At 42.6% G+C, this 71,570-nt stretch overlaps 1 protein-coding gene across 2 annotated transcripts; it reads right to left on the bottom strand.

Moving 5' to 3' along the window:
* Window positions 1-277: 277 nt before the first annotated feature.
* On the bottom strand, window positions 278-46,235 carry SLC26A9 (solute carrier family 26 member 9). 2 transcript variants are annotated; one of them, XM_056815822.1, is made up of 21 exons: window positions 46,159-46,235; window positions 32,618-32,765; window positions 27,877-28,016; window positions 27,307-27,417; window positions 25,779-25,954; window positions 23,650-23,814; window positions 22,622-22,774; window positions 21,006-21,088; window positions 20,013-20,160; window positions 18,300-18,413; window positions 17,799-17,876; window positions 16,838-16,933; window positions 15,470-15,576; window positions 14,495-14,564; window positions 14,214-14,306; window positions 13,999-14,112; window positions 13,072-13,353; window positions 10,901-10,955; window positions 8,766-8,911; window positions 5,224-5,295; window positions 278-3,245 (listed from the first exon to the last, which is right to left on the bottom strand). In XM_056815822.1, exons 2-21 carry the CDS (start codon window positions 32,740-32,742, stop codon window positions 3,198-3,200), a joined length of 2,376 nt encoding a protein of 791 aa, XP_056671800.1. In that variant the 5' UTR covers window positions 32,743-32,765; window positions 46,159-46,235; the 3' UTR covers window positions 278-3,197. The 2 variants fall into 2 exon arrangements, with proteins under 2 accessions (XP_056671800.1, XP_056671801.1); XM_056815823.1 differs by having other exon boundaries at window positions 32,618-32,762; window positions 46,159-46,220.
* Window positions 46,236-71,570: the final 25,335 nt, after the last annotated feature.

Genomic DNA, 71,570 nt, shown 5'->3' on the forward strand with positions numbered 1-71,570 from the left:
TGTGTGTGTGTGTGTGTGTGTGTGTGTGTGGTGTATACTCTGGTTTCTTCCTTTCTCCTGCTCTTACTCAAGAGAATTTGCTTCAAGTAACAGAGTTTCTAGTTAGGGATCTGTCTCCTTGTCTCTTCTATTTTATACTCTTCTTAGTTCCTGAGTAATAATAATTGCTACTATTTATATAACACTTCAGAGTCTGAAAGCCCTTTACATGTCTCTTTTGAGTATAATCCATCCATCCAGCCTTCTCTGGAAAACCAAACTAATTTCTGTCCATTGGTTCACATTTACAAAAAAAAAAAGAATTTATTACCAAAAAGAACAAAGAAGAATGGCGATTAAATTAAATAAATTACACAAACAGACCCCCGACCTGGGGAAAGGGAGGGGCAGCATCTCACAGGTCAGTATCAATAGAAACATTCAAAAGCATTGAAATTCTGGATTATTTCTCTTTCTTTCCCTTTTCTCTCTTTCTGAATCATTCCCAGAAAGGCTGTCAACAGACACTTGGTTACATTTTTGCCACAAATGTCCCAACTTGGGAAATCTTCACAATTATCCACATAGTTCTCTTCCCAGGAGCAGACAGGCTTTTCTTTGGCTTCATTCATTGACTGAAGATGGTGAAGTGGCTGGAGAGACTTGGCTGAACACCACAGGGTGGGTGTTAAAAAACCCTCTCTCAACATCTGGAAGGTCTGTTCCCTCCTAGTTTAGCATTGGAGTATGGTGGGTCAATCACACATTGTAGTTCTCCAAGTTTTGGTTCACTTTGTGGTGGCCTAGAACCTTCATTCCTAGATGAATGTTCTGGGTCTTTAGGCAGTCTCAGGATTAAGAATAAAGAGGCTTATCCTAAATTTACCTAAATTCATTTTGCAGGGAGATGGGAAGAGTGAGCGCTGTCCAGGGAATCTGCTACATTGAGCGATAGGTGTGATGAATCCTTAGACAAGTGTCCTTTGATAAATTTCTTGGACTGCATAATGGTGTAATTCATTCCTACCAAGTCTCTCTGCCTCAACATTGTGCTGGCTTTTCTAACATTTTCTCTTCTAACTGTAGATTTTTCGAACTTTGGTGAGTCAGTGATATAGACCCGTGTGATGGAGGTTGGTGGTAGGGGAAGACTTCGGTCAAGACCAGCTAGGAGTTTTCTAGGCTGGGCCAGCCCAACCTTTTGGGGAAGGCTCCCTGAAGCAAAGCAGCTCTGGAGAGAGATTTGGAAGTGGTGGAGGTCAGGTAGTGAGGGGCACGAGGATGAGTCAGAGGGACTTCTTCGTGGTATTGATTGGGTGCCATCAATGGAAACTCTGAAAGTGGACTATAGGAATGGCAGTCTCTTCATTTCTTTGACAGTATTGGCCCTCTTGTCAACAATGTTCTCTGCTTAGGAATGTTAATGGGGAACAGTGAGGGATTTTGGGTGGAAAAGTATGTGCTCCCAAATGAGGCAACAACTCCAGGCATTCTAGTGTGACTCTGTCCCTATCCTTATTCAATTGTGTGCGTTTGTATAGACTCTGGGTCTAGCTGCTTTACCCAGGCTAAAAGAAAAGTGACCACACATAAACCCAACCACTGATACCCCCTCTGGTCCGCACATCAGAAACTTTGGTGTGCTGTGTTTCTAACCTGCATTAATTCACCAGTCCTTAGGTTACCTGGTTGCCCCTGCCTCCTGGAACTTGCCATATTGGTGCTTGATGTAGTGTTGACCTGGATCGGCTTGGTCTACTTTTGCTCAGAACTCCCAAGTTCTAGTGATCCCCCAGTCTCAGCCTCCCCAGAAGCAAGGCTTATAGGCTTGCACCGGCACCCCATCTTTATCTCTATTCCTAAAAAGGATAGTGTGTGCTTGTATGGGCATGGGCAAGGGGGAGGAAGGGCAAAGGTTGGCATGGGAAATTAATTCTAGCCATGAAGTTCAGTGTCTACTCTGCCATTTGTAGTCTTGGGGGCTTGCCTGAGGCACTGAGGGGTGATTTGTGTGCAGGGCCACACAACCAGTGTCCTCTGTTCTTCGAGGGCATTCTTTCCCCTAAAGAGGGATGAGTGTGGCCTCTTGGCTCCAGGCCATTAGGCGAGCCATTTGGCCTGCTTCCTAGAGGGGAGTACGTTCTGGTTTTGCTGAGAGTGATCACTGTGGAAAACAAGAAAAGGGTGAAAATGATAAGCTCCTCCCTGTGCAGCTCATTTAGGCAGAGAAAGCACTTTGCTCAGGAGATCTGAAGGACTGTCAGGTGCTGTTGCTGGAATCCAGCCTGATGCCAGCTTGTGCTAGGTTGGTACCAGCCTTCCCCAGCCTCATGACAGATTCAGATCTCTGTGTTTTTGCTGCTTAGTACCCCACATTATTGGCGCCCAACATCCAGGATGGGACTCTACAAGGGCATGCCGGTCTCTGGATGGCCAGTTCTGAAGGGGCATGTCTAGAGTGAAAGGTAAACTCTTTGTTAACTCCCAATCATTCCCCAGGAGCAGTGGCCTTGGCCAATATAGGGTAATGGAGGGAATGAATGTAGCCACTGAGAATGGACTGCTGCATTCAAGGAAGACAGTAAACATGGCCCCAGAGGAGGGAATGATGGCATAGAAGTTGCCAATAGAAAACATCAAGGCAGTAGATCCTAGGAGGGGGCCAAACCACAAAGTACCGGTCCAGCTCAGCGTGGAAAACTCCTCACTTCTATGGCCCGAGTTCCTATACCCTTGGGCAGCCTGGCACCTACTGGTAGCCAAGTGTGGTGGTACAGGGTCAGCTTCACGGTGTCCAGTCTCTGGCTTTATGTCAGAATATTACATTTTTCCTTTTGTCCTGGTTTGCCCTAAAGTCTAGGAAGCTGAGGGCCCTCTCCAGCTGCCTAGAAGGGTAGATGTCCTTTTTAGTACCAGTCAGAGCTCTGAGGAGCAAAGGATGACTGAGAAGACTGACTCTCCAAGTCTTTGCTCCTGGCAGACCTGAGAGCCCTGTATTGCAATAGTTAGGTCCTTCTGGAGGGTCCAAGCTGAGGAAAGAAGAAGAGGATGGAGGAGGTGAAGACAGGAAGCTTGGTGAATGTGCTTTCCTGCACCCAGCCATGCCTCTTGAGGTCAGTCTCTGACACGATCCTAGGCTCAGAGGGTTAGACACTTCTTTATGGAAGGTCCTGGGGAATGGGAAATGTTGGAGACAGCATGGAGTCCTTGCTGAAGCCTCACAGAGCTGTTAAGGTCTCAGAATGGAACATGCTCCCAAATATCTCCTGTAGGGGAAGCAGAAAGGAGAGGACATTAAGCCTGTGGGTCAGAAAAGTGAGCTGAGTCTGAGAGTGGACCCAGAGTGGACCTGAGGACTGGAAAGTAGCACACAGAGACAAATGGAGAAGTCATGTGAGCGTCCATAAGCTGAGGGCTACTGACTTTGGTACAAGCATTTTAGTTTTCCTCATCTATAATGAGGAGAATTGTCTCTGTACAATTCTGACCTTTGAGGAATTCTGGGACATTAGTTCATTTTTTTCCCATCCTTATTCCTTTCATCTCTCATTTCTAAGTTTACCTTCATAAGCAAGCAAGTTTAAAGTCCTATCCAGCCCCCAAATCTCATAGAAAATAGGCATAATGGGGGGCAGCTGGGTAGTTCAGTGGATTGAGAGCCAAGCCTAGAGATGGAAGGTCCTAGGTTCAAATCTGGTCTTGGACACTTCCTAGCTGTGTGACCCTGGACAAGTCCCTTAACCCCCATTTCCTAGACCTTACCACTCTTTTGTCTTGGTGTCTTAGAATCAATACAGAGTATTGATTCTAAGATGGAAGGTAAGGGTTTGAAAAAAATAGACACAATGGGGAGAGAAATAGGGGTAAGAAGAGATGTGATTTCTTGTACACCTACTATCTGATTTCCTTTAGGGAATTTTTTTTTCTAGTTGGAACCTTTGGGTGAGGGTTTCTTTTCTTTTTTTTCTTTTTCTTTTTGAAATCTTACTTTCTGTCTTAAAACCAACAATAAATATCAGTTCTAAAGCAGAAGAGTGTGGTAAAGGCTAGGCAAAGGGGGTTAAGTCACTTGCCCAAGGTCATCTAGCCAGGAAGGGTCTGAAGCCACATTTGAACCCAGGACCTCTTGTCTCTAGGCTGGGATCTGAATCCACTGAGCCACCTATCTGCCCTATGGGTATTTATTTTTATTTTAAATTTTATTTTTTATTTTTTTCCCCTTGGTTACATGCTTCTTGATGTCTCCTTCTCCTTTCCTGGAGTTGACAAGCAATTTCACTGGGTTATACATATATTATCAATCAAATCCCATTTCCATTTTATTCATTTTTATAATAATCTAACCAAAACCCCAAATCATATATGCGGGTGTTTATTTTGTTTTATTTATTTACTTATTTGTTTGTTTGTTTTTAAACCCTTACCTTTCATCTTGGAATCAATTCTGTGTATTGGTTCCAAGGCAGAAGAGTGGTAAGGGCTAGGCAATGGGGGTTTATTTTTAAGACAATGACTTGAAAGTACCCTGTTATGATGCTAGAAAGTCCCTTTTGATAGTACTGTGTATTCATTTTATATATATGTATATATATACACACATATATACCAATTTATACACTTGAGCCTTCATTTCCCATCTCCATTCCTTTGCTCCTCTCATTCCTCATGCTTGAAAGGCTTTGCCCTTTTTGTCAGCATCTTATTTTCCCTGATTCCTACCAGGCTTCCTTCCACTTTATGCCAGGCCCTTTCTGGACCTCCAAGCTACTAATGCCTAACATGTGCAGATCACTTCATATATACTGTTTCTATCTTCTAAGTTTTCCACAATTGTCTCCTCCTTTAGAATATGCACTGCCTGTGTGTGGGGGGGATGCTGTTTTTTGCCTTTCTTCATATCTTTAGCACTTAGCACAGTGCCTGACAAATAGTACACTTAAAAAAAAATGCTGGTTGACTTATCTCCCCTGATAGGATGTAAGCTCTTTGAGGGCAAGTGCTATGATGTTTGTTCTTCCACCTCAGTGTTTGGCAATAGTAATTGATGGCTTGATATGGGAAGCCAGGGTGGGGAAAAAGAATGAGGAATCATAATTAAGAGATGAGGCTGAGAATTCTTCTGTGTAACCAAACCCCATCCTTGACTTCTTCCTCCTTCCCTACCATGGTTGCTGAGTTGAGAGTCTTCTTCTCAAAGGATACTGGGTAATCCTCTCCCTTCTCCCAATCCCACTTCCAGCTCACCTGCTCCAGGTCCCGGTAGCTAGATCCCTCATCGTCTGAATCATACATAGAAAGTTCGGTGTTCACCGGTGCCTATGAGAAAGGAAGGAAGCTCTTGTGAGATGTAGCATTCAAACCAAGCCTCAAGGCAGGACAGGTACTGACCAAAGCCAGCATGCTTTTTCCAACCACTAAAATATGCCCCCTCCTAATCTCTCTCTCTCTCTCTCTCTCTCTCTCTCTCTCTCCTTCCCAGAATGTACAGCAATCCACACCCTTCCTTCCCCACCTCCTCTAGTATCGGCCAGATGCCAAGAAGCTTGCCTTCCTCTATGGGCTGTGTCATTGGCATGAAATGCGCATGAGGATCAAGGGATTTAAAGCTTAGAGCTGACCCAATGTCTGATCTCTTCTGTCAGTAATGACCTTCCCCCTTGGCCCTCACATGCCACTGTTTTGCAGTTCTCTGATCCACTTACCAGGAAATGCTCAGTATTCAACACATATACCATAAGTGCTTAATAAAAGTTTGTTAAATGAATGAATCTTATTTTATGGACAAGGAAACTAAGGTTCAGAGTGGTACTTTGCTCAAGGGATACCCAGTGAAACAGTGGAGATAGACTCTGTGTCTAGAGTCAAGAAGACCCGAATTCAAATTTGACCTCAGCCACTAACTATTTGGATGATCTTGGATGAGACACTTAGTCTTTCTTTGCCTTAGTTTCCTCAGCTATAAAATGGGGATAATATTAGCGCCTACTTTCCAAAGTTGTTATGAGGTCCAAATGAGATGATATTTATAAAGCACTTGGCATAGTGCCTAGCACATAATAACTTATTTATTAGTTGATTATTATTCTGATTTTAAACCCTTACCTTCTGTCTTAGAATCCATATTAAGATATGAAATATCAATTCCAAGGCAATAAAGGGAAAAGGCTGGGCAACTGGAGATAAGTGATTTGCCCAGACTGGAGATAAGTGATTTGCCCAGACAGGAAGGATCTAAAACTAGATTTGAATCCAGATCCTCCCATCTCCAGGCCTGGAGCTCTATCCCCTGTGTTAGAGGTTAAATAGTCCTTCTCATAGGCACTACTTAAATGCTTATTTCCTTTTCCCTCCTATCTATGGGCAGCTAAGTGGTACAGTGGATAGATAGAATAGGTCTGGAGTCAGGAAGACATGTGTTCAAATCCAGCCTCAGACACTTTACTAGCTGTGTGACCATGGACAAGTTACTTAACCCTCTTTGCCTCAGTTTCTTCAGCTGTAAAATGAGCTGGAGAAGGAAACAGTAAGACACTTTCTTTGCCAAGAAAACCCCAGATGGGGTCATCAAGGCTTGGACATTCCTGAAACGACTGAACAATAACAAAAAAAAGATATACTGTAAGGATTTGAACCTGGACTTTCTGACTCCAAATTCAGTGCTCTTTCTACAAACACAACTGAACCAACTTCATCTTTCAGAAGAATGTTTTATTTTAGAGAGAAAATGCCCCTCCCTCAGACCTAGAATAAAAGCTCACTAGGTTGAAGAAGTAGCCTTAGGATAGTCAGTTGAATTGGTGCTAACTCTGTTTATGCCCTTCCTTCCTTCCCATCCTTTTGACCCCATTAGTGCAAGAGCCAAAAGCCTTCTTTATTTTTCTAGGTAGCTTTTCAAGGCTGTTACAGATGGGTTCACCTTCACCCATCTGTAAGGCAAAGAACAAATAGTTGCTCTAAGTCCAGACAAGCCTTTTCTTAGATATGAAGGAGGCACGGATAGTTTTATTAGCATTTGGCACAGGAGGGCAAAGGCTGAATTGGGAGAGGAGCCAGAGAGCAGCCCGAGGAGAGCCTGGGCACGGATTCCTCTGCTGACAAAAGTCATCCCTGCCTCTAGATCTCTCCAACCTTTGGTATTTTTGAGTGGTGTTGATTTTCATCTCATACTATTCACAGAGTGATCTGCTTAAGGTCAAAATTCCACAGAAGAAATCCTTTCTCCTATCTCAACCGACCCTGTCCTCCTTCCCCTCCCCTCTTATAGAGCTTCCCCTTTGTATAGAGCACCAACAAGTTCTTTTGTAATCATTGGAATGTTTTAATTTGACCCATCGTTCACATGTGACAGCAAGCACAAAGGCCAGTGATCTTGTGATGATCTGAATTTAAGCTCTGGTGCTGCTCCCTACAAGGATTCGGTGACTCTGGGCAAACCACTTAACCTTCTCCAGAGCCTCAGTTTCCTAATCTGGGAAATGGAGGAATGACTCCTGATACTATCTCCCCAAGGAGCCCTTGGGAGAAAAGCCTTTTGTACACCTTCAAGTGTTGGCACACCCTCTATTGATTATCTCCATTTTTATCCTGCATATATCTTGCTTGTAAGTGACTGTTTTCCTGTGGTCTCCTCCATTAGACCGTGAGCTCTGAGAAAACAGGGATTGTCTTTTGTCTTTCCTTGTATCTCTGGCACTTGGCACAGTGCCTGGTGCTGTGTGAGTACCAAGGAGATACTGCTGGCAGGCACTTAATAAATATTTATTGACTGACTGCAGAAGTGTAGCTATTATTATATTGGTGTGGTCTGGTGCAGCTTGATTCCAGAGGACTCATGATGAAATGTGCTGCTCATCTCTTCAGAGCACTGACCAAGATATTTTATACATACACACACATACATGTATATATACATGTATATACCAACACACAACACATTATGCATATACCTGGGCACATATATGTATATACACACATATATATGAATGTATACATAAACACAGGCACATATTTATGTGCCTGTGTTTATGTATAGATACACGTGAATTTTTTGTGATCATTGTGGTCATTTTGTGGTCATTTGGTCAAATGAAGGAATTTGTTTTGCTTAGAATTTGCATGTTTAGAATGAAGGTTTTGCACTTCCTTCCTTCCTTCCTTCCTTCCTTCCTTCCTTCCTTCCTTCCTTCCTTCCTTCCTTCCTTTCTTTCTGAAGTGGGTGGGAAAGAGAGAGAAGACAGGTTTTTACAGATTTTTGTTGATTGAAAATTTTAAATTAAAAAATAAAGAGAAAAAAGAAAATGACTGGGTTGATTCTCTGCCTAGAGTGTATACAAGCCTACAGCTTTGCTCTTTAGTTTTCTAGTTTGCTCTTTCCTTTTCTCAATACTTCTCAGGGAGAACAGTGGAGGGAAAAGGGCACAAAGTCATTTCCTCTCAGTTTTTTATTTATAAAATGAATTGGACTGAATATCTTCCAAGGTCCCTTTCTAGCTTTAACATTCTATGATCTTTGACCTCAGATACTTCCTAGCTGTGGCCCTGAGCAAGTCACTTAACCCCCATTGGTCAGCCCTTATCACTCTTCTGCTTTGGAACCAATACACAGTATTGATTCTAAGACAGAAGATAAGGATTAAAAAAAAAAAACCAAAACAAAACATTCTATGGTCTTTTCTCAGTTACTGGTGAATGGGGAGATGGCATCACATTTATTATTGTTCATTAACTTCCTTCCCCCACTATCAGCTCCCACATGGGGTACCCTTAGTGTCAAGGACCATACATACCGCTCTTAAGTCTTGTCCTGTGACCACTGCTCTGCTGTTGGCTTGGGCAAAGAGGACAGCATCATGGATGCTGGGGAAGATGTGACTTTGTTCTAGAGTCCCATCCTCAAAGACACCTCCATGATTAATGTCATTGTATACTTGGGCTGGAAAGAGGAAAAACATTATCTGTCAAGAAGATAACTGCCCCTGGGGACTGGGGCAAGGAGGAGGCAAGGGAGAAGTAGATGGAGAAAGGGAAGAAAGAAAAATTATGCTTCAGAGCCTCCCTGGCCTCATTGCATTGTCTTCCACAGAAATTTGTGGTAAATGAGAAACAAGGAAATATATATTGCATGATAACTTATTTACAACCTATATTATATTGGGGATGGGAGGAAGAGAAAAAGAGCAGGTATTGCAAATTGTCAGCAAGCTACTATTAAAAAAATTGTATTGTAATCTTACACAATTAAAAATTTACTATTAAAAAAAGAAGTTTGTGGTAACGAGAAGGCTTTGCTAATTTTGAGACGTAGTATAAATGGGCGTTATCATCTGGCCACCCAACTTCCCACAAGCATGGTATTGTTGCAGTGCTAGTTTGAGCAGCAGAGGGCACAGTAATCATAGAGAAAAATGAGCCTGGGACTCAGAAAAGGAAACCCTTTAATTCTGTGGAGTGATTGCCTTGGGAGAGGTTATGCCCAAAGATGTTAAAACCTCCCTCCTGGAAAGTACCTGTTTGTACAAAAATAGTGACAGCTGCTCTTTTTGGGGTGGTAAAGATTTGGAAACTAAAGGGTTCTCCCTCCATGGGGAATGGCTGAACAAATCATGGTGGTGATGGAAAACTACTGTGCTGTAAGGAATGAGGAACAGGTGCATTTCTTTTCTTTAAAAAAAAAATTTTTTTTAAAACCCTTGCTGTCCATCTTAGAATCAATACTGGGTATTGGTTCTAAGGCAGAAGAGTGGTAAGGGCTAGGCAATGGGGGTCAAGTGACTTGCCCAGGGTCACACAGCTAGGAAGTGTCTGAGGCCAGATTTGAACCCAGGACATCCCATCTCTGGGTCTGGCTCTCAATCCACTGGGCCACCCAGCTGCCCCCCCCCCCCCCCAACAGGAGGATTTCTGAAAGAGCTGGAAAAGTCTATGTGAACTGATGCAGAGTGAAATGAACAGAACCAGGAGAACATTGTACACTGTAACAGCAATATTGGGGAATGATCAATAGGGAGGGACTTAGCTACTCTCAGAAATACAATGATCCAGGACCAGAAAGTCCATGAGCACTGCTTTAAAACACAGGGCTGCATCCCCCATTAGGGAGGCTTTGCTCATGGTGGCGCAGAAGATAAGAGTGCCAGGCCTGGAGCTGGGAGGACCTGTAACCCCAGGTAAGTCATTTAACCCCAATTGCTTAGCCCTTGGTCTTCTGTTTTAAGAGTTACTATTAAGACAGAAAGGATGGACTAAATAAAAAAAAGAATCCTCATGGTTTTCATTAAATTATAAGCTCCTTGAGAGCAGAGTCTATCTTTTGCCTTTTTTTTTTTTTAGATCTCCAGTGCTTAGCGCCATGTCTGGCACATAGTAGATATTTAACAATTGTTGATGGATTGATTGTTATTCCTCTTACCCAGAATGCTTTCCTTTCTTACTATTACTTTTGAGAATCTCTGAGTTCCTTTTAGACTCCTGGCGAGGACCAGCATCTGCAGGGGGCATCCTTGTGTTCCATTCTAAATTTTCCTTGTCATAACTGCTCTCCATGTATCTTCTGGTGTCTCCCTCATTAAAATAGAAGCTCCTTCAGGGCAGGAGCAGTCTTGCTTTTCCCTTTGTATGTGTGTGCAGGGCTTAGTAGAGTATTTGGCACATAGTCATTAATACACCTTCCTTGATTTATCCTCTCTCTTTCCCTCTCTCCCAGCCTTTTTCTTTCCCTCTTCCTCTCTGTATACTATTGGGAGTTCTCTGTGTTCACTTTTGGCTTTGGTCCAGACCCAGCCCTTACTCTGACTTTAGTGTTCCTGGGATGTTTCCGACATCTGCCCTCATTCTCATTTTGACTTGCCTTCCAGTTCAGCAGTGACCTAAAGAGTAGCTCCTAGCCCCTTGTAGCTGCCTCTGAATGTCCCCCTCCTCTTACCTTGAATATTCACCAAGAATACCTTCACTCCAATCTTCCCAAAGGTGGAGGAGAGCTGGGGCCAGAGATGTTGGGTCAGGAGAAGGAGGTGGGGAAAGGGGGGGGAGAGAGAGACAAAAGGAGAAGAATGTTCTGAGTGTGTCCCACAGGTGACCCACAAAACATACTTCAAGTGGAGCTGAACAAGTCAGTCCCACCAAGGGCTGGGTGTAGCCGTGGGTAAAAATAGCAGCAGGCATACACTTCTGCTCCTTGGAGTGCTGACTGAGAGCTTTGCAAAGCAGGATGGAAACTTGGCTCTGGCCAAGTGACCATGATGGTCACTTCACGCCAATTATAGTCCCCTGGATCTCCCTCCTCACTGACCCCTGGGGGAGTAGGGAAGCAGCACCTCCTCCACTCTCACAGAAGGGAAGACTCAGAGGAGGCAAGCTTTGGGGACAAAGGGGACAGGGACCAGGAGGATTTGGGTTGCCTTGATTCTTTCACCCCCCTTAGAGGGTGGTATGAGGCATGAGACAGCATAGTATTTGGGGTGAGAGGATCTGGGTTTGAATCTTGACTCTGCTGGTTATGTGTGTTAGTTTTCTTACTTGTAAAGTGAGAGAATTAGGCTAGGTAGCCTTGAAGGTCTCTTTTTAAGCAGTAGAACTACCTACATCCTAGATGATGTTATGAGGGAAATTATTAGGTGGGTCACTGGCCAGGAGGTCCTCAGGAGGATATAGAGGTGGTGGTGGTGGGGTCTATGGATTCTGCAATCTCTAAAGGTCCTTCCAGTTCTCAGTTCTCTGATCCTATTAAAGCTTTCCCTATAACAAGACACTTAGGAGTAGCCAGGTGGCACAGTGGATAAAGAGCCAGGCCTTCAAAACTGACCGTAGACACTTCCTAGCTGTATGACCCTGGGCAAGTCACTTATCTGCTTACCCTTCTCTCTTAGAGTTGTTACTAAGCCAGAAAATGAGGGTTTACTTGTTATTAAACCAGAAAGTGAGGGTTAAAAAAACCCAACAAATCCAAGATGCTTAAAGGACCAACTTATGGCAGGAAGCCTTTGGTCATGTGGCTGCCTCTCCTTTTTGTATCTCTCCCTCCTCCTCCTCCTCCAGTCAAGCTTCTCCATAGACCTTTTCCTCCTCCAGTCAACTCTATGGTTTACTGACTTTGATCTTCAAGAGGCAGTTAGGGGCACAATCAGAAGATAAGCTTATTAGCAGTTCTCTTCTGGCCTGCCTATTTGGATTGTGGGTATGGATGAATGATTATATTCCTTGATTTCTCTGCCTTCTATTCCAATTGTTGGTCTAAGTAAGGGATGGGGGCAGTAGTCAGCAGTTATGGCCAAATTCTCTCTGATGGATTTTGGAGCCTTAGAGGTGGGGGGACAACAGGGCATCATCTGCCTTTTTTCTGGAAGTTAGATACAGAGATCTAAGTTTCTTTCTTAGAGGTGAGGCCTCTGGAGAAATGTTCTGTATACTGGATTTTCTAAGGCCATTGCCCACCATGTGCAGATTTAAAGAAGTGAAAGTTAAACTAAATCAGAAGTACCATTGGAGGGGGCAGCTGGGTGGCTCAGTGGATGGAGAGCCAGGCCTAGAGATGGGAGGTCCTAGGTTTAAATCTGGCCTCAGACACTTCCTAGCTGTGTGACCCTGGGCAAGTCACTTGACCCCCATTGCCCAGCCCTTACCACTCTTGTGCCTTGGAACCAATACATAGTATTGATTCCAAGATGGAAGGTAAAGGTTGGGAAAAAAAAGTACCATTGGAAAGGGTGGGAAAGGGGCAGCTAGACAGCTCAGTGGATTGAAAGCCAAACCTAGAAATGGGAGGTCCTAGGTATAAATCTGGCCTCAGACACTTCTGAGCTGTGTCTAGTGTGACGTAGTGTGACCATAGGCAAGTCACTTGACCCCCATTGCCTAGCCCTTACCACTATTATGCTTTGGAACCATTACACAGTATTGGTTCTAAGACAGAAGGTAAGGGTTAAAAAAAAAGAAGTCAGAGACTATCTTCTGCTTTGAAAACTTTTGCATTGGTTGAGTTTCTCCAAAATTAAGAATTTAGTAATGGCATTAGGAGGAAAAATAGTGTGTGTGTGTGTGTGTGTGTGTGTGTGTGTGTGTGTATGTATGTTTCTTCACTATCTATATAGGCCTTACCTTTGCCAATGCTTTGATGCCCATAAGATCAACGAAGCTGACCCCACTCATGTCCAGGATGACGGTGTGGAAGGAGATAAAGGGTGGGGCACTGGCCAGGGAATCCTCAGGTTCACTGGAGGGTGTAAAGGGGGCTGGTGGCTCATCTTTGGAGGGTGTGGGGGTCTCTAGGCTGAAGGTGATATAGGAGACCCCAGTTCCATTGGCGGCTGTCTGATTGTTGTTGGTATCAGTGGGGGAAACACTCTCAAAGTCTTGCTGGAGTTCCTGCAGGGAGACAGTCTGGGGGCAAGGACAGGGGAATGGTTTAGAATGGACCCTTACAGGGTACGACTTACCTTAGACAACCTAGCTAGAGAAATCCATCTCTTTAGATCAAGGTTATTTCTTAGTCTTTTTTGTGTCCTTTTGGCATTCTGGTGAAGCCTATGGGCCCCTTCTCAGAATCGTGTTTAAATGCACAAAATAAAAGACATAAGATTACATAAGAAGCACATTATATGAAAATAAATTTACTATAATATTAAAAAAAACAAGTTTATGGACCCCAGGTTAGGAATTCCTACCTTAGTTTCATATACTTGGATTATTGATATGATATGGCAGAGAAACAGAAGCAAAGAAGAGGGAGGAAAAGGAGGGGAGAAAGAGAAAGAGAGAGAGAAAAGGAAGAGACAAGAAAGAAGGGAGAGAGAGAAAGCAAGGAGAAAGAAGAGAGGTTAGAGTAAGAGGAGAAAGAAGGGGAGGGGAGAGAGAGAAGAGGAAGGGAGGAGAGAGAGGAGAAAGAAGAGAGGAGAGAGTGAGAGGAGAGAGAATGGAGGGGAAAGAGACAGAGAGAGAGGGAAGGAGGGAGAAAGAAAGAGCATGATCTGATGAGTATGGCTATATGTGTGGTAATGGAGGGGAACTGTTTTGGATTCAACTCACCTTGTTTCTCAAGAACAGGGATTTCCTTTGTTTTGTGGGCATCTTGCGTCCCTTCTCTTGGCGCTTTAGGTATTTCTGCTTGGCCAGGAACACTTTCTGGGGATCCACACCTATCTATAGGAAGAAAATCAGTAGCTACATTGAGCTCCACCTTCTTTGTCTCTTTTCATCCCCTGCCTCAGCCACTTTAGAGAACTTCTTCCCTCCAGGTTTACCTTGGAAATGACCTTCTGTCTGAATATTTCTGAGTTGGCAAAGTAGATTGGAGAACAGTAAGTCAGGATCTTAATTCCTTCTACTTCCTGGACCTGCCACAAGGAGACTGGGCTTAGGAGGCTGAAGTGTTTTTGTATTATTTTTTAAAATTTCTTATCTTAGTTGGGGCTGAGACAGAAGAGAGGACCAAACTACACTTGATTTTGGTCCAGCTCCAGTCCTCTAGGGGTTGGACATTTGAGGGGATATTAGAGAACGGGAAGAGCAGACTGCTACTTACCCTATTATAGGTCTTTGGGTTCACATAGATATCTGTGTCCATGACTTGGGCCAGGGCAGAGCCATTACGGCTGCATAAGGAAGGAAAAAAGGAAAAACAAATGAGAATAGTCACTCCATGTAGGATCCTGCTAAGATCAGAAGGAGGGCAAGAGAGGAAACTACCTCCTCGTCTGGGGGTGTGTGGGTGGGAAATTACGTAGTGATCTCTGGTCTTGGAGAAGAAGATATCTGGGAGCCATTTATTCCACATGGGTTTCCCAAAGAGGGTTGAAGATATGGGGACATATACAAAGTCATAAAGTGTATGTGGCACCAGTATCAGAACTTTCTGGTCTTGAGTTGTTAGAGAAGGAAAGGCTTTCCTGAGACTTACTACCTACCTTTCCCTATCTAACCTCTGGAACTGATGCTAGTTGGTACAACACTGTTTGGTCAGGTTTAACTCAAGTGCTTGTAATTTCTCTAGGGGTAGGGGAGAAGCCTGAGGTCTTGGGAACTCCAATCAATGGTTTGACCTCCTTGGGTCATGTCTAGGCTATGTTGGAGAGGTTGTCCTATTTCCAGTTTCTCTTATTACTTCTGATGCTTGCCAAATGTTCTCTATCTTTTTAACCCTGAATTCATACTCAACTCTCTTTAGAACCCAAAAAGCTATTAATCATGTCCTCTGGGATGGTCAGTGGCAACACATTTTCCCTAACAGGTAAGCTTAGACAGAGATCCCTGTGCACTTACCCTATGCCAATACCTTTTGTGGGATCAGGGCTTGTAATGACCTTAGGTACCTTCTTCAGATCTGAGCCATGGAGGCACCTGCTTTTTGTAAGAGGAATGGGGCACCTCTAGAACTGACTATTCCCTGGTCAGGCATTTAGTGATGGACACCAGGAAGTTTGGCATCAATTGTCCCAAGGTTGCCCTTCCAAGGAGACTATTTTAAAGGTTAGCCCAGGGTTGACAGTAGAGTACTCACAACTGGGTCTGGAAGACAACCACTAGGATGGAGAAGGATACTCCCACTGCTACACCATAAGGCAGTCCGAGGAAAAAGGAGGAGAGGAAACTTACAACCCAGACACACTGTAAGGAGACAGGAAGAAGGTGTCCTAAGGTGAAGGCTCTCAGGTCTGCCCAGGGAGAAGATTGCTTCTTCTTCTTCTTCTTCTTTTTTTTTTAGCCCTTACTTTCCATCTTAGAATCAATACTATATATTGGTTCCAAGGCAGAAGAGCAGTAAGGACTAGGCAATAGGGGTTAAGTGACTTGCCCAGGGTCACATAGCTAGGAGAAGACCACTTCTAATAGGAAGACTTCTTAAGGCCATGTCCTTCAATAAATTGATACAGTTTTAAGCTACAAATATTATTAATTTCTTCATTTGACTAGAAGCTCACTAGGGACAGGGAGTGTATATTTATAGTATATATCTTAGGATACTTATCTTAAGCTCTACCAGGCCATGTGTGTCCTTGATGGTGCCTAGTCAATAGCTGACAAATCAAAGGACTGGCTAATCAAGGAATGTTTGGAAATGAATTCCTACAGGTCCTCGCTAAAGAGTTTAGAGTTCTTGAAGCTCATTGTGCCTGCCCTACTTTTCTCATAGGGGTCTTATGCAAATCCAATGATGCTGTGAATTTGAAAAACATAATGTGGTAGACATATTTAAGGGGTTGTGAGAAGCCCAGAAATAACTATCAAGAGTGAAAAGTATTGGATTTGGAAACCCAGGTCTGCTTCTGGGTCCCATCTTTGCCATTTACTTATTAGTTGATTTATCTTGGGCAAATCACTACACCTCAATGCATCTTCATGGGAATGGGGACAGCTGGTGGCTCAGTGGATTAAGAGCCAGGCCTAGAGACGTGAGGTCCTGGGTTCAAATTGGACCTCAGATACTTAGCAAGTCATGTAACCTCTACTGCCTAGCCCTTTCCATTCTTCTGCCTTGGAACTAATACACAATATTAATTCCAAGATGGAAGGGAAGGGTTTAAAAATGGGGATAATAATAATACTCATGTAATTTATCTCTCAGAGTTGTTTCGTGGATCAAATGAGATAGGGAATATAAATGCTCTATAAACATAGGCCATAACTATTATGGGGGAGTTTGTGGGGAGACCTGATTTTCCTGCCTTCACTTTATCTTGCTGTGTCTGGGCCTAAACACTCCCTTTCTGATCAGTGGGATTTCCCATGGGTTACTGGAGGATGAAAAGTTCTGGAGAGAGCAGATTTGGGCATTGGCCAGGAAGTGGTTTTGGGGACAGTATGACCAGGAGGAAATGGACATAAGAGGGCTGAGAAGACCAGGTTGGGGTTAGGAGGACATACTCACACAATCCAATTTGCTTTTCTTCCACAAGTAATAGGGATCGGTGAGCTGCTTAAGAGAGTTCTTGAGATTGACAGCAATTAGGGCACCTAGCACAGACTGTAGGGAGAGGAAAGAAGGATTCCAGTCAGCAGGACAGTGTCTCTTTCCCTGTCTTCTAACCTACTCAAGAATCACATATATACACACAGAGAAGGGAGGGAGGGAGGGAGGGAGAGAGAGACAGAGAGACAGAGAAAGAAAGAGACAGAGAGGGAGAGGGGGAAGGAAAGAAAGGGAGGGAGGGAGAGATGGAGAGAGACATTGTTTTCTCTCTAGGAGATAACTGAGTCCCCTGTGTGAATTTGTACCTGCCCCTCCGTGGCTCATTTGGAAGCAGTGGGGAGAAAGGAGGGAGGGATTGGGGAACTCCTTTAGGGGACAGTGGAGAAAGTGTCCAGGGACCTGAACTGGTTCTACTTTTTTAGGATAAGGGAAGGGATTTGGGTGAGAGGTAGTATGGTGAACTTCTTGGACAGAAACACATAGAGACAGGGAAACAGAAAGAGAAAGAGAAAAAGAGAGATGGAAGATAATCCTCCAGGGGTTCCAACCCTATCTGTGTAACTGTGTTACTATCTCTCTAAGATGAGGAGGATCCACCAGTGATTCTTAAGCTCCATTTCAGCTCAAATTCCATAAGCCTATGAAAGTGAGGGGGATGCCCTGACACCTTACCTCCTTTGAAGGTGAGATAACCTCAGTGTTACTTTATGCTAGCACCTGTCCCCATGGACAGTTCCATCCCCATCCCAATTTTGGTTATGTGTGCTCTTCTTCTCTAAGAAGGGAATCCCTTTGCTTCACGCTTCAGAAAGGGGTTCTTTTGGTCTAGGCCATCTCTATGGTCCCTTCTATCTCTGGTACTTTACAATTCAGTGATTCTTCCCTCCTTTACCTCAGTCTATCCCAACTGTGCTCTTACCTTGGGCAAGGGGTACAGATAGACCCCCAAAACCAGCATGGTGATCATCACCACTAGAGACACACACAGACTTGAGACCTGTGAAGAGTTAGAAAAAATCTGAACACTGAGAGAGGGAGGAAGGCAAGGTGGATGCAATGATGATGAGGTGAAGAAAGAGGCATTGAACTCTTACTCCGGGTTTTCTCTAGGGTTTCTGTGTGAATTTGTACCTGCCCCTCAGTGTTTCATCTGGAAGCAATGGAGAAGAAGGGAGGGATTGGGGAACTCCTTTAGGGGATAGTGGAGAAAGTATCCAGGAACCTGAATTGTTTGTACTTTTCTAGGACAGGGGAACAGATTTGGGTGAGAGGTAGTGTGGTGAGCTTTCTTGAGTTCAATCGCAGCTTGGCACCTGGTCCTCCTGGGGGCATCTTCCCAATTGGCTTCAGAGGGATGATTTGTCCTGCCCATCATCCTTTGCTTTCCCTGTTTTGAACTCCCCCTCACCCCCTAGCTTACCTGAGATTTGCCCCCTGCTCCGTCCACAGCCAGGGTGACCGAGAGAGCACAGCAAATGACATGGATTTTAAAGAAGGAGCCGAAAAAGTTGCTGCAGCCCAAAGCGATCATTTCCTGTGGGGAGAGGAGGAATGTTTAAGAACTCAGGGACCCATCTCCCCTGCAGATGGGAATCAGTCTGGATAGTTATAGATAGGTGGGGTGAAGAAGGGAGAATTTCAGGCAGGAGAGACTCAATTGCCACCTCTGAGATATGACCACTCCATGGCAGCACAGACCTTGCTGGTGGAAAGAGCATAGATAATGGACTAAGAAGACCTTGGGTTCCTATCTTGACTCAGATACTTACTATCACTATGACTTTGGATAAGTTACTAACCACATCAGGCCTCAGTCTCCTCATCTGTAAAATTATGGGTTTAGACTAGATGGCCACTGACGTCCCCTCAAGCTCTAGCACATTTGTATATTGCTTTAGGTTTTACAAAGCATTTTCTGTATGATATCTGATTTTGTCCTCACAACAACCTTGTTGAGTAGCTGTGATTATTATCTCCATTTTCAGATAAGGAAACTGAAACAGACTGAGAGGTTAAATGACTTGCCCAAGGTCACAAAGTTTGTAAATGCCCGAGGCAGAATTTGAACTCAGGACTTCCAGGCTTCAAGTCCAGCATTCTTATCTATTATGTCACCTAGCAGCCATAAAGGTCATTGGGGACAAGATCACTTAGGGGGTTCAAGGTGAGCTTTTGCCAAATGCAGGGCAAATGCTTCTGAGCAGTTCTATGAATAACAAAATCACAGAGAACTCAAAGCTGGAAGGGACCTTCTCAAGATCATCTAGTCTTGAGGTTCTTAACCTAAGGTACATGGACCCCAAAGGCATCTGTGGATAGAGCTAAGGAATGAGAAAAAAAATTAGATTGCTATTTTCACTACCCTCTAACTTAAATTGAACATTTCCTTCCATTGTGAATTTAAAGCAAATTAATGTGAGAAGGGGTCCATAGATTTCCTGTTCAAGGGGTCCATGACACAAAAAAGACTAAGAAGCCCTCATCTAGACCAATGCTCTTGTGTTCTAGGTAAAGAAACTGAAATCTAGAGAGGTAAAGCATTTTGGGCCACCTAGAACAATGAGCCAGGGTCAAAATTAGAACCCCAGGTCTCAGTGTTTTTTCATACTGTCTCCCTTCTGTCTCAGAGGTTGTATGCTTCAGTTCTATGCTACCAGTGGGTAAAGCATCAGTTTCCTCAGAGGCAAAAATGTGTAATGGGTAGTGTTGGACTTGGACCCAGAAAGATCTAGGTCCTAACCCTGTCTCAGACATTTACTAACTGTGAATTTCAGTTTCTTCATCTCTAAAAAATGGTAGGGGATGGACTTGACCACTAAGGTCCCTTCCAGAATTACTTATGATCCCATGATTTTTAAAATGTGGAGTTAGCCTGGATCAAGAGGGCTCCTTTTATCTCTAACACTTACAAATATCAATGCTCCTACAAACAATGATGGTCCATATAGAAGCGTATATTTCATTGTTGGAGTCTCCAGTCGCTATAGAGTTACATCCAGTTGCTGGGGGACCCCTTCACCAGCAATTGTCTTTGCATGGCTTCTCCAATATGTTGCTCATGCCCTCTTTCCCCCTCTTCCCAACACAAGATTCATTTCCCTACCTCTCCTTGACCTTCTGGGAAAGGCATTACCTGGTTAGAATCCACATCATAGCCATGTTTGGTTCCCAGGGTCCTGCCAACGGCCAGGTTGATGACATAACCCACGATAGCCAGGGAGAAGGCTGTGCCAATCATGTCCTTCCACTGAAAGACCATGGGGGATACTGGGGTGGGGAATCTGTCATGGAGTCAGATGGGAAGAAGGATTAGGATTCAGTGTATGCTTGTTCTTGGGAGGGAAAAAGGAGGAGGAGTGGGGGAATCAGGGGTAGGGTCAAGTTAGAATCATAGAACTATAGAATTGGAAACCTTAGAGGGCCTCCAGAGCTTATTTGGACCAAACCAACCCATTCTGGAGGAAGATAATGATAATTCCTTTCATTTGGGTTATATGTAGTACTAATATTATTATTCTCATTTATGGATGAGAAAATGGGGAATTAGAAGAGTTTAAGTGACTTGCCCAATGTCACACCATCAGTAAGTAGCAGAGATGGGACCAGAAGATGAATCCTTTGATTATTCATGGTTCTCTCTCACTCAGGGCCACTTCCTTTGTTTTCTTCTCACACCTTGCCTCCCTGGACTATGAGAGTGCAATCAATGAACCTGTAATTCTCCAGAGAAAGCACAGCACCTTGTATGATGCCTTGCCTATAGTAGGCACTCAATATATATATGTGGATTGAGCAATTATAGCTCAAGTTGTCAAAAAGATGTTATCCTGGGACAGAGATAAAGCAGAGATGTATCCCCTTAATTGGCTAGCCTTTAGCTAATTCTCTGTACAGTAAACGTGGGTATAATGTAGGCTTGTGTTCCAATAAAACTATTATTTGGAGACACAGACTGAGGACTGAACTGAGCTGGACTAGGCTTGGGGGTGTGACTGCCCTAAAGAGGACCTCAATGGAATTGACTCATGGATCCAGTACTTTCCCATACTGTAGGACCAGTGTTCTAGATTGGGCCTGGGCCTGGGCCAGGGTGGGAGGTCCAAGCTCCCAACCAGCTTCCACTCACCCCTGTTGGATCTCTCCCACAATCTGCATATGGTACTTCTTGGGCATCTTACAACCCCCAGAGATAGCCGTTGCCACCACCACCTATTGAGGAAGGGAAAGATGGGACCTGAGCCAGGGCACTGATTCCCTACCAGGCTTCCCCCTCTCATAAAAGAAACCCAGGTCCTTCCATTCTCAACTGCCTGATAAAAATTCCTCTGGAAGAACTAGACATGTACCAACATTGACTTGCACTGTCTGGTTTCCTGTTTCACTCACTGTAGGAGGAATAGTTTTAATGTCCCTGTCCCTATAACTGACAGAGCTTACGGTGATAGATCATAGAATTAGACTTAGAAGGAACCTTATAGGTTACCTATTTCAGGAGTGTGAAACTCAAATTACAAAGGGGGCTATTAAACTATGCACGAGGATCCATAGGGATCATATATTGACAACTTAAAAAATGTAATATTATCTTTTATTGTATTTTTACTTATTTTGTTAACTGTTTCCCCATTATTATTATTTTTTAAAAATATGAATTCTAAGACAGAAGAGTGGTGAGGGCTAGGCAGTCAGAATTAGGTGACTTTCCCAGGGTCATATAGTTAAGAAGTATCTGAAACCACGTTTGAACCCAGGTTCTCCCATCTCCAGGGCTACACTATCTATTGTGCTATTTAGTTCCTCTGCCCAATTATGTTGGAGTGTGTGTGTGTGTGTGTGTGTGTGTGTGTGTGTGTGTGTGTGTGTTTTAAATTCCTATCTTCTGGCTTAGTATCAATTCTGATTATTGGTTCCAAAGCAGAAGAGAGGTAAGGGCTAGGCAGTGGGAATTAAGTAACCTGCCCAGGGTCACACAGCTGGTCTGAGGCCAGATTTGATCCCAGGTTCTTTCTTGTCTCCAGGGCTGATGTACTAGTCACTGTGCTACCTACCTGTCCTGCCCAATTATGTTTTTTTTTTTTTAAACAACCCTTCCTTTTTATCTTAGAACCAATATTGTATATTGGTTCTAAGGCAGAAGAGTAGTAAGGGGTAGGCAGTGAGAATTAAGTGACTTGCCCAGGGTCACACATCTAGAAAGTGTCTGAGGCCAGAATTAGACCCAAGACCTCCCCTCTCTATCCACTGAGCTAACTAGCTTCCACCTCCAATTATGTTTTTGTCTGGTTCGGGCTGTACTTAAGAGTGTTGTATGACATGTGTTGCTTTTGGGCCATGTGTTTGGTATGTTTGATTTAGTTAAACTCCCTTATTTTTTGGTTGAGCCATAAAAGTAATATATTTTTCTAGGAAAATTCATCATAAGTGGCAGAACCTGGATTTAAATTCAGGTACTATAAATCTAACTCTAGTATGCTCACTTCACAGGGACTCTTAGGATCATACTGGTAAAAGCTGTATATCTTGGAGATAATTTAGCCTAATCCCCTCATTTTACAGATAAGGAAACTGAGGTCTGGAATGATTTTTTTTTCCCCTCCAGTCTCACAAGCAGAAAATAGCAGAGCCAGACCTTTGTACACAGGTCTGCTTATTCATAATCCAGTTCCATATTGCCCTTTTGCCCCACTTTGCCATTGGTCCAGGTTCCCCACCCCAAACCCAGTTTCCAAGTGAGATCCTCACCACAATCAGCTCTGTGGGGATGGGAACACGAATCTTGTGCATATAGCGGACATTAAGTTCTTTCACCAGCACCAGAAAGACAGCACTTATCAGGGCAAAGACAAGTGAGGCGATATTTGTATGGCCCAGGTTTTTGCAGATGTCAATGAAAGTCTAGAGGATAGAGCAGGGACATCAGAAGAGAACAAACCAGGAGAAGAGGTGATCACCTTCATAGGTTCCTCCCTCTTTCTCCCTTCTATCTGTCCACTTCTGGGCAGGGACCTGAGGAGGTAAGGATGCTTGAGAAAAAGCACAAGTGAAACAAAATTCAGCCTCTCATACCCACCTCCCTCCTTTGACCTGTGGAAATCTCTCAGAGCTGAAACACTATGTCTATTCTTTTTCTCTGTCCCCAAATAGGAAAAGAGCTACAGCTAGAGGGAACAAATTTAGAGTTAAGGAAGAACTTTTCCCATTGCACTAGAATGAGGAACCAGGGAAGGCTACAGGAATTAGAATTATATATTTGGAAAGGACCTTAGAGGTTGTCAAGTCCAACTTCCCAATGAGCACAAGAATTCCTGACAGGTGACCAACTGGCTTTGGTTCAAGCACTTTCAGGGATAAGGACTATTGTGTTTTGTAATCCTATCTTCTAGCAAAGTACCTTCTATGCTTTGTTTTGTTTTTAAACCCTTATTTTCTTCTTCTTTTTTAAACCCTTACTTTCCATCTTAGAATAAAAACTGTATATTGATTCCAAGGGCTAAGTCATGGGGATTAAATGACTTGCCCAGGATCACACAGCTATCAAGGGCATGAGGCCAAATTTGAACCCAGAACCCAACATCTCCATGGCTCATCCATTGAGCCATCTAGCTTTCCCCAAAGTGCCTTACATGTTGTGGGCATTTAATGAATGCATATTGAATGAATCCAAGAAGGGTACTTGTCACTTTAAAAAACCAGCAAATTTTAAAGAGCTGGAAAGATTCTCAGGTGTCTCCCCCAGTCCTCTAGGTTGGGTCCTCTAGGTCCAAACTCACCAAGACAATGGCCCCAGGTCCAGTGTAGGAGGGGATGGTCAGCCCAAAGATGTACTTGAGTACAGAGATCAGGATCTGCAACCCAGCAGCAGTCATGAAGCCTCTGATGAAGGACTCGGACAGGTAGATGGCCACAAAACCAAATTGCACAAACCCTAAGCCCATCTAGGATGGGACACAGAAGGGGAGAGAAATGCAGATACCTGCTTGAGGCCATGCATGTCATTGCCCCATTTCCAAGGACAATGACAGCACATCTAGAATGTCACAGATGCATCCTTGAGTGCTTAGTAATTTGATACTGAGTATTGGTTCAAAAGCAGGAGAGATATAAGGGGTAGGCAATGGGGGTTAAATGACTTACCCAGGGTCATGCACCTAGGAAGTTTCTGAGGTCAGTCTTAAGCCCAGGTCCTCCCAATTCTAGGCCTGGTGCTCTATCCACTGAGCAACCTAGCTTCCCCTAGGTGTTTAGTAATCTTTAATGCACACATCCAATCTCCCCAACTGATTATAAGTTCCTTGAGGACAGGGACTATCTTGTATTTCTTATGGTTTCTAGCACAGTGCCTTACACAGAGTAGACCTGGAAATGAGATGAAGCATTTTGTATATGCTGAGGAAGGTTTGAAGATTTCATTTCCCTCCAACCCTGGCCCCCATTTTATTAGCCACTGTCAAAAGAAGCTTTTCTGGAACTTCTCTGGAACTTTGATTCTGGTAGGCAGCAGAGTTAAGCTGAAAGCGTGCTTGGTTTGGATTTAGAAAACTTGGGTTTGAATCTTGGCTCTAGTATCACCTGTATAACCTTTGGGCAAGTCACTTTGCTTATTAGGGCCTTGGTTTCCTTAATCTGATAAGTGGGAGAGGTGATCTAGACCAAAGTTACTTTCAATTCTAAATCATATGAGTCTCCAGTGTTTCTTCTAGCTCTAAAATTCCATGATCCTACACGGTCACTTATCATACATAATTGTTCAGTGGTTTCAGTTGTATCTGACTCTTTTTTTAAAACCTTACCTTCTGTCTTAGAATCAATATGGTGTATTGGTTCTAAGGCAAAAGAGTGATAAAAGTTAGGCAATGGGGGTTAAGTGATTTGCCCAGGGTCATCCAGCTAGGAAGTGTCTGAGGTCAGACTTGAATTCAGGACCTCTCATCTCTAGGTCTGGCTCTTGATCCACTGAGTCACCCAACTGCCCCATGTCTGACTCTTCATGACCATATTTTGGGTTTTCTTGGCAAATATGTTGGAGTGGTTTGCCATTTCCTTCTCCAGCTTACTTGACAGATGAGGAAATTGAGGCAAATAGGGCTAAGTGACTTGCCCAGGATCACCCAGCTAGGAAATATCTGAGACTAGATTTGAACTCAGGAAGATGTCTTCCTGCCTTTATGTCTTCCTGACTCTATCCATTGTGCTACCTCGCCACCCTCTATGATTACATATTTATGGGGAGTAGAATTTTATATAGTAAAAAATGCCCTAAAATGCATTTAGGAAAAAAGTCACATAAAAATTGTCCTTTGAGCTTTTCTGTATTATTTCTGGGTTAGGCACACCCAATGGTGTGGCTTGGAGGGGGATGGGCATGGAGGAGGGAAATGTCCTTGTGGCCTCTAAGTATATAAAGAATTAGAAAGACTTTCAGTGAGGCTTGTAATATCTTGGCAGAGGAGGTTGTCAAACAATGAATTAAATGACAGATTGAGATTTGGAAACCTTTTCTAGGGGTACCTCTGTGGGAAACGTTATAGAGGAGAGTCATGCTATAGGTAGCGGGTTGGACTTTGAACTGGAATTGGCCTCTAATCTCAGAAAACAGTCTTATTTAGCAGGGTATAAGGGAAAAGATTTCTCCAGGACCCTCTGGCCCTGTGGGAGAAGGCAAATTGCCAAATCTGCTTTAATAGGTTAGAGACCTGCTACCCTGCATCTGTAGGAATTAGGTTTGATGCAGACAGAGGTATAAATAGGCTCTAGAAAGCATAAGGATTCTTGAATTCAATTCTGCCTCCCTTGAGGTTCTGGATACTCTGGATAAGTGCCTGCAGTTTCTTTGGCTCTTATTCCTGATGCAGAAGGAGTAAGGTCTCCCTGGGGCACTTTGTGAGTATTATCCACTCACCTGGATAATAGCTGTTAGACAAGCCAACGTTGCTGACACGTGGAGTCTCTCCTCTTCCATTGCTGCTATGTCCACGTAGCTTGTGTTGGTGACATTGTTAAAGACCTGGAATTTGGACTCTGGAGCCAGCTGCAGACAGATGTTACCCACCAGGACGCTGATAACAGCAAAGGTACCTGTGGTGCCCCACCCAGCCCAGCAAAAGACAGAGGTTTGGACCAGTACCCACTATAACCACCAGTGGCCCCAGGATGGCTCCCCAACCCTCAGGGGGTTAATGGAAGAGTTTAATAATTCTATTGGGAAAGTTAGTCCTGGAGAGTGCATCAGATCCCATGATTCTACATTCTTCTCCCCTTCCCCCTTCCCCCTTGCCATGCTTGTTTCCTCTGCAGTTAAAGAAAATTCCTTCACATTTGTATAGCCCTTCATGCTATATCAATGTTAGCCTTAAAGCAACCTCATGAAGTTAGCAGAGCCATTATAATTTTCATTTTGCAGAAGATGAGACTCAGAAAAACTTGGAAAGACTTCCATGAACTGGTGCAAAGTGAAATGAGCAGAAACAGGAGAACACTGTACACAGTAATAGGAAAATCGTACAGTGATCAACTGTGAATGACTTAGTTATTCTTAGCAATACAATGATCCAAGATAGTTCTAAAGAACTGATGAAGAAAAATTCTATTTACATGTAGATGGAATCTCAATGTAGATCAAAGTATACTTTAAAAAAAACTTTATTTTTCTTGTTTTTTGGGGGGGTGTAGTCTGTGTTTTCTTCTGCAACATGGCTAATATGAAAATGTTTTCCATAACTACACATCTATAATCTATATCAAATTTCTTGCTGTCTTAGGGCAGGGAGAGGGAAGGGGGAGGAAGGAGAGAATTTGGAACTCAAAATTAAAAAAAAAATAAAGTTAAAAATTATTTTTTCTTCTAATTTAAAAAAAAATAAAAGTTTTCACACACAAAGAGACTCAGGGAAAAAGACTAAGTGAGAAGCCTTTAGGGTCACTCAGTAAATGAATGGGATAGATGACATTCAAACATGGCAAAGCTGAAAGGGACTTTAGAAATCCTCTAGTCTCATCCCAACCCGAAGCACAGACCTCTATTTGAAAACCTCCTAACCTCCATCCCTACCCCAGTGAAAGAGAGCTCATTACTTCCTGTAAGGAAAGTTAGCCCATTTCGTTTTCCGATTGCTCTGTCAGGAATTTTCCCCTAGGATGAAACATATCTGTCTCCCTGGAGTAGAGATCTAGCGCTAGAAGGAACTTCATGGCCATCACATCCCATGTGACAGCCCTTAAGACAATTGAAGATATTAACAGTATCTTTCCCAGGCTAAATTTCTCCAGTTCTTTGGACCAGTCCTCAAAAGGCCAGGTTTCCAGTTTCTTGACCAACCTAGTGAGTTTCCTTTGTCAGAACAACTCAGGATATGCCATTATCTTTTTGATCCCTGTACTCACCAACAAGGAAGATGGGCAAGGGGACTGAGAGTAAGGAGGCCTTTTACCTGGCACCATCTGATGAACGCCTCCCAGGAAGAAGTAGGTCAGGAGAGGGAAGAAAGATGAGTAGAGCCCATTGACTGCAGGAAGGTTGGCCAACAGTGCAAAAGCCATGCCTGAAGAAGTTATGAGATTATGGATTTAGAGCTGGAAAGGACCTCAGGAATTGTCTCATCCAATCCCTTCATTTTATAGACAAGGAAGCTGAGGCCCAGAGGGGGCCACAAGGTCACCCTAAGAGTCAGCAGAAGATCTAGGATTTGAAGTCTAGAGTTCAAGTTCTAAGGCTAAACTTGGACCTCCTGTAGCATGATGGTTTTTGACAGTGAAAAAACGTTTCATTATTTCCAAAGGATACTGATTTCCAGCCTAACAATTAGAAAGTAGGCCACTTGAGGAAACATATAGTATAGGAAATAGCATCTGTTCACCATGATTCTGAGGGTCATCTTTGCCAATGCTCCCCAATTTGGGGCCCTAAAATCTAAAGAGGGTACACTTTAATGTTCAAGGTCATAGACATTTTTAGACATGGGATATGGTACATAATATCTAGCCTAGGGGGAATCTCTCACCTTGTGGGACCTGGATGGACCCCCCACTCAATCCCCCAAGGAGATCAGGCACGATGTAGTCTTTAATCTTGTATTTGGGGAGCCAGGATAGAACAGGGAGAAGCCCAAATACCACAGTTTTTATCTTGACAGAGGAACATCTGGAAGGAAAGAGAAGAACATACCATAGGAAGGACCAGTAGGGACTAGGATTCCCCCCTGGTCCTTCAGGAACATCTTCAAGGATTGGACATATTGGGCTTAGCAGTTTAGCACACAATAGTCTCTGCTCCTTTGCGGGCACCATTAATGTAAATAATTGGTCTGTGGTTTACATAGACAGGAGAACTTAGGGAAGAGGAAGGGTAGGTTTTTAACCTCTAACAATATTCCTGAAGAGTAGCCTGACCCATAGTCCTCTCTTTTCCCTGTACATATTTCTAGGCAGGATTGTATTCGAATCATCCCAAAGCTAGAGCCAACTGTTCATTCCTTAGATATCAATACTGAAGGAGACTTCATGACTTCCACAGTGCTATGGCCTTGCTGACTTATATAACCTTGAAGTTGTGAAAAACCTGGACACACAAACACACATGAATGCATGCACACACACGTGTATACGCACACACATGGACCCTTTTTTCTAGTTAATACACTAACATTGGGGGTGGGTGGGGGAATTTTTCATTGGTCAACACAGGGTGGGGAGAGTTGATCCTTTCCCTGTTTGCCCAAGGCCTTGAGGTCTTTTCATAGAAATTCCCCTGGCTGGGGAACAAGGGCTTGAGAATGAAGGCTGACAGAAGGTGGATTGATGAGCAGGGGGTGGAGGCATGTGTATTTTAGGGGGTAGCAATTTGCTTTCCATGTTCCAGTTCAATGCAATCAGATACTTGGGGATGGAATCAGGGCCCATTCCGGTGACTCATCCACCTGCTTTGATTAGGCCTTTTTTCTTTACCGTCACTGACTCGGATTCTTTGGTGTTACTCAACAATAGTTTCCCCGATATTAGGTCCCCTGGATGGCACCCAAAACCTAAACCAACACAGCAAAAGCTTTGTCTCTTGCTAAGTCTTGGAAGTTTCTCTCTCTCTTTTAAGCCACAGAAACCAGGAGAAATTGGCTTTTATAACTTAATTCTCCCATCTGGCAATTAACAGGCACTTATTTGTAAGGGTTTAAAATTCAGGCTGTACAGAGTGAATCCAAACCGCTCATTTTACAGATGAAGAAACTGAGACTCCGAGAGTTTAAGGGACTTGCCCAGGCTTTCACTCAGCTAACAAGCACATTTCAGAAGTGAGATTTGAATCTGTTTTCCAGACTATCCACCCCACAGTAATACATCTCTATTAAGTGGTTACTATGTGCCAAGTACAGTACTAGGTGTCACAGAGACAAAGGGACACAATGAAGCAGTTCCTGCTCTGGAGGGAAACAGAATGTACATTTTTTAGTGTATACAGAATAATTTAACAATGTAGTTTATAGAAGAGAAGGCTGTGGATCAGTGGTTAATAGCACTGAGCTTGAGTTCAAATTCAGTCTTAAACATTTCCTAGCTGGGGGATCTTGGGCAACTCATTTAATTTCTGTACACTTAGAAGGCAGTGAAGTGGCTCAGTGGATAGAGTGCTGCACAGGAAGATCTGTGTTCAAATCTAGCCTCAGATACTTCTAGGTTGCAAGTCATTTAACCCCTGATTGCTTGACAAAAGGACCCACTGGTTCTACTGGAGAAGAAAATGGCAAACTAATATCTTTGCCAAGACAACCCTATGGATAGCTCTGGCCCCATGGGGTCTTAAACAGTGCAATTGAATGACTAAATAACAACAAAGTTTAGGGGGAAAGGTACAATACTAGTAAATTAGAGGGATTAGGAAAAATATCAGATCAAAAGTGTACTCCTAAAAGAAGAAAGAACTTTGAGCCAGAGGGGAGAGCCTGTAGGATAACCAGTGAAATGCCAGGGAGATGAAAGAATTGTGTATGAGGGACATACAGAAGGCCAATTTGGTCGGATCATAGATTGTGTTAAGATGAATAAATAATGAAAGTAGAAAGGTAAGTTGGGGGCTAGGTTTCAAAAGACTCAAAAAACCAAATAGAGATTAATTTTAAGGGGTAGGCAGTTGGGGTGAAGTGACTTGCCTAGGGTCACACAGCTAGGAAATGTCTGATGTCAGATTTGAACCCAGGACCTCCCCTCTCCAGGTGTCTCTCTATCTTTTGAGCATCCATCCTATTGACATCTTAGCTGGGCTGAGTTTGCAGAGAAGCTTCAAGATTTCACTTGCTTTTTCATCTTCCCACAGTAAGTGGATGTCAATGGGCCAATGTGCTCCAGGAGTGGCAGGAAATCCAGGCAGGACTTTTCTGTTGACCAATGATATCATTGATCTTCCAAACTTTCTGTTTCTGTTGAGGGGACCACCATCTTTCCAGCTCCAAGGTTTATAACTTTGGCCTTTTCTTTAACTCTTAACTCCTTATTCTTCCCTCACAAAATCTAATGAGTTTCCAAATCTCCCTGTTTTTGTCTCTGTAGCACACCTTGCCTGTACTTTCTCCTCACTATTCACATAGCTACCAACTAAGTATCAATCCCTCATCACCTTTTACCTGGATTATTTTTGTGAGTGTCAGAAGACACCAGTTTTTATCTGACCTCTTAAGAAGAGCTAAAGCCAGAGCTATGTTGCTAAATGTTTAATATCTGGCTCGCCAACCCCCTCCCCCATTTTAAAGTTGCATATGGATTATTAACAATTTTCTCCATCACTTAAAAAAAAAAAACTCCTTACTTTTTGTCCTAATTGCAGCTAAGGCAAGGGCTAGGCAAATAGAGTTAAATGGCTTGTCCAGGGTCACACAGCTAGGAATTTTCTGAGGCCAGATTTGAACCCAGATCATCCCAATTCCTGGCTTAGTTCTGTCCACTGAGCCACCTAGCTACCCTTTTCTATCACTTTCCTAAGCCCAGATGATTAACAAAACAATAAATCAAGCCCTAATTTGTGGTGTTTGCTGATTTCTGATGGTAAATACTGCTCCCCTACCCCCTGAAAATATAACAGTCTGGTGAGCTTGTTCCACCTGGCTCTTAAAAGTTGGGGGCTAAAGCTATACTTCTAGGCTGGTAAGTGGCTGGTCTTACTTGCAAGCCTGTTTTAAAACAGGAAAATCTCTGAATCCTGAAAAGAGCTTAAAACTGATATTAAAAATTGAAGAGAGAAAGAGGATCCCTCTGGGGACTGATAGGGCAAGGAAAGAAAGTGGTGGTTAGAGTGGCAATGGAGGGAAATACTGTCTAAAGTCTGTTTGCTGCGACCATGTGGGAAAGAATGGGAAATGGGATTGTGTTCAACAAGTCTCTTTACGTTATTCCCATCCCCACCCCTTTTGAGGACAATAACCTTCTCTTTATCCCTTCTGCCCAGGTTCAGAACAGAACAGGGCATAGGATTTCCTATAGTCTTTGAATATGTTAGCTGGCAGTAATTAGCAGGCTGAAGGAACTAGGAGCCAAGCACAGTACTGGCGTCAGAGCCTAGAACCACAGTGGCTGAGCTTCCCTTGAGGAGTAGGGTTGGGCCAGGGATTTTAGGCAGAGAATCAAATAGATGATCCTCCCAGCCTGAACCAGTTCCACCTGCATCACAGCTCCAGTCATTGCCAGTGACCTCAATCCAAGAAACTGAATCAGCTGTTCTCTAGCTGGGGAGAGGGGCAGAGAGAGCCAACCCATGACAGGTATCGGGGACTGCCCACCATCCGGATGGACTTGGGTCCTTAGTACTTGATTTATTTTGAAATAAACCCTTACCTTCTGTCTTAGGATCAATACTGACTATTAGTTCCAAAGCAGAAGAGTGGTAAGGGCTAGGCAATGGGGGTTAAGTGACTTGCTCAGGGTCCCTAAGCTAAGAAGTGGCTGAGGCCAGATTTAAACCCAGGTTCTCCCTGCTCCAGACCTGGTGCTCTATCCACTGAGCCACATAGTTGCCTCTTAGCACTTTAGAATATTTCCCAGAGGAGCAGGCTAACTGAGATTCCAGGGGCTGCTTTCATGAGGCGATTTCATTCAGTCCCTTGCCTCTAGGAACCACTTCTGCTTATTAACAGCCACAGGTTAGAGAAAGGCAGGATGGGGATGGGGAAGTCAGGAGAACAAAGTAGATAGGGAGCAGTGAGATCCCATCCCTGCTGTCCACCTATTTGCCCAGCTCTTCTGGGCATTGCTTGATATCTGGTTATTTCTGGGATGGGGAGAAGCAGAAAGAGGAGGGAAGCACATGTATAGGAGTGCAGGACATGAAGGCTTCCTTGGGTTAGAGGAAATTGTAGGATTGAGATGGGGTCCCTCATTACTGCTTCTGCAAGCTCTGAGTCAAGGCATTCCTGATAGTGGTCCACAAAGCTAATAATAGAGAAAAGCCTAGGATAGCTAAGGTGGAAAGAGTTTGGAGATACAGCAATCCTAAGGTGGTGGAGAGTCCCAACTCTTCCTCTTCTTCCTCCAGGAAGCTCTCCAGGATGTTGCCCCAATAATTACTGAGAGATGATCCTCTACATGGGCTCTGTTTCTGGATCCTGAATCAAGGTCGAGATCCTTACCTGCCCAGGCTCTTTGTCTTTGTCTCTTCTTACTCTCATTCCTAAGAACACTGACTGGCAGGCCATAGCTTTCTGATGGCAGGATGGCTGGCAGGAGGGATTTAGAGAAACACAGGTTTAAGCCTCAGCATCTTACCTGAAAGCATCACGAAGCTTTTTGCCCACTGGGTAAGTTCTGTCCTTCTTCTCAAATTCCTCATCGAAAAGAGCGAGAGAATATGCAGCTCGGTCTATGACGTATCGAGGCCTGGGCTGGTTCATGTCTGGGACCTCTACAAGCCCTGCTGAAGACAGAGGAAGGGATGGTGAGCAGGCATTTCTCCTCGGTGCCAGCTCTGGCCTTCTCTGACCTCTTGCTTTTTAGCTGCACATTTGTCTTCTGGTTTTTCCCCCGCCCCCTGACCTTGGGACTACCTCCCATCAAGCATGGTGCCTCCCTCTTCTCTTTCCAGCCCTCCTTTGGCTTGACCTTCCCTCCCAGTGACTGATGAGGGAGACACGGGGCTTAGTAGATGGCTGGCGAGCCACACTTGTGAAATCATAACCATTCAGTAAGGACAAGTGAAGAAGGGTGGGAGCAGAGCTGTGTTCAAATTCCTCCTTGATCTCTGATTTCCAGCTCTCCCTGCCTTTCCATGAACTCTCAAGCCCCTACCTCTCTCTGAATCTCAGTTTCCCTTCTCAGCACATTCAGTTACTAAGTGTGCAAATAAAGTGCCTCGAGGCAGTTTCAAATATGCTTCCAATGTGACCTCAGAAGGACCCTACCAGTCTGAAGTGTCAGAACGAGGTGTCAGAACTAGGTGTCTAGGACTCTACCAACAGGTTTTCCTGGGACAATAGCTTGTTTGGGGAAATCTGGACAGGGCATGCCAGCAGTTCTCACTCCTACAGCTTCCTGAGCCTAACCCTTTCCCCTCCCTTCTGTATGTCCTTATCGTGTTCACCTTTTGATGTTCCATGTCTACCTGCTAGATAGAGGAGGTGCCTTTTCCAGGAGCTGCTCCCCTCTCCAGCCCCTGACCAGAGAAAGGCCAGATGGCTATGGGGGTGGTGGTGGGGGCGCTGGAGACTCCGATCAAGGAGATGAGCAAGATGGGGGTAGGGCAGGGTGTGGGTTAATGCTATGAGGAAGCCAGAAGGGGACAAGGTGTTGGGGAGGGGGGAGTTAGGAGGTTGGATGTAGGAGTGGCTGGTTTGGAAAATCATTTGATTTGGGTCTGAAATGGAGTAGCTACATAGAGGGCGGGGGTGGGGAGTCTCTCCTTCCTTGGCCAAGAGCCACTTGTCCATTTACTCGTGGTGAGTATTGAAGTAACGCCAGATGAGGCTGGTTTTTTTTTTGTTTTTGTTTTCTTTTTTCTTTTTTGGTTCATGACCAGGCTTCAGTCTGGAGGTGATGATAGTTGTCAAATGCGAATAAGATGGTGGAAGTTACATGGCTAATAAAACAAACCAACAAAACCCTGGGCTCTGTGTCCCTAGATGTAGGACTAACAAACTCACGATAGGGCCCAAGCCAAGGCATTTTACTTTCTGGGACCACGTCCTTGTATTTATGTTCAGGAGGTCGAATTAGATCAATGTTTCTTCATTGATGACCTATGGCATATTTTTGGTGGGAAAATTATTATTGCCAATCTCACTTTTATTTTTAAATTTATTTATTTATTTTAAAAACATTTACCTACTATCTTAGTATCACATCTAAGGCAGGAAAGCAAAATGAGTGAGGTAGTTGCATTAAGTGACTTGCCCAGGCTCATACTGCCAGGATGTGTTTGAGGCTGGATTTGAATCCAGGTCCTCTTGACTCCAGACCTGATGCTCTAGCCACGGTTCCCTATCCATTGTTACCCAGCTGCGCTTAAACATGCTTGTTTTGTTTTGTTTTTTTAATTACAGAAATTTGTTTTTACAAACGTATTCCTTTGATTACTTTTTCAATTACCTGTAGAAACAACTTTTAAACAATTGCTTTCTGACCTTTTGCAATACAATCCTCTCCCTCCCTTTCCCCTCCACAGGCTGCAAACAATCTGCTATAGGTTATTCCAGTGTCATCATGCAATCCAAATTTCACCATTCCTCATGTTGTGATAGAAGGCATATATTGCGAATGTAAATAAAAACTTATGGAGGAAGTGGGGCAAGAAATGGCAGGACTCATTCTCCATTCACACTCTTGGACAGTTCCTTGGAGAAACATCCTTATTTTTATTTTTAAAAAATCCTTACCTTCTATCTTAGGATCAACTGTGTATTGGTTCTAAGGCAGAACAGTGGTAAGGGGTAGGCAATGGGGGTTAAGTGACTTGCCCAGGGTCACCTAGCTAGGAAGTATCTGAGGCCACATTTGAACCTGGGACCTCCCATCTCTGGGCTGGACTCTCAATCCACTGGATCGCTTAACTGCCCCAGGAATCCTTACTTTTAAAAATCCATAGATTTAAAAAAAGGTAGACCCAACCCTCCTTTTCTTCTTGCCTCTGCCTCCCCTTCTTTTTCTCAACTCTTGATTGAAGCTTCAGAAGGTGAAAGTACTAGCTGATGATGGAGAACTTAATTATTTGACCAGGTTCCAATATGATCTGGGTTGTGAAACCCTCAGGTTTCTAAAGTCCTTTCTAGTTCCAATATTCTTTGATGCTTGATTCTGTTTTCAAGATTATGCCAAGGAAGTCTGCAGCTTGCAAATCACATAATCCTCAGATCCCAAAGCCACGTATTTTTTCTTTCTTCCCTGGCATTTACACTTAGGATGATAGTTCCTTCAAGTTGGAAGGGAACTTAAAGGTAGGTTCCTTGCTACTAAAGTTTCTGTGGGGCACAAGGAGAAGCAAGAGGGTGACAACCCAGATCATACAATTAATAATAACTAACCTTCATAGATGGTAGCTAGGTGGTACAATGGATGGAGGTCCAGGCCTGGGGTCAGAAAGACCTGAGTTCAAATCTAACCTCAGAAATGTACTATGTGTATGACTGAGCAAGTCACTTCATCCTGTTTGCTTCAGTTTTCTCGTCTATAAAATGTGCTAGAAAAGGAATGGCAAAACTCCTTTGGTATCTTCTCTAAGAAAACCTCAAATGGAGTCAGGAAGAGTTGAAAACAACTGAAGTGACATTTACAACCTTCACAAGCACTTTAAGGTCTTTAAGCTGTTTAAAAGTATTATCTCATTTTAGCCTCACAAAAACTCGAAGAGGTAGGTTCTGTTATTATTCCCATTTTGCAGATGAGGAAACCAAGGCTGGTAGAGGTGAAGTGACTAATAAGTAGGATTAAGACTCAGGTCTTCCTGATCCAACATCTGCCCTCTATCCCTAAGTCACCCAGAATCACAGACTAAGAGCTGTAACAGACCTCAGAGAATATTCTGGTCCAATCCCCACTTTTTACAGAGAAGGAAACCAAAGCCTAGAAAGGAGATTTTATTTGCTCATGGCAATGTAGGAAGCTGCAGAGCTGGCTCCTCTCATTGGTTGCTGTCTTCTTTTTACATTGAAGCAGGAGGCAGAAATGGAAGTTGGTTGTCACAGGATCTATTTACTTGAGAGAAATGGAGTGGTGGGAGGATGACTTCACAGGCCTTGTCCTTTAAGAGGAGGCTGCTTGGGTGGCTCAATGGATTGAGAGCCAAACCTAGAGATGGGAAGTGCTAGGTTCAAATCTGGCCTCAGACACTTCCTAGCTGTGTGACCCTGGGAAGTCACTTGACCCCCATTGCTTAGTCATTACTGCTTTTCTGCCTTGGAACCAATACTTAGTGTTGATTCTCAGATGGAAGGTAAGGGTTTTTTTTTTAATTTTTTTAATTTTTTTTTTAAAGAGGAGGCTGCTTGATTGATGGATAGTGGTGACTTGAAAAGCTTTTTTCACTGTGGTTTGAAATCTTCCTGAGAAAGCATGGGCATAGTTCCCTCCCCACTCCCCACTCCCCACTCCCCAGCTCCTTCATCCTATCCCCCCAGATCTCAGAATGTACTGATTTCCTAAAGAGTCAAGAGGGATGGTCTGATTTACAAAAGTAAAGCTGGCTTCCCAGAGATCCCCCAATAACTAAGTGGTCATTGAACTTACTTCCAAGATATTGAGAAAAGGTAAAGCTAAGCAATGTGTATCAAATTCTATGGTCTAACCTGCCCCACTCATAGTCAGACAGTCCCAAAAGGGCTCAACAAGATGAATTGAAAGAACAGGTAGGTGGCTCGGTAGATGGAAAGCCAGGCTTGGAGACAAGAGGTCCTGGGTTCAAATGTGGTCTCAGACACTTCCTGTGTGACCCTGGGCAAGTCACTTAACCTTCATTGCTGAACCCGTACCATTCTTTTGCCTTGGAACCAGTACTTAGTGTTGATTCTCAGATGGAAGGTAAGAGTGGTTTTTTTTTTTTTAAAGGAATGCGTTGAAGATAGCTCAGCTATGTGACATAATGTTAGGGCTGGATCTGGAGTCAGTAAGGCTTTGGCTTAAATTCTGACTGATACCAGTTTGGTGACTTGGAAAGTCCCTTGACTTTCCCATGTCTGTTTCCTGTAAAATGGGGACGGGGTAGTTGTCCCTGTAGCCCCTTGCTCACAGGATGGTCATGAATTTCACATAAGATAGCGTATTTTTGTCAACTTTGAAGTATTATATAAACTTGTTTTTTTTTTAAAAAGCCCTTACTTTCCATCTTAGAATTAATACTGTGTATTGGTTCTAAGGCAGAAGAGAGGTAAGGGCTAGGCAGTGGGGGCTAAATGACTTGTCCAGGGTCACACAGCTAGGAAGTGTTGGAGGCCAGATTTCACCCAGGACCTGGATCTCTGGGCCAGGCTCTCATTCCAATGGGCCACCTAGCTGCCTACCCCCACATAAACAAATAAGAAGAGCCCAGAGTTACCTGCCAAACTGGGTGACTTTGTTTCAGTTGACACACAGCAGGTGGTGATCTTTGAAGAAACTTTTCTTATCTTTATCGAAAGACCAGAAAACTGGTTTTTCTTTGTCTGCTTTAAAAACTCACCTTTATTTAAAAAAAACGAGAAGTTCTAGTCATCGTTAAAATCAAACTCATCCTCTTCTCCTCCCTTCCCCGTAATCAAACTCCTCCTCCAGACTTCCTATTTATTCCAATGACAACACCATCGTTCTACCTGTCACTTAGCCTCGAAACCTCAGAGTCATCATTGACCCCACCCTGTCCTCACCCCCACATCCAAATAGTCACCAAGATCTGTCAATAGTTCCTTCGTAATACCTTTCATGCATCTGCCCCTTCCTTTCCATTCCCACTCCCACCCTCATCCAGGCTCTTGTCACCTCTCACCTAGATTGCTGCAATCACCTCCTAACTGGCCTCTCTGCCTCCAGTCTCTCTGGGTTCAATTCATCGCTGCCAGATCAATCATAAAAACCACTTTGTACACTTCACTCACAGCCTCCAAAGCTCCTCAATGCCTCTTTGTTGTCTAGGACTCTTTAGTTTGCCAAAATCCTCCACAGTCTGGTCTCAACCTACCTTTTCAGCCTTATGTGCTCCCTCACTGGAGCTTTCCATTCCAATCACATTGGGATGCTCACTGTTGCCCCTTGATACCTTGTGAATGGATTCCTTCCTCTGGTCCTTTGTGTATGCGATTATCATCCTTTTCTTTCTTTCTGCTTGGATCTTACCCTTCCTCCAAAGCCCAACTCAAATCCAGCCTCCCCTTTGAAGCTTCCTCTGACCTCCCCAAACCTTAGGACCCTCCTTTCTTCTGGAGGGACATATATAATCCTTCCTGCCAGTATCATTCACTTGCTTCTTAGCTTATAGTATGTTGTATTATTAGTTATTTTTTTTAGATGCACACATCTCATCACATTAACTAGACTGTAACTTCTTAAAGGCAGAGATTATATCATACTATTATACTATAATATCATATTGTGCCATATTGAGAGGTAAGAAGGTAAAATAGACATTTCAAGTTATAAAGACCTGAGTTCAAGTTCTGTTTTAGATACCTGTGTGTGTATGTGTGTGTGTGACCCTGAAAAAGTCATTGGATCTCATTGCACCTCATTTTCCTTATCTGTAAAATAAGGTGTTTTTTTTTTTGACATGATCCTGGTCATCCCTCTCAACTCTAAATCCATGACCATTGATTCCTCAGTGCCCATGACCTTGCCTGCATATAGAATCATAGGGTTTAGAGCTGAAGCTTCAGGTCATCTCCAAACCTCTCATTTTACAAATTGGGAAACTGAGGCCCATAGATAGGCCCAGGAACTATCTTAATGTCACATCAGTAACAAGCAGCAGAGTGAGGCTTCTAATCTATGTCCTCTGATTTTAAACCTAGGGCCCTTTTCCCAATACCATTCTTCTGCCCTAAGAAGATGCTTAATATGTACTTATTGATTGAGCAATTAGTTGTTTTTGGCAATTTTCCCCATGGGTAAGCAGCTTAGTTTCAGTCCTGAGGCAAGATGGTAACAGAAGAATGAGCACTACACTTGAGAGTCAGGAAGACCTGAGAGGTTTGAAGCCTGGTTCTACCACTTATTGTGTGTCCTTAGGAAAGTCACTTCTGGGCCTCAGTTTCCTCAAGTAAACTGGTAGAGCTGGGCTAAATGGTCTCTAAAATCCCTTCCAGCTCAAAAGTCTATGAACTGTCTATAAAATGGGGACAATAATAGTTGTACTTCTTAGTTCACTGAGGTTGGCCTGAGGAAACGATCTTGCTATATAAATGCTGTCGATATTATTGTTATTTAGTTCACTGAACCACACAAAGCTCTGTCCCATTCTCTAGCCAGTAGGCTTTGCAGCATCATGTTCTAACCTTGACTATTGCTGTCTTTGCCTCAACCTTCTCTGTTTATCATTCTGGCTTTGGATGGATTTCAGGGCTATGAAAGAGAGGTCAGTGAAGGGTGGGGAGAGTGGTGATGGAAAAACCTTCAAGAGAGCACTAGTAGAATGACTCACTTGAACTGTGCTATGTGATTGTGATGGAATGTTATTGTGCTATAGAAATGATGAGCAGGATGGTTTAAAAAAACCTAGGAAGACTTAGGCGAATTGATGCAAAGTGAGGTGAACAGAACCAGAATGTTGTACATTGTAACAGCAACATTGTAATCATGATCAGCTGTCAAAGACTTAGCTACAGTGATTGATCAATATGATGAGCTAAGACAATTCCAAAGGACTCATGACAAAGAATGCTATCTACTATTGTGATTGGGGGGGTGCAGGGGGGGCAGTTAAATGGCTTAGTGGACAGAGGGCCATGCCTAGAGGAAGTCCTGGGTTCAAATCTGGCTCGGATACTTTCTAGCCATGTAACCCTGGACAAGTCACTTAATCTCCATTGCCTAGCCTGTATTGTTCTTTTGTCTTAGAATCAATAATTAATATTGATTCTAAGACAGAAGGTAAGGGTTAAAAAAATGCTATCTGCCTCCAGAGAGAGAATTGATGAACTCAGAGTGACATACCATTTTTTCACTTTATTTTTCTTGCCTTTTTTTTGCAGTATAGAAATCTTGTTTTTCATGATTTCATTCTCAGTGGATTGAGAGCCAGGCCTACAGACGGGAGGTCCTAGGTTCAAATCTGGCCTCAGACACTTCCCAGCTGTGTGACCCTGGGCAAGTCACTTGATCCCCATTGCCTAGCCCTTACCACTCTTCTGCCTTGGAGCCAATACACAGTATTGACTCCAAGATGGAAGGTAAGGGTTTAAAAAAAAAGGGGGGCAGCTGGGTGGCTCAGTGGATTGAGAGTCATGGATAACATCACATTGCTTTCTCAATTGATGAGGGAGAAGGCAAGAGGGAGAGAGAATGAAGAATTCAAGATTTCAAAAAACAATGTTTAAACTAAATAAATATGAAATTATTTTTATAAAGAATAACTCATTGTTGAATTCTCCTTGCAGATGGGTGTCTGATAAAGGGGAAGTATATGCCTAAAGGGCAATAATGGATGGCTTTTTCTAGTTTTAGGAGGACTAGAAAACATGCCCCCTATTCTTCACCACACAAAATTCACCCAAATTCTGTCCTTTAGTCAGGTTTAGTTAGTTGGTTTAGGGGAGAAGGAACTGACCCCTTTTGTAATTGACATTTTGCAATAGGAAGTGAAAGAATGTGATGTGGAAAACATACCAGATTTGAAGGCACAAGACCTGGGTTCAAATCCCAGCTTTGTTCCTTTTTAGTTGTATAACCTAGGGCAAAACACCATTTAGAGGCAGCTAGTATGACCCTGGGCAAGTCACTTAACCTGTTTCTGTGAGGATTAAATGAGATAATATTGTAAAGCATTTAGCACAGTGCCTGGAACATAGTAGGTGTTTAATAGAATTCGTTTCCTTCCTTCTTTACTCCCTCTTTGGCTTTCACTTTTCCATTTGGAAAGTGAAGGGATTGTGTTCATAGTCTTTAAGGTCTTTTTCCACTCCAGATCTTACCTGCTGGTAAACAGAAGTCCAGTGCCTCCTTTATTAGCAGACACATTGTAGGTGCTTAATAAATGTTCTTGACTGGCTGAAGGCATTTCTCTGATTCAAAGGAACCATGGGCTTCTTCTGCTTCCCCAGCAGAAGAGTTAGACTTCCTGGATATGGCTTGTAGTGTTTGTGCTGGGTGAGCTCAGCCATGTCCCCGTTCTTCCAATCCTGGCTCTCTGGCCCTATGACTGCCAGAGTCCCAAGCCCACAACTCTGTGACTCCCTCAGCATCAAGCAGAAAGAGAGTTGGTCATACTTCCTAATTACCAGAGCAGAGTTTGAGATGAGGGAAGGGGATTTCTTTCATTCAGAGGTAATCCTTCAGGCCACTAAAGGAGGGGAAGGCATTGCCCCTTGGGGGAGGGGGATGGCTCCTAGAAATGGTCCTCTCTGGGTGGGTGCAGGGTTGCTGCATGGCCCTCTGGGATGGGGTCCCTAAAAAGTCAAGTTGTGGGTGGGGAAGGAAGCTTGGGAGGGAGGAAATAAGGGAGGCAGGGAGCTGTAGGGAACGTGAGGACTCAATCCTTAGTTAAACAAACATGCAGCCTGCAAGGCTGATGTCAGGATCTCTGAAAAAAAGTCAAGTGCTCTATTACAATTGGTGTGTATCAATGAGACATGCCTCAGATCAAACAGTCTCAGGTCCCTCTAAGGCCCCTCAGCACCCAGTAATGAATAGCAGAGGCCATGTGACACTGTCGGGAACAAAGGGGTGATCCCCTCAAGGGCCTCTGCCCTGGGGAATGAAACCTAGGTTTCCCTAAGACTGTGGGAGTTAGAGAGCAGAGCATGTTGGGGCCAATTTTGGCTGGGAGAGAGCAAGGAGAAGGGCTCAAGGACTCCTAGCAATGGATGGGAAGCTGGGGGCTTCTGGGAAGCTGAGTCCTCTTTCACTCAGAGAGAGAGGACATCCAAAATTAGGTAGGGGAAAAGGGCCAGTATCGGGACAAGACTGTTCAAGGTTCCTTATGATACCAAGTGAAGATTTGGGTGTAGGACAAAGGATATATAGGGAAAAAGGCTAATATTGAGTGGAAGGAGGTTGTGGAATCTTTTCTCACTGAGCATCTCCTCCCTGACTCTCTTTCTTCCCCACCTACATCCTCTTCAAGTGGTTTAAAATCCTCGATCTCTCACCCTGTCTTCTGACTTCCCCCACGATCAGACCAGAACATTCATAGGACCTTCAACTGAGAACTAGAAGGGGACTTAGAGGACATTTGGTCCAACCTCCTCCTTTTGAAGATGAGGAAATGGAGACCCAGACTCAGTCATGAGGTCATTGAGACCAAGGCCATAATAGAGAAGTAACCATGGATAGGAGGCCAGCATTAGACTCAAGAAGGCCTGGCACTAATAAGCTATGTGACAATGGCCAAGGAACCTAACCTCTATAAGCCACAGCTTGGGAGAAAAAGGGGGCTAGATTGATCATAGGCAAATCACCTTGGCAGATAGTACCCCCAGGCAACTTTTTAACATAAATTACAGGTAAATTGCTCATCATACTAGTGGAGGGAATTTTCACACTGAGAGTTCCTTACTCCCAGGAAGTCATATCTGTACTAAAAAAATCAAGTCATTTTTAATGGAGGAGAAAACACACTTGGTTTCTTGTTCTTGCTAATGAGCCCAGTGCTCTGTAAATCTCGTGGGAAGCTTTGGAAAGCCATGGGCTTGTCTGCTTGCCCTGGGGTAGAGCAGGATAGGACTTCCAGGTTCTCTTGGCTCTGTCTTTGATTTGTTGTGTGACCTTGGGCAAGCTACCCAACCTCTCTCCCCTCTCCTTCCCCCACCGTATGTGTAACTTGGAAAGAACTGCCTACCTCCCCCTGTTTCACCCAAACTTCTTCCCTAGGAGTAGTGATGATAAGATGTGATCTGCTTGGGAGACAGGTAACATGGCAAGCAAGCAGATGGGAGATGAGCCAGGCACCTTCATTGAGTAGATAGAATTAGTTATGGCAGACAGCTGAGACTCATGAAAGAATCTGGGCTCTCAGGGCCTCCCCACCCATATACCAGGCAGGTGGGTTTCTCTTTATCACTCTTTTCCTCTTATCAGTGGTCCCTTCCTCTGCTAATCACTATGTTCTGGGAAGAGGAAAAGTCACTTAGAGGTTTACCCTTGGCCCTAGCTGTTGGAACACTCCTCTACAGTCTGAGGAACCTGGGAGATCAAACTAACCACGGTTAGGATGGGACATGGGAGATTTAGGGTGAAGGGTTGGTTTGAGATAAAGTTCTTAGGATGAGTGGGCTGACTGAGTTAATTACTAATAATTTCTCCTTTCTCTTTTTGTTTCCTCTTCCAGGTTTTCTGACTGTTACGTTGTTGACTTCCAAGAGATTTCTTCTTTATATCTCCAAAATTCCAAGGATTATTCCTTCTTTCCAATTATTCTCTCTCCCTGACTTCTCCAACTTGAGATTAAAGGAAATGCTGGTAGAATCTCATTTCCTGAAGACTTTCTCTTTTTAATATTAAGTTACACTAATTTTTTTCAATGAACAGAAATCTATTCCCACCTCCCCACACACACTGGAAAGAAGGACAAACAAAACCCTTGTAACAAATTTCAGTAATCGAGGAAACCAAATTTCTGCATTGGCCTCATTGAAAATAAAATCCTTTTCTGTATCTTGTTCCTTGGAGAATTTTGGGAACAAGGATTTCAGCTGTTTTGGATGGTGCAGAAACAATGGACTCAGGAATATGGATGACCTTAGAAATAGTCTTTCCAGTCCAAGAAAGTTAAACCAAAGGACCAAAGGACAAAGATAGCCCATTCCCTGGAATAAGGACCTGATACCGAAGATCTCTTTCTCTCAGAAAGGAGGACTGGGAATTGGAGTCTGGTGGGCACAAAGAGCACCAGTCCCAATTTCAGGGAACATTGAAGCCCTACTCCTGGTCATCCTGCTGAGAGGTATCAGTGTAATTCATATATAGGCTTGGGGGATAGGGCCCAGTGCTTTAGCAAAGGAAGTGTCTGTGACTACCTTGGGATCCAAGGATGGAGGAAGCCTTGTTTATTTAGATAAGCCATTCTTCAAAGGTTTGGCTCTAGCTAGTTCCTGGCTGTTAACTCCAGACCTCAAAGGGCTCCTCTCTTTAGCTTCTAATCAATGGGTCAGCAAGAGCAGCCAAGAGCAGCCTAGTATATCAATCACTGCCAATTTCTGTTCAAAGATCTAGAAGGGACAATATCTGCAGTACAACTATCTTATTTTGAAAAAAAGTTCAGGAGACAGAAAGTGACTTGACTTGGGTCATATGGCTAGCGTAAAGAAGAATTGGACTGTGAATCCAAATCTCTTAATATCTCTTAGTTCTAGTGTTTTTTCAATTTTCAATTTTTCTATTCTATAGTTAAGTCTATTCTCTTCTATACATTATTTATCAGCTCTTGGAAATCCTCAAGCCATTTTCCCTTGTGAAGAAGATCTGCCCTTGGTGAGTCCCCATTTAGATTTCAGAACCTTGGATTCTGCTCTTGACTATATAGACTATTGGCTACTGCCTTGACTTTTCTGACCCCTGGGTTTCTCCTTCTAATGGGGAACTGGATCAAGTACTTTTTTTTTTAAACCCTTACCTTCCATCTTGGAGTCAATACTGTGTATTGGCTCCAAGGCAGAAGAGTGGTAAGGGCTAGGCAATGGGGGTCAAGTGACTTGCCCAGGGTCACACAGCTGGGAAGTGTCTGAGGCCAGATTTGAAACTAGGACCTCCCGTCTGTAGGCCTAGCTCTCAATCCATAGAGCTACCCAGTTGCCCCCTCAAGTACTTTTTTGCCTGTCCTGGCTTCTCAGAAATCATTTCCATGAGCTTGAATCCATTTGTTTGTATGAGATGGGTTTTGGGGGGTTGCTGAGGAAAAATGCTGGGATCGTTTGGGCTGGCCAGAGGTTAATAATAATTGTTAGCATTTATATGGCACTTTAAGGTTCACAAATCATGTGACAAATATTATCTCATTTTATTCCTCATAATAATGCTGAAAGGTAGAAGTTATTATCATCATCATTTTACAGATGATGAAACTGAGTCAGTTTGTGTGACTTGCTCGGGGCTGAACATCTAGTAAATGTCTGAGGCTGGATTTGAATTTGGGTCTTTCTGCTTCCAGGTCCAATGCTCTTCCCCCAAAAAAGAGAAGAAATGGAGACGAGACCCTAGAGGCTAAAACCTCTGAGAATCATCCAATACTTTTGTCCCTTCTTTTCTCTTCTCTCCAAAAAAACTTCCAGAAAGTAGATTTGTAGCTTTTCTTTCTCTCTGGGAGTTGAAGCCCCTAGCATGCTCCTACCCTTAGCATCATCTTCTTTCCCATTAAGAACCATAGATTTGTAGAATGTAAGATCTAGAAGGCAATTCCATTCCACCATAGTACAGTCTGGCGGAAAGATCACTGAACCTGGAACGCTGAACTTGAGAGTCATAGGACCTACGCTTATTTTCTGTCTCTGCCCTTTATTATCTGTGTGACCTTGGGCAAGTCTCTTAATGTCTGATGTTCAGTTCCTTTATCTGGAAAATGAGAGAGCTGGACTAGATGACCTCTAAGGCCCTTTCCAGCTCTGAATATCTCTGATCCTGTGACTTTTTACAGAGGAGGAAACTGAGAAAGGACGACCACCAACATGAGGGCAGAAGTTTCCTAACCCCTGGTTCCTCCCAGAATGTTCTTTCCATTTTCCTCTCTGTCAATGGATCAACCAGTCACTGAGCATTTATTAGCCACCGGCTACCTGCTAGGAACTGGCCTCATTCACAGAAGACTCATCCTAGCTTTGCCCAAATGGCCATAACCCAATATAAACAGAGCCAGACCACCCGGAGCTAGGAGGGTACAAAGAGGGTCCCTGCCCCAGAGCAATGAATAGCATTGCTGACCTGTGCTGAGTGACCCTAGCACTGCTTCTCACAGAGGGGGCACTGCCAGAAAAGAATGGTGGGAGGGGATAGGGAAGCTGGCTCTGGGACAGTGACTACGAGCCACTGCTCTCCTTCCCACCTGAACTCAAGTTGGCACGGCTTGCCACCTTCTGCCCAGCCTTTCTTAGTCCCCCTGCCCTCCCCATGGCTCGATATGCTGTCCCCCTGCCCTCCCCAGCGCCTTTTGGACTGGCCCTTGGAGGACTGGTCCCCCCTCGTCAAAGGCTGGGATGGGGGCTGCTTACCAGTGAGGGAGCAGAGTGGGGCAGGGCTCCAGGCAGCCGAGAGGTGTTCCAGGAGGTGTGTGAAAGGGCTGCTCTGCTCAAATATTCCAGGGAGGCGATTTATAAATAACCTCGCCCCCGGCCTGGAGGGCCAACCTCAGCACCTGATTGGCTCGCAGGTGAAGTGGTTATGAACAGTACACCACAGCTCAGCCTGAAGAGATAGGAAAACGAGATAAGCAGAGAAGGTCCCAAGTGAACAACCCTGTTGTTGTTTCACCTGGGGAGAAGGCCTGTTTGATGGGAGCCTGGCACTTCCTAAATCCACCCCAGAGACAATAGGTCACATTCAGCTGGGGGGCCCGCCCCGGAGGCTCCCCCAAGGCAGCAGGCCTGAGAGAGGGAGGGTGACTGAGGCAGGCTCCTTGGAGAGCCCCCTCCCTCCTGCCCTGGGGCTGGGTTCACCAGGCCAGAAGGGCCTCTTGGACAATGGGGCCCATTGAGGCCAGCGAGTATATGTGTGTAAGGGAGGGGTCCCCTCGGCTGTTCAGCTTTGAAGATGGGGGGGGGCTGAGAGGAAGAGAGTTTGCTCTGGGTTTCCAGGTATCAAGAAGAGAAGGAAAAAAAAACTCTAGGAGGCCCCAAGAGAGCCCTGGGGAGGCTTTGGAGCTGAGCAGAGAACTCTGCCCTGAAGAGTTTGGAGACCTGCTCCCTGTCCTTTTTGCTTAAGCTACTTAGCCTGGTAAACTATTTGGTCCTTAATTTCCCCATTGATGCACTGGACAGCATTACTCTTGTCCCTGATTTTCTTAAAGGGTTCAGAAGGAAGATGAAATGATACTGAAAAAAGGATTGGACTTAAAAGATTTAAAGAAACATGAATTCTCTGATGTCAGACATTCTTGAGCAAGGCTGATGTAACCCAGTGCTTCTGGGCTCTGCTGTTCCCATAAGGGGGTGAGGAATTAATGTCCCTCTGGGCTGTGGTTTTACTTAGGCAGTGTATACTTTCCTTGAAAGGTTTGCCTTCCCTTCACTAGTGTTGGCTATCGAAGTATTACATACGTCAGAGAGTTGTGAGGAAAGCTTTGTGTCACCTTAATATGCTATATAGGATCATAGATTTAGAACTAGAAGGGAACTTAGGGACCACTGAGTCCAATCCCTTACTTTATAGATGCAAAAACTGAGGTCCACAAGGACTGGTTGATTTGCTGAGAGCCACATACCTAGCTAGGGATTGAGATGTGATTTGAATTCAGATCTTCCTAATTTCCCATGCAGCATTCTGTCCATTACACCACCGAGCTGTGGGTTATTGTTATCAGTATTTTTGTCCCTCATCTGGAGCTCTAGAAGAAGACTCTAGAGAAAGACACATATACATAGGGGCTCAGATGGGAAGAGGAGGACAGGGTATGGTTGCTACTGTCCCCGCTTTTTGGGTGAGAGACAGAAGTTTGCCATTCAGACCCAAGTCATGTCTCCTGTCCCTAATCAGCAGGATGAGGATCTTGTTCCATCTTGTCCATGCAAGTATATGGGCTGTTGATGGAAGGGGTAAGGCTTTTTTTTTCTAATTGAAAAATTTCATTTAATTAATTAATTGAGAATATTTTTTCCATAGTTACATGATTCATTTTCTTTCCCTTCCCTCCTCTCACCCCCTTCGGTAGTCACCGAGCAACTCCACTGGGTTTTACACATGCCATTGATCAAGACCTATTTCCATGTTGTGATATTTGCACCAGGGGGATCATTTAGAGTCTACATCCCCAATCATATCCCCATTGACCCTTGTGATCAAGGAGTTGTTTTTCTTCTGTGTTTCTACTCAGGAGGGGTAAGGCTTTTGATGGGTGTCCTGGAACACCTCTAGAGAACCTCACCCCATTGCTTGATTACTGGATAGGGGTCGGGAAGATCCCAGGACAGAATTTGCTTCCTATAAAGTTACACATGAGAGGAATATCATCTGTTGGAGAATTTAGATACTAAATTCAGGTAATGGGGGTGGTAAAGGAGAAATCATGGAAGAGCTCAAGAGGGAAAGGAAGTTCACTAGAATGAGAGGTGAATGAGAGGCGTAACCTGGAATTACCTTTTTTTTTTTAACAGGATTATAAAATTGATCTATCTGGAAGATGCCAAAAGATTTAACTATCTGTATTTGGCAATACACTGAATAGACTCTCTCTCTGATCCAATTTTTCTCCTCTCTAGTAAATCTTCCACACAGTGGTCAAAGTGATATTTCTATAGTTCCCATCTACCAGCTCAATAAACTCCAGTGGCTCCCTAGTGCATCTAGGCTCAAGTGAAAATCTTTTATTGGGCATTTAAAACATTTCACAATCTGACGGCAGCCTACATTTTTAGGTTCGTGATATGCTACTCTCTTTCATGTACTCTTCTTTCTAGCTAAACATATCAGCTTGTGGTCTCTAGTATATAATTCTCCATCTCCCACCTCAGTTCCTTTCCACAGGCTGTCACCTGTGCTTAGAAGGGTTTTCTCTCTTCCTTCAGGCTCTTGAAAAAGATGGCATTTACGTGGGTCTTAAAAGTGTTTAGGGGGGCAGCTGGGCGGCTCAGTGGATTGAGAGCCAGGCCTAGAGGGAGGAGGTCCTGGGTTCAAATTTGATCTCAGATACCTCCTAGCTGTGTGACCCTGGGCAAGTCACTTGACCCCTATTGCCCAGCCCTTACCACTCTTCTGCTTTGGAACCAATACATAGTATGGATTCTAAGATGGAAGGTAAGGGTTTAAAAAAAAGGGTTCATGACCCAGGCTAAGTGCCAGCTTTTTCAAGAGGCCTTGTCTAATATTCCAGCTGTTTGTACCTCATCCCATGAAAATTTTCTTTTACTTATCCGTGAACATATTGTGTTGGCCTCCCAGTAGAATGTAAACTCCCTGAAGGCAAGGATTGTCTCACTTGCATTTTTGTTCGCCTGGACCATATTAAATGCTTAATAAATTTTGCTTGTTGATCAATTCTATCCTTATAGACAAAACAGAGACTGAATAAGAGTCTATTAAATGGATTGGATAACACAACCTTAAAAACAGGGATTTAGGAGGTATTTAGTGGGAATCTGTAGGGCTCTGTCCTTGGTCCTATTCAATTTAATTGGTTTCAATACACCATTTATTAAACTTTGGGTATTAGACACTGGGACAGCTAGGTGGCGCAATTGATAGATTGCCAGGCTTGGAGTCAGAAAGACTCAACTTCTTGAGTTCAAATCTAGCTTCAGACACTTACTAGTGATATGACCGTGGGCAAGTCACTTATCCCTGTTTGCCTCAGTTTCTTCAGCTGTCAAATAATCTGGAGAAGGAAATGGTGAATCATTTCACCAATTTTATTAAGAAAATCTTGAATGGGGTCATCAATGAAAATGACTGAACAACCCCTTTACTGAATTGTAAACTTTTTTGAGAGTGGATTCTTTCTCACTTTTCTTTATATCTCCTTCAGACTAGCATGTTTCCTTGTGCATAGTAGGTTCTCATTAAAGATAGGATGAAGGAACTGATTTTTTAACCATTTTTCACTATTAATTCAGGAAACAAATGCCCAGAGAGTTTCTGAACTCAGGTCTCTAAAGACTGAAGGTCTAATCCTGATTCTGACATGTATTTGCTGGGTGATCCTAGGCAAATCACTTAACTTAAGTCAACCTCAGTTTTATCATCTGTTAAATGTAGGTAATGATGCCAGTAGTTCCTACCTTACAAGGATCAAATGAGATAATGTATATAAAACTCCTTGTCAGCTTTAAAGTAAGAGGAAGCATCGTGTAGTGTCTGGAGAGCTGGCCTAGGAGTCAGGGAGAAGCTGGATCAGGTTTGATATTGGATACATACTGACTGTGTGACTGAGTCAATCACTTACATTTTCAGGGTCCCAGGCAACCCTCTAAGAATATAAGATACAGAACAGGACCTACTCTGCACTAGTAGATGATATTCCCTCACCAGGCATTCCTCACACAATGAAGTCACAGGTGTAGCCTAAAAAAAGTGATATTTAAATGCCAGAGAAGTATTATTGATGGACAGAGTCAGATAGAGATAGTAAGAGACAGAGGCAGAGATACAGAGTCTGCTAGTCAACTAGAGGCTGAGAGAGTGATTCAGAGAAAGGTAGAGAGACAAAGAGACCCAGAGACAAAGAAACAGACAGTGTCCTCCTTCCCTGCCTCATGCCCTGCTAAGGCCCTGTTTGATTAATTCCCCTTCTCTCAAGGTCAGAAAAGGTCCTGGAATGCTACGTGAGTGTGCTCACACGTGCCACACTCCCCAAGGACCCCTGAGCCATAAACCCCAGACACGTCTACCTAATCCTTCAGAATTCTCTCTCTCTCTCTCTCTCTCTCTCTCTCTCTCTCTCTCTGTCTCTCTCTCTCTGTCTCTCTGTCTCTGTCTCTCTGTCTTTCTCTCTGTCTCTCTCTTAGTCTCTCTCTGTCTCTCTGTCTTTCTGTCTCTCTCTTAGTCTCTCTCTGTCTCTCTGTCTTTCTGTCTCTCTCTCTCTCTTAGCCTCTCTCTGTGTCTCTGTCTCTGTCTCTCTGTCTCTCTCTGTCTCTGTCTCTCTCTGTCTCTGTCTCTCTCTCTCGTGCTTTCCTCTCTCTAGGCTCTTCCGATGTTTTCTCTGGTGTCTTTTTTCATTCTGGGTTTTTTCTTGTCCATTATTACTCTCTGCCATCTATCCAGTCATAGCCCCTTTACCTCATATGGGAAAAGCTACACACATATGTGCTGAGCTCCAGCTAGGTGGAGCAGAATTAGAACAATGGCTCTAGATCCTCCACAGGGATCCATAAAATCACAGACTTAGAGATAAAAGGAAACTTAGGTATCATCTAGTCCAGTGATATCAGACTCAAATGGAAAGGGGGGGGTCACTGAATCATAAATAAGGATTCCTGAGGGCTGGACATTGCCTTAGAAAATCACATACTTACATTATCTATGTTTTATTATATTTTTATTTATTTTGTTAACTATTTCTCAATTGTATTTCTATTGAGGGTCTTATGTTGCCTACTGGTCCCATGTTCAATATGTCCGATTTAATACAAGTCTCCCATTTTATAGACAAAGAAACTGAGACCCAGGTAGGATAGTTGGTTTCTCCAAGGTCATGCAGTTAATAAATAAAAGAGGTGGGACTTGATTCTGGGTCCTCTGATTATAAATCTAGTCTTTTCCCCATGCCTTCCTGACTCCTAAAATGAAACTCTTACTTGCCATGACTTGGATTTGAATTGAGATCTTCGTAGCCACAACACAGAGTGACCATCCACAAAGGAACCAGTCTCTGCTTATCACAGTGGGCTTCAGAGTCAAAGTGTGCATTCACATCAGTTTGGAAAAGTAATGAAGCTTATTCCTTCCAGCACCTTTAAAAGGGTAAGTGTAATGCAGTGAGCCATAGAGTGAGAAGGGATCTTAGAAGTTGAACGATCATGGGCTCATATATTGAGAGTTGGAAAGCACTTTAAAGATCATTTAGTCCAAACTCTCCATTTTATACATGAGGAAACTGAGTAGGGGAGTTGAAGCAAGTGACTTGCCTAAGGTCACACACACCTTAAGTAAATTGCAAAGCTGGGATTTGATCTTCCATCCTCCAGCTCCAGAGTCAACATTCTTTCCATTGTAAGGAACAATTCAGCAAAGAATATGACAACCTCCAAAAAAGATTTAGAAGTGACTATATAGAGAAGATACAGAGGCATTAAGGAATTCAACATATTTAGAGTTCCAGCTTGATATAACGGAAAAAAAAGATGTCAGGATCTGGAGTCAGAGGTTAGAATCCCAGCTCTGCTTCTAACTAGCTGTGTGACCATAGATATGTCATGTACCTTCTTTGAACCTCAATTCCTTTTGCTGTGAAATGGGGATAATAATACCCACAGCCTCTATCCTTCAGGGCTGTTCAGGGTCAAATGAGATAGTGTGTATAAAGTGTTTGGCAAACCCTGAAGGCCAGGTAAATGTCAGTTGTCATTACTTGGCCAGTGGTTCTTCATATGTAAAATGATCTACCTGGTTGATCTCTAAATCCCTTTACATGCTCCCCCTGAAACCTTCTCACCAACGCTGACAGTGTTTCAGGATTCTGAAGATTATAGAAATGAGTCATGTCATTTCCAGATAACCTGTGGATACATTTCTACTCATAGACTCAAATACTGATGGGGAAATTGAGGCAGAGAGGTGAGAAAACGAAGGGACATATCGCTAAGATGACTAACCCTGCCACTTGCCTGACTCCCCTGGGGCCTTCTGGCTTGACCATTCACTGTTTGCTTCCTGCATGTGCCTTTGTCTGGGGCGGGTGCCAAGGGTGTGGGCATGGGTAGATATCATGTCTCAGGCAAAGCAGCCTGGTGACTTGGGCAAACACCTCCAGGCTGAAGACATTGTGGCCTCTGCCACTCTGCCCTGTGGCAACAGAACTCCAGCTAGCCCTGGGGGTGTGGGTTTCTGGAGAGCATTGGAGACTGGCTGAATGACGTGATGTTGAGAAGCCAACAGAGGTAGCTAACTGGCTAACTCCCTGCCCACCACAAGACTTGGGGCTCTAGCTGTGGGCTTTCTGCTCCAGTCAGGAGAGAAGAAGACCAGAGAGAGTAACATAGCCCTCACTATGCCGTAAGGAAGCTATGCCCTCGTAGGGGGCATAGGATGGAATCTGTTGTGGGTCCAGTTTTTTCCCTGTCTTTATACTGGCACTGTGATGCTATGTGGTGGGGGCACTAGAAAAGATAGTCTTGATGGAGAAGTTGTGACATCAGAACAAGATACTAAAACAAATCAGGACTCGCCACAGTAATGCGTATGTATGTAATGCATACAGTTGATCAATAGACAACAAACACTTATTAAAAATTTTTTTAATTTAAATTTTATTTTATTTTTCACCAATTATATGTAAAATGTTTCCAACATTTAAAAAATAATTTTGAGTCTCAAATTCTCTTCCTCCCTCCCCAGAGATGGTAAGCAATCTCATAGAGATTTTACATGTGCAATTATATAAAACATTTTCCCCATATTAATCCTTTTGTAGAAGGAAACTTAAACCAAAAAAAAATTAAGGAAGTGAAAAAATATTGCTTTGGTTTGGATTCAGACTCCATCAGTTCTTTCTCTGGAAGAAGATGGTATATTTTTTTTATCATCAGTCTTTTGGGATTGTTTTGTCTCATTATATCGCTGAGAATAGCTGTCATTCACAATTGTCCTTTGTACACTATTGCTATCATTATGTACAAAGTTCTCCTGGTTCTGCTCATTTCACGCTGCTTCAGTTTGTGAAAGTTTTTTTTCCAGCTTTTTCTGAGCTCTTCATTTCATTTCATTCATCATTTCTTACAGCACAATAATATTTCATTACAAGTATATCCTGTAACTTGCTCAGCCATTCCCCAATTGATGAGGACTCACTTTCCAATTCTTTTCCCCCACTAAAAGAACTGCTCTAAATATTTTCATACATTTGTACATGTATTTTCCCTTTTTGTTTTTTCTCTCTTTGAAATACAAACCTAGAAATGGTATTGCTAAGTCAAAGTGCATGTACTTTTTTTAGAGCCTTCTGGGCATAGGGGACCCTCTTACTCGCTTTCCAGAATAGTTAAACAATTTACAACTCACCCCACAGTGCATTAAAGCCTCAATTTTCCTACATCCTCTCCAAGTTTTGTCATTTTCTTTTTTTGTCATAATAACCATTCTGATAGGTGGGCGGTGGTACCTCCAAGCTGCTTTAATTTGCACTTCTCTAATTAATAGTGATTTAGAATAGAAATTTAGAATTAATGATGATTTTTTCCCTGTGACTTTAGAGAGCTTTAATTACTTTATCTGAGAACTGCCTGTTCACATCCTTTGACCATTTATCAGTTGAATAACTTGTATTCTTATATATTCGACTCAATTCTCTATATATTTAAGAAATGAGATCTTTATTAAACATGTGAAAAAATTTTGCACCATTATGATTACTGAGTATTACTCTCTATCCTGTTTATTCATGTTTAGTTTCTGACCACCATCTCCCCCAATTTGCCCCCTTTTCTATCAGCCCCACCCCACTTCTATTATCCCTTTCCCCTCCTATTTTCCTGTAGAGTAAGATGGATTTCTATACCCAGTTGATTGTGTGTTCTTCCCTCATTTAGCCCATTTTGATGAGAATAAGTTTCACATACTCCTTTTCCTACCTCTCCCACTTCATTCTCTACTTAGCTCTTTCATGCCTCTATTATGTGTGATAATTTATCCCATTCTATTTTCCCCTTCCTTCTCCTTCTAATGTGTTCCTCTTTCTCATGCCTTAATTTTATTAAAAAAAATATCCCATCATATTCAATTCTCAACCTTACCCTCCCCTTATGTATACTCTTTCCAAATTGTTCTATTAATGATAAAGTTTTTAGAAGTTACAAGAATCATCTTCCCATGTAGGTATGTAAACAGCTTAACCTTTTTAAAAAGTCTTTTGATTTCTCTTTCTTGTTTACCTTTTTATGCTTCTCTTGAGTCTTATATTTGAGAGTCAATTTTTCATTCAGCTCTAGTCTTCCCATCAGGAATGTATGAAAGTCCTCTATTTCATTGAATGGGAATTTCATTGAATTTCCATTCCCCTCACCCTGAAGGATTATGCTGTTTTACTGGGTAAATGATTCTTGGTTGAAATCCTAGCTTCTTTGCTCTCTGGAGTATCATATTCTAGACTCTCCAATCCTTTAATCTAGAAACTGTTAAATCTCCTCTTTACCCTGTCTCTGGCTCCATGATATTTGAATTGTTTCTTTTTGTCTGCTTGCAATATTTTCTCTTTGACTTGGGAATTATGGAATTAACTATAACATTCCTGGGAGTTATCCTTTTGGGATCTCTTTCAGGAGGCGATTGGTGGATTCTTTTTATTTCTATTTTACTGTATGGTTCTAGAATATCAGGGCAGTTTTCCTTAATACTTTTTTGAAATATGGTGTCTTAAGCTCCATTTTTGATCATGGCTTTCAGGTAGTCCAATGATTCTTAGATTATCTCTCCTGGATTTATTTTCCAGGTTAGTTATTTTCCCAATAAGATATTTCATATTTTCTTCTATTTTTTCCCATTCTTTTGACTCTGATTGTCTCTTGATGTCTCATGGAGTAATTAGCTTCCACTTGTCCAATTCTAAATTTTTTGCATGATTTTCTTGAGTGAGCTTATGTACTTCATTTTCCCTTTGGACAATTCTACTTTGTAAAGATTTTTTTTCTCAGTGAATTTGTGTACCACTTTTTTCTATATGACCAATTCTATCGTTTAAAACATTCTTCTTTTCAGTGCATTTTTGTATATCTTTTTCCATTTGACTAATTTTGCTTTTTAAGAAGTTCTTCTTGTCATTGGATTTTTGTGCTTTTATTACCACTTGCCTTATTCTGCTTTTTAGGGTATTAATTTCTTTAGTATTTTTGGTGCCTCCTTTACCAAGATATTGACTCTTTTTTCATGATTTTTTCTGTATCCCTCTCATTTCTTTCTCCAATTTTTCTTCTATCTCTCTTGTTATTTTAAAAATCCCTTTTGAGATCCTCCATTAATCCTTTTGGGTTTGAGAGCAATTTATATTTTTCTTGGAGGTTTTAGATGTAGCAGTATTGACTCTGTTATCTTCTGAGTTTGTGTTTTGGTCTTCACTGTCATCAAAATAGCTTTCTATGTTGAGTTTCTTTTTTGTTGTTTGTTCATTTCCTTCCTTTTTCTTTCCTTTTAATTAGGAAAAAAACTCTTAATGTTGGGCTCTGAACCTGTGGTGAAGGAGTACTGTTCCAAGCTTCAGGTTCTTTGTGCAGCTGCCTTCAGAGCTAGCCTGGGGACCTCCTAAGTTTTCAGTTCTCCCAAGGTGGTGTGGTCTAAGGAGAGGTGTGTTTGATACTCTTCTAGCCTGTGCTCTGGCCTGTGAGTAACCACAGGCACTCTTTTCTACCTTGGAACTATGACCAGTCACCTGCTCTCCTGTGACTGCAAGTGCTGGTGTGTGTTAGCACTCCTCTTCATACTGAGACCCACAATGGAACTGCAACCTGGATCTGTGCATGGTCAATGCAACAAGAATCTTCCCGCAAAGGGATCCCTGTAATCTCCTCCTGAGCAGTTGTGTTATCCCCTCTTAACCTCAGTGGCTGAGCCCTCTGGAACCTTTGCTGTTGGTTCAGCTGTGCCTCAGGCCTCTTGCCTCTGTGGAACCTGCCTTGGTAGGCTGCTTTGTACTCCTTTTCCACCCAGCTGCCCTAGATCTTTCTTTCTGGCCTTGCAAGTTGTTTTGGACTGAAAAATTATTGCACCCTGTCCTTTTGTGGGTTATGCTGCTCTAAAATTCATTTTGAGCCATTATATCATAGTTTTTTGGAGGGTAATTTGTTAGAGATTAGGTGCACCCATGTACCTTCTCCATCGTCTTGGCTCTGCTCCCTACTGAAGTGTTAGTAAACACTTATTAAGCACTTACTATGTGCCAGACACTGCTAGTCACCAAAAAGAAAAAGAGAGGCATGTTCCTTGTCCTCAAGGAGTTTGCCCTTTAAAAGGGGAGACAGCATGCAAACAAATCTGTTCACATATACAGTTAAAGAGAAAGGTAGACTCAGAATGAGTCCTTAATAAATGCTTATTGTTGAACTTAAATTTAAGCAGAGAGAGGACAGCTGAGTGGCTCAGTGAAAGAAAGCCAGATTTGGAGACAGGAGAGCCTGGGGTCAAATCTGCAATCAGACACTTCCTAGTTGTGTGACCCTGGGCAAGTCACTTAACCCCAATTGCTTACCCCTTACCACTCTTCAATGTTGGAAATGGCACTTAGTATCCATTCTAAGACAGAGGGTAAGGATTTTTTTTTTTGAAAAAAGAATTTAATCAGAGAAAACATTGTTCCTGGAAGTAGATTTGTTTGCCAGGAGGTGGCTCCCTTTTGCCCAGTTAATAATCAGATTCCGAATTGAAAAATATTTATTAAGCACCCACTATATGACAGGTACTGTGCTAAGTGCCAGGAATACAAATAAGAAAAAGATAGTCCCTGCCCTCAAGGAGCTCCCAGTCTAATGGGGGAAGACAACATATAAAAAGAAGTTGAAAAGGAGAGGAGGGTACCTAGTTTGGGGTCATGATAAAGTTTTGAAACTAGAGAGGGAAATGATCTGAGGAGGTAAAAGTTTCTGAGTTGATTTCATCTTGTAGAATAATAAGTTTCTGGAGGTCATGAAGTCCAGGAGAACAACCAGATGGGAAATAATCACAGCAAATACTGCTAGAACCATATAGATGTTCAAAAAACACCCTCCTAATATCAATCTTATAAAGCACATAGGGCAAGAGGAGACTTAGGCTTAGAGCATTCAATTTCAATGGCTTTCCCATAGTCACATATCTTGGAGCATCCAGGACTCATCAGGTACTCCCTCCCCAACTTTCTTATACATACTCTACCTTTCCAAATCCAAACCATCTTCAGGGGCAAGATCCAGGTTCCCCCTTTCTGGAGCCTTCCTAATCATTTTAGCCTACACTGAAACTCTCCTACCCATGCACCCTCACAATACTCTCCCGACAACTTAAAGAATCTAATAGTTTTGCACTTAAAGATTATCTTGGGAAGCAGCTATGTGCCTCAGTGGATTGAGAGCCAGGTCCAAAGACAGGATGTCCTGGGTTCAAATTTGACCTCAGATAATTCCTAACTGTGTGACAAGTCACTTAACCCCCATTGTCTAGCCCTTACTGCTCGTCTGTCTTAGAACCAATACACAGTATTGACTTTAAGATGGAAGGTGAGGATTTAAAATTTTATCTTGTACTCCCCCTAAACTGTCAAGAACTGGAAGGGAACCTAGAGGTTATGCAGTCTAACCCCCTCATTTAAATATGAGACAACTCAAATGTGTAAAAATGGAGATTTTGAGCCTAAAGACATTATGGCCAAGCTGGAATGTGAACCCAGGTGTTTGACATCAGAGCTATTCTTTTTTTTTTTTTGAATCATTACCTTTTGCCTTGGTATCAGTTCTAAGACAAGAGCGGCAAGGACTAGGTAGTCAGGGTTAAATGACTTGCCCAGGGTCACACACCTAGGAAGTGTCTGAGGGCAGATTTGAACCCAGGCTTATCTGTGCTATTCTTTACAATACACTGGTCTAACTATTCTGGGTAGGTGTGAGACAAGGAGGTTCAGAAGAATGTGGATACAAGATCTCAGGAACATGTAGAGCATATGCATATTTTTAGTCTCTAGGAAAGTATCCTGATCAGAACAAGACTGAAATTTCCTTTAGGACTATGCTGACCAGTTATTGTCCCTGCCTGGAGAGAAGAGGGCAAGTTTATTTGTCATTCCCAAATCCTAACATCACTTGGCTTAGATTTTCCTATAAATCTAGCTATTCCCTCTGCATGCAATGCAATTTTCCTTGTGTTTTACCTAAGTGCAAACATCTTATCACTTCCCTGTGCTAAATGGCACAGTGGATAGTGTTAAGCCTGGAGTCAGAAAGACTCATCTTTGTGAGTTCAAATCTGTCCTCTGACACTGACTAGCTGTGTGACCCTGGTCATGCCACTTAACTCTGCCTCAGTTTCTTCATCTGAGCTAGAGAAGGAAATGTCAAACCAGTCCAGTGTCTTTGCCAAGAAAACTCAAAATGAGGTCATGAAGAGTTGGACATGACCAAAAAAACTATAAACAAACACTTTAGGACCAGGGCTCTGCCACTTTTTATCTTTGTGTGTCCAATGCCTTGCACATAGTAAGTACTTGAGAATATTAGAAATTTTTTCCCTGGACCAAACATTGCTTTGTAGAGGTAGGGAAGTTCCACGGGTCTTGAGATTTCTTGACTCTGTCCAGTTCTGGGAACTGTATTATTAGGGGTGTATAGGGTGCTCAGGGAAGAGTAATATCTTTGGTATGGAGGGCCTGTCATGCCCTCCTAGGGCAGCTCTCCAACCTCTGACCCTCACCTGACACCCAGCTCTCACTTGTGGCTCCTAGTAGCTGCTAGCATGCGGCAGCGGCCACACCCCGGGAAACGGCTTCGACAGGCCGGCTAAACCTTGTGAGGGTAGCCATAGGGTCGTCGTGGACCCCTGGTAAACTAGGGCTTTGCTACCCAGCATGTGAAGACTGTTTCGGCGGAACAGGCGGAAGAAACCAACAAGAAGGTTTAACGGCTGAGATGGCGACGCAGCAAGGCACTGTGGAATGCTTAGGGCATGTTGGAGCACAAAAGACAACATGGCCATCCAATGCAGCTGAGGAAGTCTCCAGGTGTAACGATTGTTTGTGCCATTGGACCCAGGCTTCCAATGCTGAGAGAGTGGGACTGTCTCTGTGCATCGACTTTTCCACTTAAATTTTCACGCACAAGTGTCTTTGTGCACAAAAACGCACAAAGACAATCATCATCCTCGGTTACCGAGAGACTACTACTATTATTAGAATCTGAACCCCAGAACTCTCTTTCCCAGCATCCCACTTTCATTATCACATTTCATCCTTATGTTTTGGAGATAAAGTTTTTGTGTGACTCTGCCCCTCGATCTTTTTTTCACTGATCATGGTTGGGAAAAGCGGGTTTTACTCAGGCTTTTACTTTTGTTCTTTTTATTGTCTTCTACTTCTACTTCATTATTATTCTATCTTATTATGAATAAATCTTATAAAATATAATACATGGAGTTATTGGATATTAATTTTAATATTACAAAAAACACTTGGCAGGAAGAGGGTCCAGAGAGGTAGAGCCTGGAGCCTAAGGACACACAAGTTTATCTGAGTATATGAAAGCTCTAGAAAGTGGAAATACCATTCTTCTCAGAAGCAGATTGGGTAGAATGGAACTCTCCAAGAGGCATGAGTCTAATTCTGTTCCAGCTATTAGACAACCTCAAGTCAGACACATTCTTCTCTGGGTCTTCTGGAAATGGGCAAAATCCTGCCTGCACTCAAGCCCACATTTTTCCTTCTCAAAAGCATGCAAGACTTCATGAAATCCATCTTTTCCCTATCTCTTCCCTCTGGCATGAAGAATCCTGTTTGTCAAGTCTCATTTTTTTCTCCAAAGTTTTCCCTGACCATTTAACCTTTATCTGTTCATTATTATTTTAATTGAATTCTTTTTATTGTTGTATCCCTGCCAGCATCCAAAAATCAGAAGGCTAGATGAGAGGGTTTGAAAAAAGGAGGAATGTGGATGGTTAATTTGGCATATTAACATATAGTTAAGCTTTTGTTCTGGCTTCAACATTTTCTTTCCTCTGAGTAGTCACAACTCATCTCATATCACATTTCACCATAGATTCCCATGTAAAATGTGGATCAGGAGAGCTTTCCAACCAGTTTAAATAACATCTTACTATAGGAACAAACTGACTTGGGTGGGGTTTGGCTTTTGTAACATTTATTTGGAAAGGAAATAGGATTGGGGGAAAATGGGGATAAATGGGGAATAATGGGAGGTTTGTATGAGGTAATGAGGAGTTAAGGGGAGAGAGGGTATATTGCTTGGTGAGGCAAGGGAGGGAGATGCCCCCTGCTGAGAGGAAACAGCAGGGGTCCAATAAGGTCTGTTTGTCTTTGAATGACTGAAACTTAATTTCAGCTCCCTCTATGACAAGAAAAGATAGTCCACTTATCTGACTGCGAATTCAAATAATATAAAGTTTAATAATCCAGTTGGAATTGGAGTTTTTCCTTAGCTTCAGAGTATAGGGCCAGGTCCTAGAGGCTGGCAGAGGGTTTGTCCCACTCCTTCTACTCTCGTTCTAATTCAGAATCTTAGCAATAGATAGAAAACAAACAAGAACAATTCTAACCTTTAGAAGCCTGTGTTTTGGGGCTGAACCAAGAAGAGCATGCCACTCCAGTCTGGGCTGAACAAGCTCCACTCTCCTCCAACACCAGGCCGCAAGACCTCTTGTCTTCCCCCGGCAGGAAGGAAGTGCTAGTCACAAGACCCAACTGCCACTCCCAGTTGGCCCTCCCCCACACAAACTGTTAGTCTAGTTTCCTTTCCACAATCGTCCCCTTTTTTTTGTTGTGACCTTCCCAAGGTCACATATTTATATTATATTTACCAATTTACTAAACCTACTCTAAGGATTCTTTGTGGGAAAGTAAGGGTAAGGGTAATTTGGGGGTTTTACATTAAATTCAGTACAAAAATGTCCAACAAAACTATTACAAGAAATTGAATCTTAGTGCTAATACTACTTACTCTAAGTTAACTAAAACTAATACCTTCTTTACAGAAATTATTTACATATAATACAACAATATACATTGTTCCACATCATGATGTCAGTTAAATAGAAATATCTACTGATCTTTCTATTTGCCTAAGACCCAATGGAACTAACTATATACATATTTACATTTTGCATAAATACAATTTCAGACCCTTATTTATATAAACAAGGTCTCTCAATGTCAGTTTGTGATTTTGTGTTTTGTGTCTAATAGTGTTGTGTTGAATTAATACTTATCAAGTTTCTTCAGATTTCCACTTCTCATGTTGACTGATGGATCTCTTCTTTCTTCCATGTTATGTAGTGATGCATGCTATTTCCCTAATATGTGAAATTACTTTTGTTTTATTATTTCAACACACTCAGTCTTACATATAAATCTCATTTTTGATCTGTCCTCTTCTTATATAAACACATTTACAAAGTTCAAAGTCTTAGCTGTCCATTTCAGCTTTTTCTCTTTGTTTCTTGTCTCTAGCATCTTTTCTTGATGCTTTTCCTCTGGGCTGGTTTAAAATCTTTTCCTCTGGGATGCTTTTCTTCTGGGTTGCTTTTCCTCTGGGTTGCTTTTCCTCTGGGCTGCTTTTCCTCTGGGTTGCTTTTCCTCTGGGCTGGGAAGTTGTCTCGAACATTATGTGTCACTATTATTTCTTTGTGTTGTACTTTTTATGTTAATCAGTTTTTGTTTTCATTTCTCAGCCCTATCTGTTGTCTAATTATCTTTGATGTCTGTTACAGTGGTGTTGAACTTTTTCTGGTTTCACGTGGGAACAGTGAAACCATGAGTCTTTCCCTGCAACTTTTATAGCTGTTGGGGCAGTAAGCAATACTTCATGTGTTCCAGTCCATTTTATGTCTATAGCCAATTTCCTATTGAAATTTTTTAAGTATACTAAGTCTCCTGGTTTGATGTTGTGCAAATTGTAATCCAGGGGTACTGTTTGTTGTATCAAGCCCATTTCATGCAATTCTGCTATTCTTGTCTGTAAAGCTTGTATATATTTTGTTAATTGACAATCTCCACCCATCATGGCAATGTAAGCTGGTTTACAAGTCCTTCCTTGCCAAATTGCGTGTCCATATAGCATCTCAAATGGAGAGATGTGCAAATCTCCACTGGGATGTGTTCTAAGATGGAACAGAACTAATGGCAGAATGTTTGTCCATTTTTGGTGTGTTTCTGCACAAAATTTTCCTATCAATGTTTTAATATCTTTATTTAATCTTTCCACTTGGCCTGAACTTTGGGGATAATATGGTGTGTGGTATGTTGCTTGTATTCCTAGATTTTTATAAATTTCATTTAATATTGACTGAGTAAAGTGACTTCCATGGCCTGAGTCCAATTTTGAGGGAATCCCAAATTTAGGTATAATTTCTTTTAATAGGATTTTGACCACAAATGCTGCGTTGTTCTTTTTGGAAGGAAAAACTTCTGGCCATCTAGTCAGTCTGTCTATAATGACAAGGCAATACTTAAACCCTTTGTCTTTTGGCATATTGATAAAATCTATCTGTATGCATTCAAATGGAGTATATGCTAAAGGACGACCTCCTAAGCCTTTGGTCTTATAAACTCCCTGATTGAATTGCATACAAATTTTACATTTTTGACAAATTCTTATGGCACATGAGGATATTCCTGGTGCAGTCCAAAATTGTTTCACTGAATCGATCACAGCTTGGGTTCCACAGTGTCCTTGTGCATGTATTGCATTGCACTCGTGATAAAATAAATTTTTAGGCAGGATGGGCTTGCCTAGTTGCGAAAACCATATTCCTCTTATTTGTTTTGCGCCTAAGTTCTTTATCCACGATTGAATTTCCTACTCATTATAGGCATCAGTTAGATTGTCCTGTTCAGGTCCTTCTCTAGCTCTAAATTTTGCTGTTATGTCAGCTCTATGGTTTCCTAAAGACACATGATCATTAGCCCCTGTGTGTGATCTACAGTGGATTATTGCCACTTCCTTGGGAAGTTGTACAGCCTCAAGAAGTTGCATTATTAGTTTGGCATATGCGATCTCTTTACCTGCACTTGTCAAAAATCCTCTATGTTTCCAAATTTCTGCAGTGGCATGAATTACTGAAAATGCATACTGGGAATCGGTGTAAATATTGACCCGTTTATCTTTACCAATTTGCAAAGCATTTAATAAAGCAACTAGCTCTGCCCCTTGAGCTCTCACGTGCTTTGGTAAGGACGCATACCATAATGTCTCTGTTAGTGTTACTACTGCTGCTCCAGTATACCTTTCTCCATTAACTATCTTGCTTGAACCATCTGTATACATTTCAATGTTGGGTTGTTCCAGGGGAGTGTCTTTTAAATCATATCTTGGCTTTTCTACTACTGATATTGTTTCTTGGCAATTATGTATGGGTTCCCCTTCTAATGGCAGATCTGGAATCAAGGATGCTGGATTCAATGGTTGGCAACGTTTCAAAGTGATGTTTTCATTGCTTAGCAACACAATTTCATATTGAGAAAGTCTTTGCTGTGTGAAAGCTTGTAAATGACATTTCTTCAATATGGATTCTAGTTGGTGTGCAGAGTAGACATTAAGTTTTGATCCTAATACCAAATCAGATGACTTTTGGATCATGGTTGCTGTGGCTGCGATTGCTCTCAAACAGGGAATCATTCCTTTCTCAATTATATCTAGCTGTGCACTATAATATGTCACTGGCCTAAAATTGGGTCCTAAAGTTTGGACTAACACTCCAGAAGCTATGCCTCTTGCTTCATGTACAAAGAGATGGAATTCTTTGTTGTAGTCTGGAATACCTAAGGCTGGAGCTGTTATGATTGCTTCTTTGAGCTGTGCCAAGGCTTGGAGATGATCTTTCATTAGTTTCAAAGGTTCTGTGACTGTGTTTTTGGTTAAGTCCGTAAGGCATTTGGTTATTTGGCTATAGCCTGGGATCCATTGTCTACAGAAACCTGTCACTCCTAAAAAAGCTCTCAGTTGTTTCTTAGTCTTTGGCACACTGAGCTTCAATATGTCTTCTACTCTTTTCTTGGAAATTTTTCTCGTCCCCTTTTCCAAGATAAATCCTAGGTATTCCACTTTAGGCATGACCTATTGTAGTTTTGATTTGGAAACTTTGTGACCTTTCTTATATAGCTCTAGGAGGAGTTTTTTACTATCCTGGTAACAAACTTTAGCAGATGGGGATGCAAGAAGAATGCAATCCACATAGTGCACAATTTTGCTTCCCTTGAATCGGATGTTCTGTAAATCTTGTTGCAAGATTTGGCAAAATGCGGTTGGGCTATCACAGAATCCCATTGGCAATCTTCCCTATGTCACTGAGTCCCATTCCAAGTGAAAGCAAAGATTTTTTGGCTTTCCTTGGCAATTGGAATGCTAAAATAAGCACTACACAGATCAACAACAGTATAATATCTAGAGTTACTTGGGATTTCTGAAATTATTTTAGATGGGCTTGGAATGACTGCATGGGACTTTTTCACAAAGTTATTTACTGCCCTTAAGTCTTGGACCAGTCTCCACTGAACTTTTCCTTCAGAGTCACGTTTTGTTTTCTTTATAGGTATTATTGGTGTATTATATTCTGAAATTGTTGGGATTAAAATTTTCTGATCCAACAAGCTTTGGATAATTGGGTTGATTCAATTGATGGCTTCTTTACTTAGTTTGTATTGTGGTATCCTTGGTGGTGTCCCTTCTTTAATTTCTACTTTTACTGGTCTTGCTGACTTTAGACTCCCTATATCTGAAGAATGTGTAGCCCAAAGTCCTTCGGGTATATCACTTGGTATTTCAAATATTGTACCTTCATTCTGAACTTGTTCATCATACACTTGCCCCATGAACAGCAATGGATAATGTTTTAAAGAGTCTTTGGGTAGATGTAGAAAGATTTTCCCCGATTTATCACATTGAATAGTTGCTCCAATTTTACACAAAAAGTCTCTCCCAAGAAGGTTGATTGGGCATTCTGAGATTAACAAGAATGTATGTTCTGTTTTTAGGGGTCCTAGTGTTACCATTTTTGATTTTAGTTTTGGTACTCTCTGTTTTTTTCCTGTAGCCCCCATTATTTGTACATAACTTGTTATTTGGCTGTCTTCAGGAGATGTTTTAAAAACAGATTTAGTTGCTCCTGTATCAATTAGAGCTGGGTAGATCTCATTACCCACTTTTATCATGACCCTTGGTTCTGTGTTCTCATTTTGTTGGCACACTTGGACCATAGGTGCCTCTATTTCTATTTTGTTCAAATCCCAGTTTAGTTCTTCTGCTACAGACTTTTCTTGTTGCTCTGAACATTCATTTTGCAATCCATCATCAGTTTGCAAGGGATTTGCATTATCATGGAGACTTAAGGATGGCATGACAATGTTTGTGTTTGCTTTTTCTTGTGCAGTTACTATCTGCATAAGGATTTAAAGTTGACTTTTCTATTATATCATTGGTATTTTCTTTCATAATATCTTCCCTGCTTTCAGAGTCATTGTCTCCAGGAGGTCTGCTAATTTCAATGTTTTCTGTTATTGCATTTTCCTCCCCATTGGACCCTTATGTTGTTTGCTCATGTGCTTCAATGAATTCATTTACAGTTTGTGTATTACAGACTGTTGCCAGTTCTGTTTCTTCCTCTTTCTTTGTAGCTTGTTCTAGTGTTCCAAAAATTTTCTCTTTAATCTCTGTTACATCATTATCTAATTGGATTTCTTCTTCTGTCTGTTCTTTGGTTTTATTTTGTGCTTTTGGAACCTCAAGTTCTATTTGCATACAGTCTCCTTCCTTTTCATTTTTCCTTTTTCCTTTTTGATGTTACCCCATGCACCTGTCTTCATAACTGACTTTGTTTGGCAGCACCTGAGACTACTTGAGAATAATGTGGTTTCGCTCCTTGTTGGATGTATCTCTCCATAGTTTCTAAATTTGGTGCTTGCAATGATTTCTTGCAATTACAATCACAACATTTTGCATTTGTTTGTGTATTATTGCTGCTATACTTTACATTGCTTTTCCAAGACCTCTGTTTGTTATTAGCTTGGAATAATTGTGCCTTTAAATAATAGTCTCGAACCATGTGGCCCACTTTTCCACAGAGGAAACATCTAGGTAAATTTCTCCTTTGATTGCTTGGGATGTAATTTCTTGTGGGTTTGTATGATTGCAGAGTGGCTAGATTTTTTATTTCTTCAACTTCTTTATATTTACTTGAGCTATTTGCCTCCTTGAGCTTGGCTTTAAGGTCTTTTATTATTTCATCCTTTTCCTCTAGCATTTCTTTATGACCTGAAAATATGTAAGTTGCAGTTTTTCTTAAATCTTCCAGACTTAGTGTTTCCCAATCTGGGCAATGAAGTTTAAAATATGATCTAATAGGTGTGTTACTGCCTTTCACAAATTGTCGCCTTATGTGTTGGAGATTTTGTTCAGTTAAATTTTCAAATCCAAGCACATCCTCTGCTACTTCAATCACTCTATCAAGGAACTTTGATGGATGTTCCCTACTTTCCTGTCTCAATCTCTCAAAATTTCCCCAAGTATCTGGTCTTTTTGAAAAACTTTTCATTGCCTCTAATAGATCTTCTCTGGCCTTTCTTAGGTAACGTAGATTTTCATTATTAGATAACTTAAGTCTGTTCCTTCCTCTGGCCATGATGTTAAATTTGGATTTTTTCTTGTTTCATCAATGAATTGTTGTTTTTCCCGTTTTGAAAATAATTCTGAGAGAAGAATTTCAGTGTCCTGGAAATCTGGATCATAAAGCCTAATTGCTCTTTTAAATTCTTTTAAACATCTCATCGGTTCTGATAACTGAGGAAGGAATCCATCTTTTCAGACTTTCAAGGTCAGCTGTTGTAAATGGTTTATGTGTTTTAATATGAATTATGCCGCTATCTGGTTGTAGGCTTGTTTGATCTCTTAGTGGCAATATTGGAATTCCACCTTCAGCCCCATATGCATTTTCTTGCTGAACTACATTGTTATTTTTAGGTATGTCTTGTTGTATGTTAATACCTTTGCCACATTGTATCTCTTCACTCAATTGCTTCATCATTTCCTTTAGTTGCATCCTCTCCTCTTTTATGGCTAAAATCGTCACAGCCATTTCATTATCTTTTGCTTTTTTCCCCAAAATTAGATGCACACCTATTTTTAGGGCATAGTATAATTTGGTTACTATGAATAATGCTCCAGCATATGTGGGAATGAATGAAATCAAGCAATACATACTTATATTCAGCCATTGCAAAGTTTCATAGATGCTAAGCAGAAAATAAATAAAATCCAGAATCGTGACAAACAATAAGTTGTAAAACATATACAAGAAATATGCAATCCAGGCTAGATAACCCACGGCAAGCAATAGTTTCTTTGCCGTCTTGTATCTTGAAAAGTCTTTTGTAACAGAAAAAATGTTTTTAAGTCTGGCCCTTTAAGAGTTGCCTCCTCCCTCCAGGAGGAGTGGTTTCTTTTGGGTGTGGTATCACTAGGCAGATTAGTTGCACTCAGCACTGCTCTCAAAATGGTTACTTTTCACAGTCACACAGGCTTTTGAAATGTATGCAGGCCCAACTTCTCCAACAACTCCAACTGACTTCTTTTTCCAAATTCTTGACAAAATAGGTTGGAAAACCTAGCTGGCTCTGCCAAAAACTGTAATATTTATTTGGAAAGGAAATTAGGATTGGTAAAAATGGGGATAAATGGGGAATAATGGGAGGTTTGTATGAGGTAATGAGAAGTTAAGGGGAGAGAGGGAACACTGCTTGGTGAGGCAAGGGAGGGAGATGCCCCCTGCTGAGAGGAAACAGCAGGGGTCCAATAAGGTCTGTTTGTCTTTGAATGATTGAAACTTAATTTCAGCTCCCTCTATGACCAGAAAAGATAGTCCACTTATCTGACTGCGAATTCAAATAATATAAAGTTTAATAATCCAGTTGGAACTGGAGTTTTTCCTTAGCTTCAGAGTATAGGGCCAGGCCCTAGAGGCTGGTGGAGGGTTTGTCCCACTCCTTCTACTCTCGTTCTAATTCAGAATCTTAGCACTAGACAGAAAGCAAACAAGAATAATTCTGACCTTTAGAAGCCTGTGTTTTGGGGCTGAACCAAGAAGAGCATGCCACTCCAGACTGGGCTGAACAAGCTCCTCTCTCCTCCAACACCAGGCCGCAAGACCTCTTGTCTCCCCCCCCCCCCCCCCCCCCAGGCAGGAAGGAAGTGCTAGTCACAAGACCCAACTGCCACTCCCAGTTGGCCCTCCCCCACACAAACTGTTAGTCTAGTTTCCTTTCCACACTTCTTATTGCCTCCAGAGGGTTGAGAAGCCTCTGGTGTCATTCTGGTCATTTCTCAGTACTAAGAGATCCGGTAAAGGAAAGAGTGTTGGTTTTGGAGACAGAGAACCTGGACTCATGTTCAGAGGCTTCCTGTGTGACCCTGGACAAGTCAAATTCTGTAAGCCTCAACTTACCTTACTTGTAAAATGTAAAATGAGGCAGTTGGACTAGATGGCCTTGAATTTCTCTTCCAGCTCTTGACAATTTACGATCCTTCTTATGCTTGGCTTACACTTGGAAACGTGCTCAACTGAATCTCTGTTATCAGGAGGAGGACTCCTCCTCATCCTCCCCTTCCTCTTAGTGTGGGCACTCTGCCCAGGGCCACAAAAGTGCTTTAGAAAACCTCTTCTCTATAACATATTCAGTGGGGAGAAAACTCACTAGCATTATCTAAACCTGATCCTCCCCCCATAGCCCTTTCTGGATGACAGCAATTCTTTTACTTAGTGTGGACTCCAAGCCAGTCCATTTTGGAAGGAGTTTAGGAGTGGAGCGGCAGATGGGAAGGATCCCAGGAAGAATCAGAATGGACAGACAGTGTGTGTGTATGTTTTGGGAGAGGATGGCGGGGGAGTGCAACAGGTGGAAAAGAGTGAGAGTTTTTTCTCCCCCTGCAAAGAAAATAGGGAGACCTGGGACATCTGGGGGGCAGTGACACTTCAGCCCCACTCTCTTCCCAATCCATGTATCGACTCCCAGGCACTGGGATGGATTGTGTGGTGTACCTACTCCTGGGTCTGGCATGTGGATGAGTTGTTGCTATTGTTTGGAAGGAGTACCCTCCCTCTACAAAGACTTGTGGATCTTTTACTAGAGGAACAAAATGGTCAACTTCTGGATCAGAACCATCACTGTAAGCCTGGGGCTCTCTGCCTAGAGAGAGTCCTACTCAGGGACCATTCTGGGGCAGATGTTGGGGTCCAGCCAGGGGAGGAAGGAGAGATGTTTTCCTCCTAGGGACCATACCTCAGGATTCCAGGATTTCATTAGCTCCCTTGGGTGATTCCAGTGCCAGTCTCATATCTAATCCCATTTCCTAAATAGGTGGCATAATGTATATAGAGTACTGGAGTCAGGGACACCTGAGTCAGAGTCTTGCCTTGGACTTTTGCTAGTTGTATGACCATAGGCAAATCACTTCCCCGCTATAAACTTGAATTTCTCCATATGTAAAAATAGAGATAATAATAGCACCCCTATTTCACAGCAGTTTAGTTGTTTTCAGGGTTTTCAGACTCTCCATGACCCCATTTTGGGGTTTTAGTGGCAAAGACACTGGAGTGGTTTGCTATTTCCTACTCTAGCTCATTCAACAGAGGAGGAAACCGAGGCAAATAGGGTAAAATGATTTGCCAAGGGTCACACAGCTAGTAAGTGCCCGAGGCTGAATCTGTACTCGGGTCTTCCTTATTTCAAGTCTGGGGCTCTACTACTGTACCACCTAGATGTCCAAAACCTGCCCAAAGGCACACTTCTTTTTGTTGTTCAGTTGTGTCTGACCCTTTGTGATCCTATTTGGAGTTTTCTTGGAAAAGACACTGGAGTGGTTTGCCATTCCTTCTCCAGCTCATTTGACAGAGGAGAGGCAAACAGGGTTGAGTAACTTGGCCAGGGTCTAGTTGGTAAGTTTCTGAGGCAAGATTTGAACTCATGCCTTTTTGACTTCAGGCTCCGGGATCTCTTCATTGTGCTACCTAGCTGCCTTCAAAGAATTATGGTCAGGATCAAATAAGATAATCTATGTAAAGTTTTATGTAAATCTTAAGGTGCTGTGTAAAAGCCAGTTTTATCATTGACATGTTGATAATGTTCTCCCTTTAAAGAGCACTGTCAATGTGGATACAAATGAATTGTTCCGTTTTGACTCTGTTTTCCCTACCCAATCCAAACCTACCTTTTCTATATCATCTGTATTTGTCTCTGTCTCAGCCCCAGATCCAATCCAATTTCCAACCTCTGCATCCTCTGCAGGACCCTTAAAGCCTTGAAACCACCATCACCCCCAGCCCTGAACACTATGGCCCTCTTTGGACCCTGTTAGAGCCTACAGAAAGAGGGTGGGCCATCAAGTAAGGGCAAGAGGGGCCAGCTGGGATACTCTGTTACTCTCTTCTCTGACTCTATTGCCTGTCCTTCCAACCCACCTGGGGCTTTAGTTATATAAAAAACCTACTCTGTTGATCAGAAGGCAGTGCTTTAAGAGAAACAGAGGAAGAGACAGAGAGACAAAAACAGGCAACCAGACAGACACAGAGACAGAGACATAAAGAGAGACAGAGGCAGAGACAGAAAGACAGAGACAAAGAAGCAAATATAATCAGATAGACACACAGAGATAGAGATAGAAAGACCGAAAAACAGAGACAGAGAGAGAAATAGAGATAGAGATAGAGACAGAAAGAAGTACAGAAACAAATACAATCAGATAGACATAGAGAGATAGAGAGAGCCAGAAACATAGACTGAGACAGAAAGTCAGAGATAGAGACAGATATAGAAAGAGAGAAATAGCGACAGAGACAAAAAACAAAGGGAAAGAGAGTGAGAGAGAGCAAGAGAGAGAGACTAAAAGAGAGAGAGAGAGAAAGGGAGAGAGAGAGAGCGAGTGAGAGAGAGAGGAAGAGAGAGAGAGAGAAATGGAGAGATAGAGAAAGGAAGGGACAGAGAGACAGAAAATCTGTAGGATTTAGAATGAGAAGTGGCCTTAAAGATCATCTATACCAACTCTAGTTTTTCTAGTGAGGAACCTAAAGCCAGAGAGGTCAGACTACTCAAGAT

The sequence above is a fragment of the Monodelphis domestica genome, chromosome 2 (assembly GCF_027887165.1).
Source record: "Monodelphis domestica isolate mMonDom1 chromosome 2, mMonDom1.pri, whole genome shotgun sequence".
NCBI lineage: Eukaryota > Metazoa > Chordata > Mammalia > Didelphimorphia > Didelphidae > Monodelphis > Monodelphis domestica.

Excerpts from the sequence above, each read along its gene's own strand:
- SLC26A9 (XM_056815822.1), bottom strand. The coding sequence starts at position 32,742 with ATGAACCAGCCCAGGCCTCGATACGTCATAGACCGAGCTGCATATTCT. Across the intron at positions 23,815-25,778 it reads GTCTAACAGCTATTATCCAG|ATGGGCTTAGGGTTTGTGCA; the intron begins GTGAGTGGATAA and ends GTCCCATCCTAG. Across the intron at positions 16,934-17,798 it reads ATCTGTACCCCTTGCCCAAG|TCTGTGCTAGGTGCCCTAAT; the intron begins GTAAGAGCACAG and ends CTCTCCCTACAG.